We start from the raw sequence: 72,089 nt of genomic DNA, 5'->3' as shown, positions 1-72,089 counted from the left end.
TAAGTGCTGACTCAATCTGACTTTTTTAAAACCATGACTGATTATAACAACCTCTGTTTTATCAGTATTTAACCACAGAAAATTACATCCAATTTTTTATATCTGCTATACATGCTTGAAATGTTTTAATTTAGTCAGATCATTAGGACTCAACAACAAATACAATTGTAGGTCATCTGCATAGCAATGAAAATGTAAGAGGTTACATATATAGAGAAAACAAAATTGGCCCTAACAGGGATCCTTGCAAACTCCACAAGCTATCTCCAATAGACAGGAAACAAACCAATCTAGAGCCATCCCAGTTATTCCCACCCATCTCTTCAATGTATCAATTAAAACTGAATGTTCAACAGTATCAAACGCTGCCGTTAAATCAAGCAACACTAAAATGGAGCATTCCAGCGACCATCAATAAGTCATTGATCACTGAAGGACAGTTTCTGCATTATGGTTTTATCTAAAACCATTTACTACCTCCAACAGATGCTTTGCTACTGCTTTCTGTATGATGAAAAGAAATTTAGGGATTGGTCTATGGTTATTAGCAACCGAAGGCTCTTACCTTTCGTAGTCAGACACATCCGGACATAAGCAAACTATTTACTATAGACGACAATGTAGTAAGTCCAAATAACTTGCTTGAAAGGTCTTAAAGGAACAACATCTGTATGGCAACTTGTTGGTTTCAACTGATATACAATTCTTTAAAGATCCTGCTCTGATATAGGAGAGAAAGAATAAAAAAAACTACCCAATTGTTCCACACATGGTAATGGAGGAATAATTGATTATGTCCTTATGTTACCTTTTTAACCAAAAAAGATACAAATGTGTTACATTCTATCAGACAAAATGCAGCATTAGACACAGATACTGTATATCGTTTGGTTACGTATGTAGACATTTACGGATTACGTATGTAGAGTGCCGCGCATCGTCTGTACCTGGCTGCACGTACCCTTCCCCAATGCCCCATAAGAACATCGGAATCCTTCTAGTTACCCTGGAAGGGAAACAAGGCGATGTTTGCCAACATGGGAACGGGCCAGCCTGGCTGGGCCTCTTTTCTCTCTATGTTTCTCGCATAGAGCAATCACGGCCGGGGCCCTTACACGCATATAGGGAAGGGGGTCTTACCCAGACCCTGCAGAGACCACACCTACCCTTTTTCTTGGGGAGGAAAAGTGGTAGACACGTCATACGGCCATCTTAGGGCTCGTGTGGAAAGTATGGTGCGGTGGTAGATCCAGCCTCGAAAAAGGGAATTGCTACAGCACGGCGACCGGGGCAGCTGTAACTGCCTAAGGGAGAGTCCGCTCGTAAGGGGACAGAACCGTGGAATTACACACAGGGGGAGTCCGAGCAGGAGGCCTTACCTGTGGAGCACCTATACCAGTACAGGGTAGCCATCAGGGTACCCGCAGTGGCTTGGGTCAGCGAGTTCCTCCGCTGAACCGCGGACCCGGAGGGCTGGGGAGGAATCGACCAGGGTCCCGACTCAGAGCGGGGTGCCCTGGGAAGAAGGCGCACTACTTTACCTTGACGTCAGGAAAAGGGCGCTGGGCGCAAGCGATCCACCCGGCCGGTCGGTCTACGTGTTACCGAGTTCTACGGGCTCGGACCTGAGAAAACACAAGACGCAACCGACTCAACGCGGAGGTTGTAAAACCTCGCGAAGGTGCATTCCCTTTCTGCCGTCCCCCAAAGCAGACAAAGAGCTGCTCAGAGCGTCTGGTGCTCTGTGTGCGGTCCAGGTAAATGCGCAGGGTGCGCACTGGACATAGCAATGAAAGGGCTGGGTCTGCCTCCTCCCAGGGCAGCGCTTGCAGGTTCACTACCTGATCTCGGAAGGGTGAGGTAGGAACCTTGGGCACATAGCCGGTCGCGGTCTTAGGATCACAGACGTATCTGCCGGACTGAACTCCAGGCAAGTGTCGCTGACAGAGAACGCTTGCAGGTCCCTGACCCTCTTGATAGAGGCGAGCGCAATCAGCAGGGCCATCTTAAGAGAGAGGGCCCTGAGTCCAATTGATTCAAGCGGCTCGAAGGGAGGTCTCTGGAGTCCTGCCAAGACTACCGAGAGATCCCAGGAGGGAACTAGACCTGGCCGGGAGGGATTCAACCAAAGGGCGCCTCTCAGGAACCTGAGGATCAGGTCGTGCTTACCCAAAGACTTGTCGTCTACAGGATCGTGGTGGGCGGCAATGGTGGCAACATACACCTTGAGGGTGGACGGGGACAGCTTCCTGTCCAGCCTCTCCTGTAGGAACAGGAGCACTGACTTGATCGCGCATCTCTGCAGGTCTTCAGTTCGGGAAGAACACCAATCTGCGAACAAGCGCCACTTTAGGGCGTAAAGGTGCCTGGTAGAGGGGGCTCTGGCTTGGTTGATTGTATTCACAACGGTCGCCGGTAAGCCGGCTAGCTCTTCCGCATCCCGTCCAGGGACCAGACGTGGAGGTTCCAGAGGTCCTTTCTCAGGGGAATTCGCCAGGGAGGAGCTGTCGCGAGAAGCTTGGTTCCTCTCCAGGGAGCTTGAGCTTGCCGGGGATGTGAGTGGCACGCAGCGACTTGAGTCGCTGCTGGCTCCATAGGAGGAGACGGCGGGAGAGTTGTGACATGTGGCAGGAGCGTACGCCGCCTTGGCGATTTATGTACGCCACCACCGTGGTGCTGTCCGATCTCACGAGGACATGTTTGTCCCGAACTAAAGGGAGGAACTTCCTGAGAGAAAGAAGGACGGTCAGCAACTCCAGGCAATTGATGTGCCAACGCAGCACACGGCACCCCACCCGGACCTGGAGGCATCGGTTGTGACCAGAACGCGTCGGGACACCTGCTGCAGGGGCACTCCTGCCCGTAAAAAGCAGAGGTCTGTCCAGGGTCGGAGTGTTTTGAGGCAGGCAGGGGTGATCCTTACCCGATGCGTGCCGTGGTGCCATGCTTGTCTCGGGACTCGAGTCTGGAGCCAGTGCTGGAGTGGTCTCATATGCATCAACCCCAGCGGCGCGACCGTCGCGGAGGACGCCATATGCCCCCGGAGCCTCTGGAAAAGTTTTAGAGGGACCACTGTGCCTGGCTTGAAGGAAGCGAGGCAGTCCAGCACCGACTGAGCATGCTCGCTCTTGAGACGTGCTGTCATTGAGACTGAGTCTAACTCCAACCCGAGAAAAGAGATGCTCTGAACCGGAGTGAGCTTGCTCTTTTCCCAGTTGACCTGAAGCCCCAAGCGGCTGAGGTGCCGGAGCACCTGGTCTCTGTGTGTGCATAGAAACTCTCGAGAGTGTGCTAGGATGAACCAGTCATCGAGGTAGTTGAGAATGCGGATGCCGGCTACTCGTAGCGGGGCAAGGGCCGCCTCTGTGACCTTCGTGAAGACACGAGGGGACAGAGACAGGCCGAAGGGGAGGACTTTGTACTGAAACGCCTGGCAGTCGAACGCAAACCGTAAGAAGGGTCGGTGTCATGGCAGAATTGAGACGTGGAAGTACGCGTCCTTCAGGTCTACCGCTGCGAACCAATCTAGATGCTGAACACCAGCCAGAATATTTCTCTGCGTGAGCAGTTTGAACGGGAGTTTTAACAAGGCCCGATTGAAAACTCGCAGGTCCAGGATTGGTCGTAAGCCGCCGCCTTTCTTGGGTACAATGAAGTAAGGGCTGTAGAAACCCTTCCTCATTTCGGTTGGAGGGACGGGCTCTACCGCGCCCTTGGCTAAGAGGGTCGCGATTTCCGTGCGCAGGGATCTGGCATGCTCGCCGTGTACTGCGGAAAAGCGGACGCCCCTGAAGTGGGGCGGGAGCCGGGCAAACTGAATTGCGTAACCGAGTCGAATGGTCGGTGCAGCCAGCGTGATGCGTTGGGAAGCGAAAGCCATGCTTCCCAGCTCTGCGCTAGGGGCACCAAAGGGACGAGTATTTTGGACGTACCCGGCGGGGCCTCGCAGCGGGGCAGAATAGGTAATGCAGCGTCGGGTGGCTTCGTTGCAGCCTGAGGCTGAGGTGCTGAGAATAGACTCAAAGCACTTACCTTGCTCCGCGCGCCCGGCAGGGGGTGGGTTCATGACTGAGGAGGAGGTCTGATGTTGGCGTCCTCTGGACTCGTCTGAACCAGCCGGCCGGTGGACAGTCGTGGGCAGGCGGAAGGGATCGCCGCGTCCGGTGTACCGGGACTGTCGTAATCTGAAAGCACATTGCCGTGAGAACGGCATTTGCAGGCCAGGTGACCCAGAGGCAAAGGAAATAGCTCTTTTATTGAGAATGTGGGTACCACAGCCACCGTCAGGGGGTGTGGCAAATGAAAAAACAAAGGATTCTCCACCCGGCCCTCCACCGGGGGACAGAGCGGTCTTACCACCTCCAGAGCTAACGTCTTCGGCTCTGGGTCGACTGTCTCAGGAACGCTTGGGAGCCTTCCGGGTCCTAGAGGGGTTCAGTGAGACAGGGGCGTACGCCGCCTGCGGGGTGCTCGATGCTGGGGCTCAGAGCTGGGCCCGGGTTGGGGCGGAGCAGGAGCTGGTTTCTTCGCCGCAGGGGGACGCCTTCGGCGAGCAGACGGGGCAGGGCCCGTAGCGGCAGGTGTGCGGCGGGGCATGATGTGAGAGATGGCCTCCGTCTGCTTCTTCACTGCGGAGAACTGTTGGGCAAAGTCCTCGACGGTGTCTCCAAAAAGGCCAATCTGGGAGACAGGTGCGTCCAGGAAGCGGTTCTTGTCAGCCTCACGCATCTCGACCAGATTGAGCCAGAGATGGCGTTCCTGGACCACTAGGGTGGCCATCGCCTGTCCGAGTGCCTGCGCTGTGGCCTTCGTCACTCTCAGGGCGAGGTCGGTCGCTGAGCGCAGTTCCTGCAGCACATCAGGATCAGGTCCACCCCCGTGCATGCTTCTGAGGCCTGGTGGACTTGCAGGAGGGCCATCGCATGCAGGGCGGAGGCAGCGTGTCCAGCCACACTGTAGGCCTTCGCGTTGAGCGAGGATGTTGTCCTACAGGGCTTGGATGGGAGTATGGGGCGGCCACGCCAGGAGGTAGGGCTACCGGGGCATAGATGGTACGCAACTGCCCTATCGACCTGGGGAATCGCCCCGTATCGGTGGTGCTCTCCGCCGACGAGGGTGGTGAGAGTGGAGCGGGTGGCACCTAGATGAGCGGAGAGCGGGGCCCTCCACGTAGTGTCAGCTCGTCATGCACCTCCGGGAAAAACGGGACCGGGGGGATGCGAGGCCGCGAACGGTGCGCTGTCCCCAGGAACCAGTCATCCAACCGTGAAGACTGTGGGGAGGATGGAGGGTTCCAATCCAACCCCACCCTCACGGCGGCCCGGGAAAGCATGTCAGACATCTCAGCGTCGGCCTCAGCCTGGGCCTGCTGGCCCGAAGGCGGCAGTCCAGGGGAGTCCTCGGCATCAGACATCACACTCTCCGATGCAGCGGCGAGCTCATCTGCTTCGGGCTCGGGAGATAGACAGCCAGGCCGTGAGGCGAGCCGCTATTGCCGCGAGCATGGACGGGGACCAGCGAGCGTGTCGGGGAACGGGAGGTTCGCGGGGGGCTACCTGGCGAAACTGCACCAGCTGCCGCCCCCAAATCGCCCCCAGCACTACCGCATCGTCCTCAGTCCTGTGGGAAGAAGGAGCAATGCGGGGTGCAGCTGGGGTGGCTTGCTTTCTGTTGAAAGCAAGCCGCAACCGCAACGTGGTCATGGTCATGTTCTCGCAGTGAGAACATGAACCATCCACAAACGCCGCCTCGGTGTGCTCGCGGCCCAAACACACGAGACAGCGCCTGTGGCCGTCTGAAGCGGAGAGGCTTCTACCGCATCCAGGAACAACACAGGGGCGGAAGGGCATCTTGAAAAAGACGCGTCCTGAAAAGGACGTTCAACGCCGCTGTGTTTTGCTCTTTTAGAGAAATTACTCTTTTAATAGAAATTTGCTCTTTTAAATACACAATGTGTGTGTGTGTCTGCGCTGTCGAAGCGCTCAGGGGCAACAAAGCACGCCGTGCAATGTGAAGGAGAAAGCCGCTGTTGTGCGCTGTCAAGATCCAACAGCATGCAGATCTCTCCGACACAACGTGGAGAGAGCGACAGAAGGGGAACCAATCTTTCTTGACCACAATGTCATGATGACAAAACACTGGTGAAGTTGCATGGCTTTCAAATTATACATACAAGGTATTAAAGCCCCTTAGGTTATAGGGAGATCAAATGTGTTCCCTTGCAATAGTTTTGTATTCCCTCGCAATGATTTTTACATTCCCTCACAATACATTGTGTTCTCTCGCAATAGTTTTACATTCCCTCACAGCTATTTTGGGTGGCTTTACTACAGTAACCATAGTTCAACAATGGTATTTGCTTTAAAACCATAATAACCACAAAAATGACCATGGTTTTACTGCAGTTTCCATATGTTAACTATGACATTTGTAGTAAAAACCAAAGTAATAATATGGGAAAACAAAAACTATGGTAATATAATAATTCTGCAAAAAACATGGTTAATACATTTTTATTATAGTAGCACCATGCTTAATTTGTGGTACATTTCCCATGTTTTTTAAAACTATAGTTCCTACTTGAATACATGGTTACTACAGTCATGGTCAAAGCTTTGGCTGGTAACCCACAAAGCTTTACCATAAACATGCCCCTGTGGACATAAAGTACAAAATTATTCTGCAATCCATTGGCTCTCCATCCCATATACCCACATATTCATACATTCTACCTTTATTGTATAGCCCTGGAACAGCTGTTTGAAGGGAAGATCTGGAAGACAGATGCAATGTAAAATTAATCAGAAAGAAGATGATGCTTTGAGACTTGGACATCATTATCATTTTATATATTTATCTAATTTATGTGTGCCTGAATAAGACACAAAAAAACACTACATAACAATTACATATTTTAACGTCCATCTAACCCAGTAGTTTTCAAGTGATCATGATGCAGCCTACTGTAACACAGTATCAACCATTTTTATCATACAAAAGTAAAAAAAAATGTCCTTAAAATCAAATATTGAAATGTATTAATATTACAGTGAATTGCATAGGCCCAATAATATGTAAAATTATAAACATGACAGAATTAATAGGAATATTCCCTAATATAAATAAATGTATTTTTTTACAGGTATGTAACCTGCCCTTACAAAAATATACTATGGTAACTACTTTGGGCCAAAGCACTATGGTCCTAATAAAGTGGCTGACGTGGTCTTTGGCTGTTGTACTCCATGCATTTCAAGGTTGGACGTGTAGTGCATTCTGAGATGCTATTCTGCTCACTATAATTGTACAGAGTGGTTATCTGAGTTACCGTATCTTTTCTGTCAGTTTGAACCAGTCTGGCCATTCTCTGTTGACCTAATTCTTCAACAAGGCATTTTTGTCCACATAACTGCCACTCACTGAATGTTTTTTGTTTTTGGCACCATTCAGAGTAAATTATAGCGTGAAATTTCCCAGGAGATCAGCAGTTACAGAAATACTCAAACCAGCCCATTCTGTCACCAACAATCATGCCACGGTCCAAATCACTAAGATCACATTGTTTTACCCATTCTGATTGTTGAAATGAACATTAACAGTTTTTTTTTAGGATTTTTAAGGATGTCAAGCAACCTGTCAATGTTGGCATCTACATAAATTGGCTAGGTTCTACCAATTGTTAGATGAATTTGCACCAAAATACTGTATAGTTTGATTGGCATTTGATGTCAACAAGAAATGATATGGTAAGTGCTTTCTTGTCTGTTTTAAATTAATGTTCTGAGTTCACAATTCCTGATTTCATCACACTAAAATCATGTTAAGGTTTACATTGTGTGGCTATACTTTTGAAGCAGTAAGTGTTTTACTATTTATGGACTAGCCCATTCACTTCCATTGTAAATGCCTTACTTTAACTGTGAATTTTGCTTCTTTTTTTTAAATATATGTTTAAAAGTAAATATTTTTTGGTGATAAACGTTGTGAAGCAAATGCTGTCGATAATCTTCTATTGAGCCTGTAATATAATTTGCTATCCTTATTATACGCAATTATTTTGTTGGTTGTATTTAACATCAATTTGCTATTTGATGTTAAATACTCTATTTGTCTATTTCTCTAACATAATATGGCTGTTTCCAAAAAAATCCACATTGCAAGAGACTATCACTTTTTTCCCTGGGGTTTTGGAGCGCCTTCCCTCCCTATTGGGAGCTGTGTGGCAGTATTAGCAAAATGGAAAATAAATTGAAGAAGCATGAAAGTGAGAAGTTGTTTACTGTTCCCTGCACCAGCCTTCAGTGCTTCCCATGACCCCGCTCAAAGTGGCATTACTATTAGAGCACTCAAGGTATTTGACCTTCCTGAAAAAAGCCTTGTCACAAATCTACCCCAGGGACTTAGTCCTGATGGCTCTTTCCAACTAGGAAAGATCTGTTGTTATTGTTGCTGTAGCTAGGGCCTTTTTTCACCTTACAAATCCTAAGGCTACAAAATCGGCCCATGCATCATGGACATTGAATTTTACATTGGTTTTGGTTTGACTGGCCAGCTAGAGTTGTGTCTAATGTAATCCGAACTGTATTTGATAAATTATCCATCTCCTAGCCACTGATAAAATTTATTAATTCATTAACTAAGAAAGACAGTAGATTAAATAAATCACCCAACAGGAGTTTTCCAGTTGTCATAAAAATGCACTCCAGTGAAAAAACACCTCGACAGGGGGACTGGAATATGAAGACGGGCCTCCAGGCGGCAAAATAACATATTATTGGTCTTTGTCAAGAACGCAGATGTTGGAAATGCAAATGGTTATTGCTCGTCGCTCTTCATTTTTTTTTTTTCATGCGAGTGTAGCCCTTTTCCCCAGGGTGAACTGTCTAATTATTTTATAAGAAGGTGAAAAAGACACGAGTAAAGAGAGAACTGTATGGATTATGATTCTTGAGAAGATGAATTCATTTCTTTAGGCATTATCTGTTCAAATAATATCTTATGATTTATTGTATGGAATACACTGTCATAAGATACCAGACAGAAATATATCATCACTGTTTTTTATATATAAGCAATTGCATAAAATGTGCACTTAGAAGTGTTGATTGCAAATTAGCATCTAGTGCGAAGTGCCTTTGTGGTAGAGGTTTTATTTGTATGTTACCTGCCCTTACAAAATATACTATGGTAACTACAGAAATACTCAAATCAGTCCATCTGGCACCAACAAACATGCCATGGTCCAAATCACTAAGATCACATTATTTCCCCATTAACATTAACTGAAGCTCCTGACCCACATCTGCATGATTTTATGCATTGCTGCTGCCACATGATTGGCTGATTAGATAATCACATGAATAAGTGTACAGGTGTTCCTAATAAAGAGCTCAGTGAGTGTACTGTATACAGTAATACATTTAAGTGAAATGCAAGTTAAGATCTATTTACAACATCTGTGACATCTTGACCTGACACATAATTTAAATTCGTCCCTCATTTTGGAGAAATATTTAGATATTTAGAAACTAAAAAGTGAGTTTACAGTAATGCATTTACCGTGGACGTCAGTGGAGCAATCTTACAGCAATTTCTTAATTTGAGTTTCTTTAACTTCGGGCACTTTAAGTCTCGTTAAAGCATTTTTCACACTCTTAAATTTTTTTTTGTCTACTAACAATTTCTAACGGTGTTTATACATGCAGTTTTTTTAATGAAAGTTATGAAAATTCCCACCATAGTGTAATTTGCACCACATTTCAAATTCTGAATCGTGTTTAATAGAATTCCATTACAAATCTTAAAAGTACCAAAAAAATTATAAATAATAAATTCTCTCAATTTTTTGCTTTGTTTTATTTTTCTTCTCTTAAATCTTATATTTTCTTTGTCAAATATAAAAAAAAATCTCCTCGAGAGGTAAAACTTCTATTATTATTATTATTATTTGCTTTCCTAGCTAACGATTAACAAGCGGTACCAACATCGGCCAGCAAGTGCCACTATCAGTAAGCATGAAATCTTACGAGGTGACAAATGACAACTGTGTACATGATCTGTTGATTTAATAGTTGTATAATACTCTAACAAGAATGTTTTTCAAATGTTAATCAAGGAAAGAAGCATATATAATGTTTGAAAGTCTACTAATACATGAAATCCACAATCAAATGAATATATTACATTTGTTTCAAAAGTGTAACAATGGGAGTTCTTCTAGTTGTTTGATGGGATTCACCACCGAGAGCAATGTTAACACTAGGGTTACTCCTGCAATCCGCTTTGATGAAACAACACATCCCTGCTTATGTTCATGTGAAAGTACACCCACTTTGCATGGAAACACTGCTGAGTAAATTTTCAAGGCCTCACCATGCAGAAAGTAGGAGTAATATGAAATAAAACACGTGAGCAAGGGCGTAGATTTGGCTTGTTTTTTTTTTTTTTTGTTTTGTGAAGCATTTACATGTTTCCATTCATCTTGGTATAAATATTGGGGTGGCTGTACTCGCTTGTTTTGATAATTTTTTTGATAATAACCCCCCTGGAATCTCTGGGGTTACCCCTATCCTCCCAGACTCTGATATTCCTTGGTGCACATACTGTATTCTAATATGATGCATGTAGGTGTGCTATAAGATTTGAGGGCTTTAGCTGTATATCAATATCATATAACATTATTCTCAATTGCAGTTACACTGGGTAAAGAAATTCTGATTTCTAGTAATAATATCCAAACATTCATAAAATTTGTTTTTGGATTAAACATAATCGTTCCAAAAATTTGTTAGATTTATGTTCAAATAATTTCAAGTGACATGGAGGCCCAACTTCTTTGGCTCACCAGGTGCAAAATCAGTTTCCTGGATTCAGATAAACAGGAATGAAACTCTTTATTTTAAAAGACCTAAAAATGCCTTAGTGGAGACCCTTGAGACAGATGTGGCAAGCAGCCAGCGATTATTGGGAGGCTTTTGATTTGAGTACTGCAAAAAAGTTCACTTGTGCAGTAGTTTTTTATATTATTATTATTATAATTTATTTTATATCCACAGACATATCCATCCATTTTTTTCTTTGAAACCTAAAGAACATTTCAAAACCTCAAATGCATGTTTTAGATTAAAGTTTAGTTTTTTTGGGGGGTGAATGGTGGTGGCGTAGTGGCTAAAGCACAGGGCTGTTAATCAGGGCTGGTAATCAGAAGGTCGCTGGTTCGAATTTTAAAACCTATAATTTGAACCTGTAGGTGTTATAACTAATAAACCTACCTTGTTTTACCATCCTTCTTTAAATTGTACTGACTCTTCCAACCCCTATTTGATTCCAAACCTTGTGATTTAGGTCAATGCACTGCTAAATATCACATAATAGATTTCTCGGTTCATGTTTGTCTTGGGTCATAACCGCTCAGTGTCAGATCAAAATAATATGCGTCACCCTATTTAAACCTGATCTTTTAGACCTTGGCCAAAATGTAAATGCCAGTCATGCATAAATTCATTCAGGAATAACAATTTTCCAATATTTAGAAATTAGTCAGGGTTTCTGGCCAACGGCACAGAATAGAACGCAATAGAGAGGAGCAGCACAGTGGTTAAATGTGTTCTGGGGTGTATTTTTAAATGCACTGACCCTGGGGTGAATACTTATCCTCTAACAGAGGGACGATTTGAGGCTGGCAGTGGACAGCGGGCTGTAAAAAATGGGCTGGTAATTGCTGTGGCAAGACAGGGGGTGGGGGGTGGGGGGTGCTGAAGAGCAGCATCTATTAACAACAATTAAGGTAAAAAGTCACTTGCTATCCTGTGTGAAGTTATATCCAATTTTACAACTTGGTTGTCAAGACAATGATGCCTAACAAACTCCCAGTAATGTATATATATATATATATATATATATATATATATATATATATATATATATATATATATTAGTCATATAATTAAAATGCTTTACATTCCTGTAGCAGAAGAGTTCATCATTGACAAGACAATACAAAAAGCGGCTTTAGAATACGTTTTGTTTACTACCATATTATTGATCATAAGACAATCATTGTCACACAGTTCACAGCAATCCATTTCACAAGTGAATTTGTCAATCAGTTGGAGATTTATTATGAGGGCTTGTTTAAGAACCCATCAATTTACATCTGCGTCAGACATGCTTGGGTAGCGTCTTGGGTGCGTTGCATCATAAACATAAAATGTTTAGTTCACTGTTTCAAGTTAAATATAGTTTAATACTCAATCTTTAAACGCATCTTGAGATCCCTTAGTTCGCATTTGCGCTCCTTCAAGTGTTTTGAACGCAAGAACGTAACGCATGTTTGTGTTATGGGTTGTTTTCTTCACTGTATAAACCATGCATTGCTCATACAGCTGCCCTCTGGAGTAAACAGGTGGAATTACAAGCTTACATTTCTCAGGAATCTTCCTTATTATGGTGTGATTAATTGCGTACATTTTTTTAACGCGTTATTTTTTGTCAAATTAATCGCACTGAATTATGCACAAATGACAAATGACTACAGACACATTGATTGATTACAGCAGCAGCCAATCACCACATCAACCAATTGCCTACCTACTATTACAGCATGTGTACAGTGTTTGGGCTCTCGTGGGTTGATGAGCTTATTTCCTCAACAACAATGACCACATAGACAAAAACATGTGGAAAAAAAGAGGTAAAATTTGAATTTCTCAGTTGGTTCCAAGTATTCAAAAATTCAGTTCATGTTAAGAGTCTGGTTGTCATATTAGATAGTACTCTAACATTTGAAGCACACATAAATAACATTATTAAGTCAGCGTACTATCGTTTACATAACATAAATCGCCTTCGACCATCTGTAACGGCTAATAGCACTGCTGTTCTTGTACATGCATTAGTCACATCTCGTATAGACTATTGCAATTCTCTTCTTAGCGGTGCTCTACAAAAACTTCTGCACAAACTTCAAATGGTCCAAAATTCTGTGTCTGGCTGCCAGTGATTTTTAGTGCCAGATTTTATTTAGATATAACTTTGTGTTCATTTTCACTTTCAAATTGAATATTCCAGATGTTACAAAGGCTTACAGGACTTTATTAGCAGAATAATATATGCATACATTTTCCATCCATGGGTACACTTAACAAAGGTGGTGATGTTTAGTCCAGATTGCCAGTTCTATATGTGAAGCACAGGAACATTTAGAAATTTTGTTACTTATTTTATTACGAAAAAATAGATATTTTTTTATGTTGGCAAATAAGTATCAAAGTAGTAACTATGTGATTCCTGAGGAAAGGCAGTTGAATCACAAATTCATGGACATTTTAAATTTGATAGTGACTCCAATTAATGAACTAGTACTTGTCGAAAGGAAGCTGGGAACCTTAATCCATAATAACTACGCAAGGGCGCTTGCTTTAGTGTTCCCACCCCCCATAGTCTGCACCACCCACTTGCAACCCCATAATTACATTTCTAGATCTGCCCCTGCATTCACTTCCTTTGTAAGTGCCTTACTGTAACTGCTTATTTTAATAAACGAGTGATGAGATTAAATTCTTTTTGTAGTGAGCAATATGATGCTAAAATGCTTTTGATTGAGCTTAACTTGTTTTAAAGGAATATTCCGAGTTCAAAACAAGTTAAGCTCAATCAACAGCATTTGTGACATGTTGATTACCACAAAAGATTATTTAGACTAATGCCTCCTTTTCTTTAAAAAAAGCACAAATCAAGATTTCAGTGGGGCATTTACAGTGGAAGCGATTGGGGCAAATGTTTGGAGGGTTTAAAGGCATAAATGTGAAGCTTCTCAATTTATAAAAGCACTTACATTAGTTCTTCTGTTAAAACAAATTGTTTTTACAGTCATTTCAGGGTTTTAGGTTTTACGTCGTCATGGCAACAAAGTTGTAAAATTGTATATAATTTTCACAGAAGAGTGATTTTATCACATTAAATTCATGTAAGCACATATTGTTTACGTCTTGTGGCTATACTTTTGAAACAGTGAGTATTTTAATGTGTACAGATTGGCCCCATTAACTTCCACTGTAACCTTTATTTTTGCTTTTTTAAAGAAAACAAGTGATTATGCGGTAATGCGGTAATCAGCATTATGCCACAAATGCTGTTGATTGAGCTTATTCTATATTGAACACAGAATATTCCTTTAAGCCTGGAACATTACTTTAAGAGTTTAGTTGGGCAGACTACAGATCAGTGTGCATTTCATATTTAAGAAAAACCCAAGGTGCCAAGAAAATCCATACTTTCCATGACAGTGTACCCATTCATATTGCCCATTGTTTTGGAGGGGTGTTTTATGGTTAACAAACATTTTTATCGACACCCGTTGGCTTTGTTAAAAATTAATACAGTCTGTTTGCTTACACCAGTTTTGATGTCTACAAAGAAAAACAACATCAGTTAAATTGTGGCACAATGCATTAATCTTTAAATATGACCTGCAAGGTTTTCAATTTTGTCCTGCTCTCTCAAGCATACCCAGAGGGTGTGATACAAGGCTTTGTGTGGTTTAATGGACAAACAAGAACATGGTTTAATCCATAGTCTTTCAAAGGCACATTTTATTGAGTTCAAATAGAAAAATCTATTGTCATTTCTCTAAACCGGCTAACAATTGATTACATTGAATCCGATGAATAGTAAAAGGCTGTTTGTTGAAATCAATAAGCATTTACATTGATGTAAATGAAAAGTGGTATGGTCATATCTGCCATGTCCACCAAGTGGCACTCTAATGTCATGCTAAGTACAGTAGAACATTTATCAACAAGCAAATTTTCCAAATGACCCAAGATTAAGCCTATCTATTAACTACCTCTAAAGTCAATGGGACATGATGATGAGCTATACCTGGACACCTGTGTGAACTTGAGAGGAACTGACTCCAAACAGCCACTAAAAGTGACACTGGGAATATCACTTTGGTGAGTTAAACTGGTTCAAATTAATTGCAAAATCGGCTATGAAAAGTGAGGTTAATTCTGAAAAAAGATGTAGCATTTTTGTTTGTTTGCAGATGCCACTAGGTTTGATATTTTGTTTCTAATGCAATGAAATTGTGAATTTTGTAGAATTGTATAGAATATGTATTCAAGATATGTACTGTATCTTTACAGTGTATTGACAAAGCTGAATTCAAAAAATTCAAAGACCGTCCTCACGGATACCACCAGAGGCTTTACTGTGGTGACGCATCACTTGTCTCACAGATTTTTTCCCACTCAGCAGGCTGGCCATCTGGCTTGTCTTTACAACAAGGACAGAAATACAAATCATACCTAGCCACAGTTATTGCAGAGGTTGCACATTAAAAAAAAGAAAAAAATCTGAAGCTCACTAGAGCGCTGCAGCTCATAGCCATATGGGGACCTAAATGGATCATAGAAGTCTTCAGTCTATCTGCAGAGTGCAGGTTTTAGAAGAACACGGAGACAGAACTCATCCAACATAACGCAGGGGAATCTACAGTACTAGCTGCAATGTTGACACAATGAGGCCACTATATGGAAGTTTTGGAGCATTTCAGTTTAAATGACTGTTCAAGGGACCGTGGGCCCATTGTGTGACAAGGAATATTTAACATCATAAGACACTGCTGTGTTTTGTCATTACGAGTTATGAGCGTTGTTCCTGTTGTCGTAGGATTCACGCAAGTGTTCAGAGTTTATGCAATCTAAACTGTTTTATTTGGTGCCTTGTCTTGAATTTGTCTCTACTCATTTCTGTGGGAATTGTTTTATGTTAGAAATGCCTGTATCTTGTCCTATGTTTGATGGGGTTACAGTGGGTTTAAATTCAGTCCCGCTCTGAATATTCATTTTAAAACTATGAATGGGGAAATATGGAAACTGTTTAGCCACTCAAGTTTCCTTCAGGAAAGAAAACTCCTTGATGAGATCTGCTTAAAGCTGCTGTGAGTATTTTCACTTAAAATGTCCTAATAAACTGACAAATATCACTGAAAAGTGTTCTGAGAAATCACACTTTTGTCTGTGAGAACCCGATTATAGACTCTGTTAATGTCATAAAAAGAATTCTGGGTATGGCTCGCACAAGTTACTGTAGCCAATCAGAAAATGTGGTGGAACCTCTCTCGCCTGTCAATATTTTTTGTGTTTTGGTTTGCTGGAATGCCTATGGGTGGTGGAGCTTTGTCTAATTTGGTGTCAAAGTGGTGAAAGATGGCTAACATTGCTTAGAGTAGCTTTAATATCTCCATTTATCTCATAGAAAGCAATGGGATTAAATAGAGAGCACATAGAGTCTTTAATGTCTAAACTATGCTCAGATTTACCAAGACACCAAAGTCTGCAATCAAAAGTCAGAGATTTCAGTATGCACTTACACATTACTCATTTAATTTTCTGAGACCAAATTATCTGAAGGCTATTCACATTCATTTTATCATTGCAATTGTATCTTTTATTGAGAATATATATATATATATATATATATATATATATATATATATTTCTCTTTAGACATTTTAGGAGAAAAGTTTCATAACTGAGAACACCATTACATCTCTTGAGCTATGAAGAGCAACTCTGGAACAATTAAATTGTTCTCTGGGTTACGCCAAATGTTTAGGCAAACCAAAAGGAATGTAACTGGGCAGCAGAGGACATTTCTACGAAAGTGCTAGAGTACCCTCACTTGTGAGCACAAAGTATGTCATGAGTAGCATGGCTAATGCCATAGCTCCACTGAGAGAGCCATTAGTGGTGATATTACTGTCTGGTACAAAAAAGCACAAGCAGACCATTTCCAAAGCACTGGTGTAATTTTAGAAAATAGTAAAAAAAAAAAAAAGCATTTCAGAATATCTGACATGCCATAAATATATCTGCTTTACACAAACTAAAAAGTGGGACATTAACCATCCAAACTGTTAACCCCACCTGAATATAGGCTACTTTAAGTTTCTCAGTATTGGTAGCGTTGCTAGTTTTTATATCAGGTAGCTTTTCAATAGTGGAGTAGACCGTTATATAGTTTTTAACGATTAATCTGTACTGATAGTTGCTTTTTGGAACTATTGTCCAAAATCTATAATATAATCTATATATCTATAATTCTATAATTTTGATTAGATAATCATATAGGCCTAATCTAAATTGGAGTGTTGGTGGCATAGTGAGCTAAAGCACAGAACTTGTCAGCAGAAGGTTTCCGGTCCAATCCCCACAGCCGCCACCACCATTGTGTCCTTGAGTGAGGCACTTAAATCCACGTTGCTCCAGGGGGATAAGTAATAAGTACCTGTAATAAGTGCATTGTAAGTCACTTTGAATAAAAGCATCTGCCAAATGCATAAATGAAAACGTACATTGAAGTGAGGGTAAGAAATATGTGATGTGTTTTCTCCAACTTCATATCTTGGAAATAATAAATAAATCATATTCCTCATTAAACCTCATCTGGTGAAATATAAAACATACTCATCATCTGGTGAATATATAGGCTATAAAAAGCTTAATTTGGTAAATACTTAAATATAGATCATTATAATGGAGCCAAGTCTCCGTTATTTCAAAATAAGAGTCTCTTACGTAGGTTTTGGGCTTGTTTACAGTTAAAAGTCCCACAGAATGCACCAAAAAAATAAATACAAACTGTTGGGTTATTATTGGGATTTTGGTTGAACAATAATCAGAATCTGGGATTTTGTTCATGTTGGATTCTTTTAGCCTATATGTCTGTTCCCGTTATAGTTTACACATTTTTTTAAATGTTCTTTATTAACTTTAAACGTTAATTTAAAAACTATCGGCCGATTAATCGGTCATCAGCCTTTTCCACCATTAACGCCATCGGCAAAATCCACTTTCGGTCGACCTCTACAATTTAATTGATTAAGTAGCTATGTAACATTGTCCATATAAATATGTAATAAATTAAGTTGTTTGCATTTCTGTTGGCTGTTTAGGATCAGATATTTCAGAACTAGCGATGCCCGATTAGCAAATAAATCCCTCCTATAAGTCGGTTCTTTAAAATCTTCAGTCAAAATCTGTTAAAGTTGCCTCCTTGTATGTTTCATCAGTTGTTTTTCTGTGTAATTATTCTTTTATTATGGTAGCTAATATTTGAAAATAGGTTACTTATATCATAATAATGTACAGTTGTGGCCAAAAATATTGGCACCCATGGTAAATATGAGCAAAGAAGGCTGTGAAAACAATCTGTATTGTTTATTCTTTTGATCTTTCATAAAAAACATCACATAAATCTAACCTTTAATTGAAGGAAAACAATTGAAAGAGGGGAAATATCTCATTATTAAGTAAATATTTTTCTCTAAGACACGTTGGCCACAATTATTGGCACCCCTAGAAATTCTTATGAGTAAAATATATCTGAAATATATTTCTATTCATATATTACATTTTTTAGTGCACTTGGGTGACAAGGAACATGAAATTGTTCAGCCATGACTTCCTGTTTCACAGGGTATATATATATATATAGGAAATAACACAGGCCAAATTCCCTTAATCATCAATCACAGTGGGTTAAACTAAAGAATATAGTTCTGATGTGCGGCGAAAGGTTGTTGAGATTCACAAAATGGGAAGTGGCTATAAGAAAATAGCCAAAGCATTGAAAATGCCCTTTTCCACCATCTGGGCAATAATTAACAAGTTCCAATCAACTGGAGATCTTAAGAATCGGCCTGGAAAAGAATTTGTCTCTATATTGTCTCCATGCACAGTGAGGAGAATGGTTCAATTGGCCAAAGAATCTCCAAGGATCACAGCTGGAGAATTGCAGAAATTAGATGGGTCTTGGGTTCAGAAAGTCAAAAAAAAAAAAAAAAAAAAAATATATATATATATATATATATATATATATATATATATATATATATATATATATATATATATATATATATATATATCAGACATCACCTACATCAATACAAGTTGTTTATGGGGTTTCCAGAAAAAAGCCTCTGCTCTCATCCAACAACAAACTCTTGCATCTTCGGTTTGCCAGACACTATTGGAAATTCAAATGCGACCGGGTTCTATGGTCAGATGAAATAAAATAGAGATTTCTGGCAGCAAACACAATAGATGGGTTTGTAACATACAGAGATGAAGATGTACACAATGTCAATGGTTAAATGTGGTACTGGATCTTTAATGTTGTGGGACTGTTCATATGCCAGAGGTCCTGGACATCTTGTTCGGATACATGGCATCACGGACTCTCTATCAAATACCAACAGATAAAAAATCAAACCTGGCTGCATCTGCCAGAAAGCTTACAATGATCCAAAACAAACATCAAAATCAACACAAAAATGGTTCACTGACAACAAAATCAAGGTTCTGCCATGGCCTTCCCTAGTCCCCTGACCTGAACCCCATAGAAAATTTGTGGGGTGAATTGAAGAGGAGAGTACATCAACATGGACCTCTGAATTTGAAGGATCTGGAGATATTCTGTATGGAGGAACGATCTCAGATCCCTTGCCAGTTGTTCTCAACCTCATTAGGCATTATAAGAGAAGACTCAGAGCGGTTCTCTTGGCAAAGAGAGGTTGTAAAAAGTATTGAATAAAAGGGTGCCAATAATTATGGCCAATGTATTTTGGAGAAAAATATTTATCTAATAATTAGATATTTCCCCTGTTTCAATTGTTTTACTTTTTCTAGATTTTTTGTGATTTTATTTTATTAAAGATCAAAAGGATAAATGATGCAGATTTTTTTTTTCACAGACTTTAATGCTCATATTTACCAACGGTGCCAATATTTTTGGCCACAACTGTATATGACTGAAGATTGAAATGATCGTAGTACATGGCATTCTACTTGTAAATTAAGCAATCTTGTCTCTGTAATCAAATATTTATGTACATGCTTCTGAATGCTTTGTAGCTCATCTCTTTCTACTTTATTTCCCATTCTGTGTAAATAACAAGCTGGACCATATTTGGCAGGATGGAGGATTGAACAGACAGACATACAGTAAGCTGTGTAACATGTCCTGAACCGCTGTGATCTATGTCCACATGGTGAGAATTGAACCCTAGTGGATTTAAAGATCCAAATTGGCTCTTTGATATATTGCAAGTCCTTGTTAACAGTGTTCCCTTCTGTCAATTCTCTCCAAGGTTAGCTGGAAAAATCGGAGATGGCTTGACTTTAATCAGTGATGGCCTGACTATAATCAGAAAATAATGCCACAATGCAAACAAATACTAAATATAGGCTTCTTTTTCTTTAAGCGTTTTTATTTTCTCTTGATTTTTGGGTGGAAGGTGACCTAGGCATTTTTTCATAAGAATTACGGGAAACGACAATTAACCTCCGTGCACACCAAAACTAATTAACTGTGAGGTCAAAGACTCTCACACTTCATCTTACCGTTTAGCCATGAAGAGTCTCATTTGTCACAGGGACAGAAATCTGTGACATTTGACAAAGAGAATGAAAGAAGCACCCAGCCTTTTGAACCTCCTCCTTCCCGTAAACTCCTAATATGACCCTGATAGTAATGTCACAATCCCTTCCTTTCAAGTTAATGCTTGATGTGCTGAATAATAGAGCCCTCGACGGGAGAGCATATGCTTTTGTTGTGTGTTTATTGTCATAGCTGTTTTTCTCCACACAGATGCACCACCATGGACAAATGGCCATAAGATCTTCTGTCTTCTGGGCATAAGGACATGCATGCTTCAAAAAGGAGCCACAGTTGCTCCTCCCTTTATTAGCCTGAAGCACGAAGCTTCGTGAGTTGAAGGGGAAAGCCTATTGATGTCAGGTTTGTGGAGGGTTTAATATGAAAGTGGAGGAAAGTAAATATTTTGGGTTGTTGTCACGTCCAGGACACAACTGCTCTGACATGAAAGTGTGACTAGTCCTTTGAAAGCCACAGGAATTTGAAGAAACGTGTTTTAAAGTTTTTGCTGGTTCATGGAGAATGTACTGCATGTACTGTCAAAAATACTCTAGTATGAATATAATGTATATTTAGCCTACTAGTTACCATAATTTAAAGTAGCACTTTACTACAATTTATTAAAATTAAATGGCAACTGTATACTGTGACTTCACAGAAAATAATTTTTGTATTTTTTTTTTCCTGCACAAAACAAAAAAATCCTCAAAACATCCTTAAAACCAGATATTTTCATTGAGGAGCAAAATTACATAACATTTTAAGAGTCCAGAGAATATATTTTTTTAACCCCATACCTTAACAAATAGTTCCCTTTACAAAAAGCTTCACTACGATGCTGCGCTGCTAAGCGCTACGGGGAACAACTCTAGCTGTGAACCGAGCTGAAATAGTGTGTGTAATACGTCAATGAACATTGACCGGAATTTATAGCCTCGGCCGATGTAATCATTAGATGCACCTGCGGCCAGGCTATAAATGGATACGTCACCAGGTGTCGTCAGAAACTCTTTTTTCAGAGCGATTCTGTTTCTGTGTGTTTCACAAACCCTGTCAAAACTTTCTTTCCTCTGTTAGGAGTTAGAATCAGTTAGGCAGTGTGCAGTGAACGTTGTTCAATTTTCTCTTCTGTTTAGAAAATATTATATATATATTTAAAAAAAAAAAAGAGAGAATGACTGAAAGGCGCAAACGGTGCGTGTTCCCCTCTTCTTGCTCTATAGCTGAAGAGGACACACATCAGTTTTTGCTCTGTTTGTTTGGGGGTAAGAGCACGCTGCTCTCGTGTTGCAGCAGGGCGGGTGCTTGCTTCCGGAAGTCAGCACTCACGAAAAAGAAAAAAATAAATATCGTTCATGGGGCTCTTGCATGGATTTGGCTGAGGAGCAAGAGACGGGTTGATCCCTTTCTCTCGCTCTCTCCCCAAACCCAGCTGGTCCTTCACATGATCTCGGCGCGTTCCGGCGCTTCTCGGATCATGAGGAGGATCGCGATTCTCTTCCCGCCTCCGAGCTTTCCGTCCGCGATAAAAAATCTACGGAGGAATTGCTCGATGTTGTTACTCAAGCGGTTGCCAGATTGGACTGGCCACGCGAAAAAGAGACACCAAACCCTCCAAATTAGGGGATAGATTTTATCTTCCAGTCTAAGAAAGGGAACGCCTCATGAGTCCCTTCCTTTCTTTGATAACCTCCATGAAGAGCTTTTTCGCTCATGGAGGAACCCCTAAAAATGTGTTTAAAAAAATAAATAAATAAAAAAATAAAATATATATATATTTTCTTCCCGTGTTCACATACCCTCGATGTCATTATATTCGACCATCGCGGGTGCTGAGGCACGGGGGTATTCAGTGATGCCGCCGGTTGAAGAGATGCTTGCGGGCTATCTCTCGCTGGGCTCGGCATCGTCACTTAAGAAGCCCTCTCTCCCCTCAAAGCCTAGTAGGACAACCTCCACTTTAGTGGGCAGGGCTTATCAAGCAGCAGGTCAGGCTGGTGCTGCTCTGCACACTATGCTGTTTTACAGGCGTACCAGAATGACCTCCCGGACGACCTGAGTGTGGGTTCTGCGCTTGACGAGCAAGCCTCAGACCCGCCTCAGTCCTGTCTGAACGGAGGCTCAAAAGCAAAGCGTGGCGAGTCATGCTCCTCCTCCCAGGGATTGGGGACAGTCTCGCCTCCCTCGCCAGCCCCCGAAGCAAGACCTCAGGGCTATCATTTCTAGTAAGAGAAAACCCTGACTGTCTTGCGCCTAGATTAGGGGGTAGCTCCCCTCGGGACGGGGTGCGTGCTTCACTTCACCCCTCCCGGTACTCCCTCGAAGCCCCTCCATTCCTGCCACCTCTTGGTGTTTTGGGTTGCAGAGGCTTCCGTCAAAATTGGGTGTTTTCGCTGTTCCTGCATTTTATTCAGGACGCGAAACACTCGACAACCCCTCAACAGGAAGTGTTCAAATATAATACCCATTTCAGAGATCCTGGCAGCGTGGAAACTTCTGCCAGATATATTCTTTTCTGTGGGTCTTATAAGGGCGTCAGGATTTAATTCACTCGCCTCTTTTCTGTGTTTCCACGGCGTGTTCTCACTACCGTAAACCGTATTTCTTTTTTATGTTAAAAAAAAACCTCAACCTCCTGGTTAAAGGGGCCATGATATGTGTTCCCCTTCCAGAGAGAGAGTTAGGTTATTACACAAAATACTTCCCGTTTCCCATGGAGGGTGAGGGGTGGCGTCTGGCTTAGGTCTTAAAGCTTGAACTGCCCGTGGGTGTTCAAGTCCAAGATGATGCCTGTCAAGACGGTCGTGTCTTAAGCCCTACAACTCGTTTGGCTGGTCACCATCGATCTTATGACGCACTTCTATACTTCATTTAGAAGTTCTGCCACAACATGGAAAGTTCCTGAGGTTCGCTTCCGGGGGCGAAGTCTTCAGGATCAGGTTCTTTCACTCGGCCTAGCCCTTTTTACCCGCACATTCACAATGCATGATGTAGCGCTGGCTTCTTGCGACTCCGGGGCATCTGAATTATGTATACGACTGGCTGATCCTAGCGCAGTTCCAGGAACTGGCAGTTCAGCACAGGTACATCGTCTTAGCTCATCTGTTTCTCTGGGGTTGAGGCTCAACCCCAAGAAAAGCATCCTCTCTCCCACTCAGAACACTGTCTATCAGGGCATCGTATGGAGTTCAATCACAATGCGGGCACAACTGTCTCCCGCTAGGATTGAGTCCATTCAGATCACCCTGAGCAAAGTCAGGCTAGTTCAAGGTTGCACTGCTATCAGTATCAACGATTTCCAGGTCTCAGGGCGACCGCGTCCACGGTGATCCCTCTGGACCTTCTGCTCATGAGACCGTTTTTGTTGTGGCCAAAAGCCAGGGGATTTCTTTCAAGGGCCAAAACCCCTAGGCTAAATAGGGTTACGCGCCTCAGGCTTCGTTCCCTTCCTATGTGGTTCAGACCCCGGTTTTTTGCCCACTCTAGGTGCGTCTTGTTGTCGCAGGCTGCTAACGACAGATGCCTCCCTGACAGGCGGGGTAGCAGCCTTAAGTGGTCGTCCAGCTTAAGGGGATAGGAGGGTCGTCAGCTCGGTTGTCTCAGTCACTGTCTTGGGTTGATGGCTGTATTTCTGGCCCTGAAATACCTCCTCCTGAGGCTGCCATGTCTTGGTGCGGATGGACAATACAGTGGTAGCCTCTTACATAAATCATCAAGGAGACCCACGTTCCTGTCAGCTGTATTTCTGACACGTCGGATTCTCCTTAGGGCCCAGGGCAAGCTCCTGTCACTCAGGTCAGTTATATCCCTGGATGCCCATATATGGGAGCAGATTTACAGTCCAGACAGAAAATACCAACGGGGGAGTTAAGAACTCCACCCTAAGGTAGTAGTTGGCCAGAGTTAAGCCAGCAAGGGTTTTTGCCTCTTACTGATAGCACCGAGCTGGCCGAACAGGGCTTGGTTCTCGGAGGAATTTCTTCCCTCGATGGCTCGCCTTGGGCGATTCCGAAGAGGAAGGATCTTCTATCTCAGGCACAGGGCAATATTTCATCCCTGCCCCGAATTGTGGAATCTTTCATGTTTGGCCCCTAAGGGTACCAACTAAGGGACACAGGGCTCTCTCCTGAGGTTATCGAGACCTTTTTAAATGCCGGGCTTTTCCCACTTGGAACAAGTTTGGGTGAGATCTTAGGGCAGAAGAGGACCTCTTCTCCTCTATGAATAGCGCAATGTCTCCTCTACTTCTCCCTGAAATGACCCAGCCCCCTTGGGTCTGGACGTTAAGACACATACATGACCCAGAATGCGTCTGTATGTGTTTCTTTCCCCAGTTTCTCTGCTCCGGGAGTCTTGGCGATGTTCACCAGCAAGGGTCTTGCCTCCTATTAATGGCTGTGCTGGCCGAACAGAATATGTTTCTCGGAGTTAATTCCTCTCCTCGGCGGCTCGCCTTGGGCGATTCGAACAGGGAGGACCTTCTCATCCTTGGCCCGAATTGTGAAACCTTTCATGTCTGACCCCTAAGGGTACCAAATGAGGTTCACAGGGTTTTCTCTTGAGGTTATCGAGACCATTTCAAGTGCTAGGGCTCCCTCCACTTGGAACTGATCTGGGTAGATTTTACAGGGCAGAAGAGGACCTCTTAGCCTCTGTTGATATCGCAATGTCTCCTCTACTTCTCCCGAGTCGCCCAGTCCCCCCTCCACCTCGGGAGGGGCTGAGCATAATAGCATAAATCGCCTGCATGCGTTTCCTTCTACTAAAGTTCTTATTACAGAACCAGCTAACTGCCAGTTTGCTTCAGTTCTGGATTTTCTGTAGAAAGAACTGTCAGCGGGCACTTGCCTCACCACTGCCAGGTTCTATGTGGCCACTGCGGTTTGCCGCGGCTTGGTGGGCGGGGTGCCCTCAAAGAGGCATCCTCATTATTGCCCAGGCCTCACGAGTAGCGGTCAAGCTTAGCCAGTAGGTTTCAGGGCGCACTCTACCAGAGGGCTCTCCTCCTCTAAAACCTTGGCTAGAGGTCTCCCTCTGCAGCAAGTTTGTGATGCGGCAGGTTGTCCTTTCCGCACACATTCATTGGACTTTTTTAGTTTGGATGTTCTGCACTCTGGGCTCTTATGCCCTTGAGTCGACATCTCAAGCTCATGTCTGGACACATTCATCAGTTTTTATGACAAGTTTGTGTTGTGATAGGGTTCTCTTCGCACACTCATCGAACTTTATGGGTTAGATGCTTTGCTACTCTGGGCTCTTATGCCCTTGAGTCGACACCTCAGCCCATGCCTAAACAAGTTTGTGATGCGGCAGGCTGGTCCTCTCCGCTCACATTCATCAGTTTTTATGACAAGTTTGTGTTGTGATAGGGTTCTCTTCGCACACATTCATCGAACTTTATGGGTTAGATGCTTTGCTACTCCAGGCTCTTATGCTCTTGAGTCGACATCTCAGCTCATGCCTGAACAAGATTGTGGTGCGGCAGGCTGGTCCTCTCCGCTCACATTCATCAGTTTTTATGACAAGTTTGTGTTGCGATAGGGTTCTCTTCGCACACATTCATCGAACTTTATGGGTTAGATGCTTTGCTACTCCGGGCTCTTATGCCCTTGAGTCGACATCTCAAGCTCATGTCTGAGACCTCTCGCGTTTTTGTGAGTACACTGCACAACCGTGAGGTGTCGGACAGCCCCAAGTCGGCGGCGTGGGTATTGCGTTCCCGTAGCGCTTAGCAGCGCAGCATCGTAGTGAAGCTTTTTGTAAAGGAACGTCTCTGGTTACATGTGTAACCCGTGTTCCCTGAAAAAGCAGAGCGAGATGCTGCGCTGCTTTGCCACTGACTAGGACTGCTCTTCAAAAGAAGTATCTGGCGACACCTGGTGACGTATCCATTTATAGCCTGGCCGCGGGTGCATCTAATGATTACATCAGCCGAGGCTATAAATTCCGGTCAATGTTCATTGACGTGTTACACACACTATTTCAGCTCGGTTCGCAGCTAGAGTTGTTCCCCGTAACGCTTAGCAGCGCAGCATCTCGTTCTGCTTTTTTCAGGGAACAAGGGTTACACATGTAACCAGAGACGTTTTTTTGAGTATGTGGTCTGTTTACTGTTACAATACTGTCACTATGCAAACGATGCTTACTTAAATGCTTACAGCCTTTTACAACATTAACTATACAATGCAGTGTCAGAATATAAGCTCCTGGTGAAAGTAAATGAAATAAGACAGAAATATATTACTATTTTATACAGCAAATCCTTAAAGTAATATTACTGTATCCTATTATAATGACAAACTGGACAACAATAAATAATTGTTGACTTATAATAAATAAAAACTGAAGTAGGTTTTACAAACCCTGTTCATTAAAGGATGGGGTTTTGTGAAAATATGTGTCATGCACCGGCTTAGACACAATGACATAAGAGAGATGGATCAATAATATAGGTAAATTTTTTAATGAATCGGCTGGTACACAGTATTTAAACAGGTAAGATGGTCAATGGAGAGGTTCTTGATATGCAGGATGGTCTGATGGTAGCTGTGGGTTTGTCTTATAGGTTTCCAGAGCACAAACACAAGGGATAAGATGAGACAAAGGAAGACTGGATGACTTCGATGGCTGGATGACAACAGAGATGGCTGGATGATGACAGGGATGACTGGATGATGACTTGGGATGACTGGATCAAGGTAAAAACGCTGGTAGGATACCTTGTGGCAGGTAGGCATTGAGGTCTGTAGCATCAAACAAGGCCAGACAATGAATGTTGTCTGGCCTTGTGTGTGTGCTCTTCTTATAGTGCTGGTGATGAGGGCTGATGAGTGTCAGATGTGCATGATTAGTATTCTGGTGAGTGTGAAGGCTGAGTGAGTGAGGGAGAGCCTGGCGTGGAGAAATAGTGAGACAGTGTTTTCTGAATTTGTAGCTCTTTAATATTGTTGTAACACACTGACATAATGATTGATGTTTGTCGTCATGAAACCGAGACTCTCCCCTCCAAATCCGAACACAAGTGGTCACAAGAGACACATTTAAATGAACAGGTGTAAACAGCCGTGTCTCACCTGTCCACATGTGATCGTATCACTCGAGATGCATCATAATACCAGGTGAAAATGGGGCCAAAACTGTGCTTGCCAAGCCATTTCATGGGTTCCTGAAATTCAGAATTTTCTCAGAATTTTCAAGATTAGATATGAAATTTCACAACACTGGCTCACCACTTATTTTGTTATTTTGTCCCAGTACCAATACTATTGTTTGTGATTAAAAAAATACTTGGTTAAATACTTACATTAGCCTTTGGACTGCAGTGATTTACCTTGAACCAGAACAAGGAAAAGCTGTTGTTCTGAGCGTTTTATGCAATCTTTTTCAGATGTCAAAGAGATTAGCATACATTTCACTGTGCTATAAACACTTGCTGCAAGCAGAGGAAATGATTTGACCCTTAGGAAAAAATATGCGTGTGATAGTTTGTGTTCGTGGCATGTCTCATGTTAACAACTATCCTTATTGACAGTCATTGAAATGTTTTTAACTTAAGGACAAGTAACATCAGTAATGAGGAGGAACTAACTAAAAGTAGCATTTTTACTAACTTCACTTCATCTTACAGAGGCGTGACAGTAGTTCTGCTTTTTTCATTAACAATCTTTAGTAGCGGTCTAGCATGACAAAATGCGACATCTCTGTTTATACAAGGTTCCCACCACCAAGGAAAATGTAGAAATATCAGGTTATTTTAAAATTGTGATGATCAGACCTAGAAAAAGATAAAAATAAAAATAAAAAAATCCATATCCAGCAATTCCAAATAATTGGAAAGGTCATGGAAAAGTAATGGAATATCATGTTCAGGTAAAAAAAGGTGGGAACACTGATTGGCTGCCGGCGGGCCAACGAGAGAAAAATAATCATCAAAATATTATAATATAACTACAGTCTTGACCAACACAAAATAGCTATCGTTTGAGGTAACACTTTATTTTGATGGTCCCAAGTAGATATTTAACTGACTATAAGTGACTTATCAACTGGTTTGCTATAGCTAATAAACAGTGTTTCAACAAACATTCAGTAAACATTCAGTAGCCTTAATGTAGATCTCTATTAATTACCTACTTACATTATTATTATTAAGAACATCAGTTCATTAAAAGGTCATTAATAAAGATATATATAGGCCTACAGGTTACTAAAAGTTTACTGAATGTTTTGAAATACTGTTTACTAGCTATAACAAGTCCGTCGATAAGCTGTTATTTATATAGTCTACTGAATGTTTGTTGAAACACTGTTTACTAGCTATAGCAAGGAAGTTGATAAGTCACTTATAGTCAGTTAAATAGACACTTATAGTCAGTTAAATGTCTACTTGGGACCATCAAAACAATGTGTTACCTCATTTGAAAGCTTAGAAGCTCTACTTTCCAATGCATGCAGGCATTATGACCAAAACTGAACAAGGGCTTTGACATTTTCAGACAAATCAGAAGTTTTCCGTTTTGATAATTGATTAAAAAATGTGCACTGGACATATTATTGCATTCAGTCTAAATGATCAAATAGCCATGTGACATATGTTGTTGGAAAACTCTCAAAGATTTGAATACAGCCAGCTGATATATTTTACTCACAGACAAATATATAGAAAGTGATAGCTAAGTATATGTCTTTGACAATTATGTTGGTGTTGCTTATATGCCGCATTTTCACTTATAACTTCACAAAAAATAAATGGAACATAAAATAATACACACCATTACTTTGATGAGGCTTTTATCTTTCATACATGCAAAAGGTAATCGAATGTACAGATCATTAGATAATCCCCACGAAGCACATTTGGTCACCAGGAGATGGCGCCAAGTAAATGACACAGAGTCAATGGCCACCTGGTATTGAGATGTGTTTCTGGTGATTTGGTCACATGTGGTCAACACTAAATACAAGTCTAAACCAAAAACCACATACGAATGTGGTCAAAATGTATGTGACCAGTAGGGCTGAAAGTTGACGTTATCGACAATGTTGACAAAATCAAAAATTAGCGTTTTCGAATTGTTGTTTGATCTCATTTAACGTAACATGTGATCACATTAAACTGTAGTGATGATGTGCGAGAGCAGCACTGCAGTTTACACCTGACTGAGTAGAGGAAGAATTACACAGCTCACAGTCCAGATGCATTTAAAAGTTAAAGATTGATTGAAGTGAACAGAAAGGTGAGAGAGGGTAGTCTTCGCCCCATTATACAGAATGTGTTTTTGATTTGTTTATGGCATGTTTTCCAATCTAAATATCTAAAACTCCTTTAAAACTTACATTTACTTTAGCAGCTATACTACAGAAAAAAATAGTTATCTGAGAATTTTGAAAATACAAATATTTTAAAATATCTAAAAATCCTTATCCTATACATTCACCTTAGAAGCAGCACATAATATATTTAGACTTTCTTTCAGAGAATAGATCATGAATATATGTATAGTTTGTCTTTACTGCACTCGCAGAAGTATAACCAAGTGAAAAATACACGTATATATATATACAAGATACACTTATATATAAGATACATTCTCGTAAAGCAAGTAAATGTATAATCGGCGAATAGTCAAATAATCGTTCTAATACTCGTTAGATTTATCGATTGTCCAAATAATTTTGGGTTGCAGCCCTAGTGACGAGGTCGCATTTGTGGTGTAAACACTAATCCATCCTGTATCCGTCTTGACAGCAGTGAAGCACTGCCCCTCACCTGTCAATCAACCGCTGCTAAAACAAACATTTTAACTTGCCAGTTACAAGCAGCTTTAAAAGGATATAACCCCCTGATCGAACAATGTTAAAAAAGCAGATACAGTACATACACAAACACAAGAGCTTTACAAATCTTGTTTAGTGTGTCTAATATCAACACGGATGAGAATCTTGAACACCTGAAGCATCTTTAATACAAGTAATACTCTAAAATAACGTTTAATTCTGCTTGACATGTTGCGTTTGTGCTTAGATAAAATTTCAACCTCATCTGAGAGAATCAGCACGCCTTTTTTTTGCATTCTTTGTCATTCTGACATTGTTGTGGTTGATGTTTGTCGTCGTGAACAGAGACCCTCCCCCCAAATCCGAACACAAGTGGTCAAAGGAGACGCATTTAAACAACCAGGTGTAAACAGCCATGTGTCTCACCTCATCACATGTGATTGGATCACCCAAAACGCATCTTAATACCAGGTGGAAACGGAGCCAATAATGTAGACTCTTTGAGTCAAATGGATTTGTGTTAAATCTCATTACTAAAAATCATGTCTCCATGCTATGCATACCTTTAGTCCTTACCTTACCTTTTCCATACCTTTTTAGTTTGCATGTGTATAGTTATGTAATTAGATAATTAGTTCTTATGTATAATTATTATGCTTTATTTGTTTGGAGAGGCTTAGAGACACATGGAGATGTTTTTGGACAGTATGATAAATAATTTGTAATGATATAACTTTTGATTGTTTTGTCGTATCAACACTTAAATTTTCTCAGATACACTTGACATGATATGGAACAAAATAAAAGCAGTTTTTTGGAGCCAACTTATTTACACCCAGAGATACATAATGTCAAATAAGAAAAATAAGAAAAAAGTACATTTTTGGCTAAAAATAAGTTTCAGCAGTTTCTTAAGATGAGAGTCTCAGAATGTAACATAATCTATAGAATTAAAAAATAGGTAAAAAGAAAACTAGTTTACAAACTACTGAGCAACAAGAATCATACATAATAATAAAAGAGCATGTACATTGTATGGGAAGTATAATAGCATCATTATGATATTGTTATAATGAATGTTTGTTGAAATTGGCTATACAGACACAATCAGGAAGCTATGTACATGCTATCTCAAAGACCCCATATTGAAACGTGTATCCTCCAAGAGAGACAGCAACAGAGTTCAGAATGGGTGGCTTAAACAAAGGACAAAGAGGAGGGAACAGGGGACACATGTGGGAATGTTGACAGACATCAAGGAGCCAATAGGACTCATTTTGAATTCTCTGTAGCCTTTGGGGAACAATAAGAGCAGGTCTAAACACAGTTGGACACAGTTTGACCAAGCTGACCAGATCATAAGGTTGAACATCAAGGCCTATTGAAGTTTTAATAGATAATTTTTTTCTCTCTCCGACTTGTGTGTTTTTCCTAGGGATTATTCACATTACCCAAGACTTTCCTTGAAACAGTCTGGTCCCTTACAATGCAGCTTGTCATCACAGTGGAATAGAGGAGCACTTTGAACAATTTTATCAAGAGAATTTATAGACTGTGCCAGAAAGGTAGGAGCATGTCTGTGTGGAATGTATGATTCTAGGCTTGAATGCATTAAAACGCCCAACCTGTCGGCATGTCAAAATGCTGTTTTACCTGTTAAGTGATTCATTTCATTTTCACCTCTCTTTTAACCATACAGCACTTCAAGTGCATTGAAAGAGCGATATGATCTGCCAAAATGATCCAGCTGTCAGACAGTCCAAATTCTAAGTGAATGGCCCAACAATGTAATAATAGCTAAATCAAAATGTATTTTGTAAGAATTTAGCAAAGAATTGTATAAAAGGAAAAGACAGATGTTGGTATGTTTAAAGGTGTTGCCTCTCAACCTTTCTGGAGTGATTTAATTTTAGTGCTTGAAAGAATTCAGTTAATCCTGTTGCATTTGAAATATTTTGGCAATACCTTAAAAAACAGCTTTCCATATAACGTGATGCTGATTGATCAATCACGTCTTTCTGCGGTCAAATATTTTTATAGCTATTTATGTTTATTGTATCACTTGGCCACTTTTTTCTCACATAATAAAGTAATTTCAATGTCATGTCCATTTATTTATTTATCTCTCAAGTAGCCATCTAATAACCCTGCTGGAAAAAAAACCTAAGCTAGTCTTAGCTGGTCTACAAAGCTGGTCTGGTTTGCTAGTTTATATGGGATTTTTGTCACTTGTGAGTTTTGAGACCAGCTGGATGACCAGAAACACCAGCTCGGAGACCAGCAAACCAGTTTAGACTGACTGCTGTGTGCATTTCAGAATCAGAATCTGAATGAGCTTCATTGCAAGTATGCTTACACATACAAGGAATTTGTCTTGGTGACAGGAGCTTCCAGTACACAAAAAATACAACAAGAGACTATTGAATTTTTTTTATTCAAAAAAATTGAATAAAAAGAAAAAGAAAATAGAACTATATATATATATATAAATACACCATAAGACAAAAATCTAATATATATTAAAGCAATATCACACGAGCAAGAGTGCTATATGGCCCTAAATCAGCACTGCTGTGATTCGGCCAAAGTTAATCACAGCAGTGCTGATATAGGACCATATAGCATGATTGCGACTATGATATTGCTTATATACAACAGTTCAATGAACAAGTACATTTGAAAAAATAAGGAAAAACTTAGTATGGTCACAAAAAGCGCATTTGTGCATGGAACTAGTTTCTTACGTGATGGATCAGAATCTGCAGTTGCTGGTTCAAAACAAATTATGTGTCCAAGCCTCCGTTTGTAATTAAAAAATGTAACTTTAGAAATAGTATCACGGCATGGGCTGTTTTTAACATGTTATTGGAGAAACAAGGATGTGTGTGTTTGTGTGTGTGTGTGTGTGTGAGAGAGAGAGAGAGAAAGAGAGGGAGAGAGAGATGGAGAATGTGCGATCACCTGTTGATGATGCTATAGTCGGTTAGTCAACTTTCTGAAGTTAATGTAATTTTTGTGAAATTCATCCTATTTTCTCAGTAGCTGGTGCACAAGAATCTTTCACTATAGAAACTCTGGTTAGATTTACCAGTTTGCGTAATTAATCAGTCTGTTGTGTCTCTCAGCTGTGATGAGCCGTAATGCTGAAGTTGTTCGTTTAAAGCCGTTTAAAGTTCTTTCCTAGTTTTAGTAGTGTAGTAATAATTTTGCGATCACAGAGTGCTGTTGAATATAAACACTGAGTGACGCTGACTCACTTCACATCACCAACTGGCTCACACAACAAATGGTTGTTGCCGCCACCTGCTGGCTAAAATATGTAATTTCACCAAATTAAATGTAAAGAAACAGATGGCTCTTAATACATCTGCACTGCTCTTACACTTTAGATTAGAATGGCACGAACACAAGCAGAGTGATACAAACAGTGAAGCGTCCAAGTGCTGATGGTGTGAGACCATCAGTACTCATGGAACATCTCTCGTCCAATCAGATTTGAGGACTGGAACTAACTGTTGTGTGTGTTTGTGTGTAAATATATGTAATGTAAAAAAACGGCATTTCTCATATATATATATATATATATATATATATATATATATATATATATGAGATACATATATTTAGTCTATATATTTGTGTGTTTGTATGTATGTACAAATACAAATCTGTTATATACAGATATTACAAGGGAATGTATTGGCAGAAGAGGTCAGATATGTTAGATAAATGTAAATAAACAAAGCTGTGTATTGCACATAATTATTGCTCAATGGGGCAGTTTTAGCTGTTCATGAGAAGGATGCCTGAGGGAAAAAACTGTTCTTGTGACTGATGGTTCTGGTGCTCAGTGCTCTGTAGATCTGGCCAGAAGGCAACAGTTCAAAAAGTTAGTGGGCTGGGTGAGTGGGATCCAGAGTGATTTTTCAAGCCCTTTTCCTTACTCTGGAAGTGTACAGTTCTTGAAGGGAGTGCAGGGGGCAACCAGTAATCCGCTTAGCAGTCCAAACTGTCCTTTGTAGTCTTCTGATGTCTAATTTCATCGCTGAACCAAACCAGACAGTTATTGAAGTGCAGAAGATAGACAATCAATGTGGGTCTCCCACTTCAGGACCTGTGAGATGGTAGTGCCCAGGAACCTGAATGACTCCACTGCTGCGACAGTGCTGTTCAGAATGGTGAGCGAGGTCAATGTTGTGGTGTTCCTCTTAATGTCCACTATAATCTCCACTGTTTTGAGTGTGTTCAGCTCTAGCCAGACAGCATGTTCAGCACCAGCCAGACAGCCAGCTGTTCAACCTCCCTTCTGTATGCAGACTCATCGTCATCCTGGATGAGGCTGATTATAGTAGTGTCACCTGTAAACTTCAGGAGCTTGACTGAAAGGTTGTTGGCGGTGCAGTAATTTATGTACAGGGAGAAGAGTAGTGCGGAGAACACACATCTATGGGGGGCTCCAGTGCTGATCGTACAGGTGCTGGAAGTAAATTTCTCCAGTCTCACTAACTGCTGCCTATCTGTCATAAAGCTGGTGATACACTGACAGATAGAGGTGGGAACAGAGAGTTGGTTTAATTTAGTCCAGAGAATAGATGGGATGATGGTGTTGAAAGCCGAACTGAAATCCATAAAAAGGATCCTTGCAAATGTCCCAGGCCTGTCCAGAAGTTGCAGGATATGATGCAAACCCTTGTTGACTGCATCATCCACAGACCTGTTTGCTCGATAAGCAAATTGAAGGGGATCCAGAAAAGGTCCAGTGATGTCCTTCAGGTGGGCCAACACCAGTCTCTCAAATGACTTCATGACCACATAGAGAGACAGGTCTGTAGTCATTAAGTCCTGTGATTTGGGTTTTTTTGGGACAGGGATGATGGTGCAGCGTTTGAAGCAGCAAGGAACTTCACACTGCTCCAGTGATCTGTTGAAGATCTGTGAGAAGATGGGGGCCAGCTGGTCAGCACAGGATTTTAGACAAGTGGGTGATATCTGGGCCCTGTGCTTTCCTTGTCTTTTGCTTTGGCAATACTTCAGGCACACATCCTCTTCACAGATCTTAAGTGCAGGTTGAATAGCAGGAGGGAGGAGGGGGGTCGCATGAGGTGTTGATGTTTGTGTGAAGTGAAGGTTAGACTGGTTGTGGGGTGTAAGTCTGGGCTTTTCAAATCTACAGTAAAACACATTCAGGTCGTCAACCAGTTGTTGATATCCTACAGTGTTGAAGAATGGTGTCTTGTAGTTAGTAATGTCTTTCAGGCCTCTCCACACTGATGTAGGTTCATTAGCTGAAAACTTGTTTTTCAGCTTCTCAGAGTAGCTTCTTTTAACCACTCGAATCCCTTTTGTCACTGTGTTTCTGGCCTGATTGTACAAGATTTTATCCCCACTTCTGTAAGCATCCTATTTTCCTTATAATCCTAATCCTTAAAATGGCAGAGAATAATAAATCTGTGTATTGTTGTTCTGTGTCTGTGATGTCATCATCCAGCTTTTGCAGCTCTGCATTCATGCACATTTGTGGAGGAACATAAACACTCACCAGAATAAACGAGGAAAACTTTACCAGCGTGTCGGCTCACTTCCCTCCCTTGCGTTTCATAGCATGCTTGAACAACACAGCTGTGTCACCGACTAAAATGTTCAACAAAACGTCAGAATGGTCAAAAACCTGGAAAAGATTGTCTGGTATGTGCTGCAAAATGTTCATCAGTCTGTCTGGAAAAAAATTAATAAACACAGGACAAACAAACAAAAGCTACAAAAGAATTGGAGAGCTCCACACCGAGGCTGCAATCCAGGCACCATTTTGAAATTAATCCATTTCCATTTTCCTTTTTGATTTGTACCTAGTAGCACTTAATAAACGTGCAAAAAAAGAATTGTGTATATATATGTACAAATATATGAAATAATACCAAGCTATAGAAAGTCAGATTATTTTAATCAAGTTTATGTTTCCATGAGTGTTGTTTTTGAGACATTCAAACATTACATCAGAAATTAGCATAATTCATTGTGATTCAAAGAAATGGCCAGCGGAATCCAATCACTGCCAACCATGATAAAATATGATTATACATTATAAATTCTGAATCTATGCACTGATTATCATTATCCCATATCTGCCAAACACATTGAGTGGTCTAAATATCATCTGCCGGCTGAAACTGAACTTTTGGATGGATTTTAGGAGTGAATGCACTTAGCTGTATATTAAAGTTATAAGATGCTCCCTTGCTCCCTATTTAGTAAGTGACTTAACCTCCAGTGTGCTGTCTGTCTGTACTGGTTTTAGAACAGTTCGAAATGCGTATTATTTTCATCCTAACTCCATAAAAAGTCACTCTGCTGACTGTACATTATCCCTTACATATGATTTTTGTTTGAATGTAAAAGTTGTTATTTAAATTGTTCTGGCTGCTAGAACTGTCATTTTGTGTAATAATGGGAAGGATCGCTGAAAAATAATAACACTGTAAGGAGCATAACAAGCAATGAGGTGGCCTGATCCCTCTAGATCATTCTGCCTAGGCTGGCAAAACATATCTAGGAACACATGTAAAGAGGCTTAAATTCCAATGGGGAAAATAACCTGATGTTGGTACTAAGCACCTCTTTCTGACATAAACCTCTGATCCTCCTAACATAATGTGAGTCACATTTCCATTTTGGAGGGCATGTTCGCTTTAAAAGCATACTGCCATGGCTTTACCTTTACATTACATTTACTTGTATTAATTTGGCAGACGCTTTTATCCAAAGTGACTTACAAAAGAGGAATAATTCAACATAAGCGATGATAATCGAGAATAGTAGTATCCAAGACAGATTAGAGTTTAACAAGAATATATATAATAATTTTTTTATTTAGATTTTTTATGAGTGAATGGTTAATTGCTCATTGTAAAGATGTGTTTTAGCCATTTTTGAAGACAGAGAGTGAGTCTACTTAACAGATGGAGTTGGGAAGGTAATTTCACCAACATGGGACAGTGAAACCGAAAGTCCGGGAAAGTGAATTGGTGCCTCTTTGTGTTGGTATAACAAGGTGCCACACATTATCCGAGCACAGGCTTCTGGTGGGAACGTAGTTCTGCAGAAATTATTTTAGGTATGCTGGAGCTGACTCAGTGACTGTTCTGTATGCCAGCATCAGAGCCTTGAATTTGATACATGCATAAACCGCAGCCAGTGAAGAGAGACAAGGGGTGGTGTAACATGCGCTTTCCTTGATTCATTAAAGTAGTGCATTCAGGGTGGCCTGCAATGAGAGAGTTACAGTAGTCCAGTCTAGTTTTGACAAATGACTGAACATTAAGTTTTGTGGCATGTTCAGAGAGGAAGGGTCTTATTTTCCTGATATTGTAGAGTGTAACTATACATGATCGTGCTGTTTTTGAGATGTGGTCTGTGAAATTGAGTTGGTTATCGATGGTTACCCCTAGATTTTTTACCGTTTTGGAAGGCATTGCTGAAGTTCTTTAATCAAAAAATAAGCTCTACCATGTTACCTCATACACAATCAATAATTTTGTTATTAATAAGCCTTTACTTACTGTTATATGTTTCTGTTTAGATTTACAGTGTCAGAATATTATATATATAATCACCATTTTCCTATTTCTTTATTCTGTAAAAGCTTTCTTTGTAAACACCTGGTCATCTGCACTCTGAAGCCATGGCACCTGCTGTTGGAGGTCCTGTGGGTTACACCCCTCCAGAGGGGGGCTGGGGTTGGGCCGTGGTGTTTGGAGCCTTCATTTCCATTGGGTTCTCCTATGCCTTTCCAAAGTCCATCACTGTGTTCTTCAAAGAAATCGAAGTGATCTTCAATGCCACCAGCAGTCAAGTGTCCTGGATCTCTTCCATCATGCTCGCTGTCATGTACGCAGGAGGTAAGCAGTGACTTCCTGCTTCTTCTAGAGAAGTCTCTACATCAAAGCAATCTGATTTGGCCTCTGGTAAATGAGCTCAAATTATTTCATGCAAAAATAAATGCTACAGGCTTAAGTGGAGGGTGCAATGTGTCATTTCAGCACAATTAGTAGCACCAAACGGAATTACAAAAATAACTATGGTTTCCAAAAAGATTTTCCCTCTGTCCACCATTGTTGAACCAAACAGATACTCCTAACTCAAACTCCCACCATTGGTTGAGTTCATGTTTTTAAGTTGGGATGCTCAAACAGGGGAAGCTTTTTGAGGAAATCAACCTACAAATCCAGCCTGATCCATGAAAGTTGCATGACTATGGCAACATTTTTACAAAATGAAATTGCTTGGTTCATTGCACTTATCACAGCATTTCCCTGGTGAAATGTCCACTGTGCGGCGTTAAAAGTAAAATTTTCTCCCAAACAGATTGAGTTTTAAATCAACAAAACTGACGTCCATACCCTAACCTTAATCCTAAACCTAACCGATGGTGTCATAAAAACAAATTTGAGTTGAAAAACACAATTGATGAAGCAACCAAGTCTTTTTGTGGGGCTTTTATTACACTTGGCTCAAGTGTCAACTCACAAGCTCTACTGAAGTGCACAAAGCCCTTTGTGTCGCAAGTACAACGCTTTATCAGTTGAGCTACCACACAACTTCATTGCAGTATTCTGAATATAAGCTTGTAAATGTAGTTGGTTATGTAATGCAAATGTTAAAGTAAAGGTGTTTTGTCACAACATAGCACTGTGTGAGGAACAGAGTGAAAATTATGTGTTTATGAACTGATGATCAGCCGTTTTACTCGTAATTATTTGTGAAAGAATTAGGGTTATTGTTGTCGCGCCTCTTGTGTTTTTGTTTCCCAGGAAACTGTTGCAATATGTACAACAAGATGTATTACAAACAGTATTTCCACCTTAATTTACTAAATTGAATCTAGCAAACCTTTTTAAAATAAATAAAAAAGATTATATATATATATAATCTTTTTTATTTATTTTAAATATTAAATATTTATTTTAGATATGAATCTTTTTTATATATTACATTATTCTATATTTAATGTATATTTATGTAACTAAGAGTTTTTTTGTTTGTTTTTTTTTTGCATAGAGGGCAAAAAAGTTCAGGGTAAACTGTTTGAAAACAATTATTATTTTTGCTATTCTGTTTGCTGACGCTTGTAGCACAGAAATGACACTCCATAACTCATAAACAATTTATTTTGTAACTATAATGATGCAGTCTGGTCTTAGATGTTTTCACCAGTACAAAGAGTCTGAATGAGTTGTTTCATACTGTAATTCTGCACTTTAGTCACTTTTAAATAAACTATCTGTTTTGGTGAGTGCTTAGATCATGGCACAGATAATGAAGACCTCGACGCAGTTTATCAATGAGTGAAAAGGCCCTTATTCATATGAATGGTAGAAATGAGGACATGCTAGACAAGACTTAGACACACTAGGTACTGGCTGCTTTGTAGAGAGATTGAGCTCTGAATGGGCAACTCTATCTCTCTCTGGAGTCTTTCTTCTCAGTCAGCTCTTTATTCTGCAAGTGTCAGATGTTTTCCTTGGAGAGAGATGTGGAGATGAGACACCTAACTCAGGAGTCACACAGACTTGTGATGACTAGCGTCAATAGCGAACCTGTCTCAGGAAGTAGAGCACCAGCATGTGATGTCAGCACACTCACATAGGCAGACTAAATTGCACACACTCATGCTCATGCTACTGAGCAAATTAAAGATAAGTTTAAAAATATATATATCATTATGAATAAGAAATAAAACGTTGGAATGTTTTTGGCATTATGGTGCTACATTTGGGTTAGGTGACTAATCACACCTATTATCACTACAAGCTGACTAGTGTTTGCTGTTGTCAGTATGGCTTGCTTGTATGCTGACACACAAATACACTTTTGTTTACACAACTACCAATAAAACAACCAGAAAATTGGCCCTTGTAATGTACTATAGGTCTACTGTATCTACAATATAAGCTATAGTATATAAACATTTCTGTCTGATTTTAAGACCCATTATTATTTTTAGTGTGTTATCTTTGTAAGCTTGGTAGAGGAAAGTGAGGGAATTTATATTCGGAAATAGTTTTACGTTCTCACAAAAGGCTTTGCGTGTTCTTTCAATAGTCCGTGTTCACTCACAAAACATATTGGGCTTCCTCAAAACAGTTTTGCAGTTTTCACAATGATTTTGGGTTTCCATGTTAAATAACACATTATTTGGGGAATTTTTGGGTTACCAAAATTGTGTAGTAGGTTTGGTTCTTTTGCGGCAATGGAGGAGCCAGGAGACAACGAAGCAGTGCAGGCAAGTCTTTTATTTTCTGCCTTTAGAGTTTTGCATTTATAATGCACTCAGTTCACATAGATTCTTCACAATAAAGATAACAAACTTTTTAATACACTTAATACACATCGAGATCATGCTCTCTGGTCGCTCTCTCTCTCCCACAGACAGACTAATGACCACTCCTCCATCACCACACATGGTTCCAACAAAAAAAATGCCCTTACAACATTAACCATAGTAAAACTGCTGTAAATATAAATGACTGAAGTTCAGCCATGTAACTCTATGTGGCACAAGCTGATTGTGCTGATTCTTTGAACTTATCTGTTATCTGCTATCGGCTCACTCACATGTGACATGTTAAGCCATTCAGTTCTCATGGTGTAAGCTGATTGGTCCTTTGATATGTAATCGGGTAGCCAATCAGCTTGTGTCTCTCTCCTTGTCTAACATTTAAATAGCTCAGTTTTGCAGATAAGCCTGTTTCACTGCAGTGTGCTGTAAGAGTTTTTCTATCTAACCCACCTCCACCCCAGCTTCAATTGTCTACATGGGGATTGAATGTTTGTCTTTATGTGCAGCAGCATGTCCTATATGCTCGATGCAGCATGTCTTGTGTTTTGTCTAATTGTGCAGCAGCAGCATGTCTACATGTCCACATGCTTAACAAGTCTCCATACTTGCTCTGCAGCAGCAGCAGCACGAGCATTAGCACCATAGTTGATCTAGTCCTCCAAGACAAATATCCTATGAATATGTCATTCAGCTATTGCCCTTGTTTCAAACAACTTTCCAGCCCTTTCAGATTTTTCATTAGGTATTTGATCACGTCTTGCTTCCCAAAGACAAACCATTCTGTTTCCGCTGGTGGGGCTATCATCACGGAGAACTCTCATGTGACAGCCGCATGACTTTATATTTGACCTCATACTCCTACACTGCTCCTTCTGGACAAAGAGCATGTAAGGAGCAATACATAGCACATGACTCTGATGAGTATAGAAACAACCACGCATGGGAAATTACAAGCATTTTGTTCTGAAGTCAATGAACACAATATGTACCACCACTGCTTTGTACTTGCATATATACATGAAAGACAGAAATTACTTGGATGTGTTATGCTGTCTTGTGCACATCAACTGTGCCTTAATCGTGAACTAATATTCCATACATATATATATATATATATATATTTAACAGTATGCATAACATTCTCACAAATACAACAGAATAGATTAACATTGTTTTACCATTTTTATTGACTAAATTTTAATGCTGTTTGTGACTGACAGTGTATGAAAGCCATATAGGGGAGACAATGGCTAGTTCTCACATCACTATATCTCAGTATAGTATTTTAAAATCTACTAGCTAATTTAAGACTGTTTTGAACTGTCACACACCTAGTTCAAAACTGTCTTAAATTAGCTAGTACGTTTCTACCGATAGGTTGAACTGTGTTCTCAGGAAATTCTCCTTAGATATCAGGTCAGAGAAAGTCACATTTTTATTTTCCCAATTTGTTACCAAGTACAATACAATACAGTATATTGTAATTTAATATTTTTCAAGGTTTTATATTTTTTATATTACCTTAAACTAATTATTTTATTGTTTAAATTTCACTGAAAAAACATGAAATAGCCTATAATAAGCTGTTTGGTGGCAGGTTCAAAGTGTGACAACTTGCCCCGTTGTCAACATGTTTTTAATTAACTGTATATTTTATATTCTTCTAAAATATTCTTAGCTTTTTTTACCCTAGACTTTAAAGTATGTGCCTATATACAAAAATTGACTTTCATAAATATACATACCTTGTGAAATATTGACTGGAGTCGAAGTGTGACAACTAGCCCTGGTTCTGTCGCTCATTTCCCTCTCTAGATTTTTCTGATGCCCTTTCTGTCTGTTCACAAATACAGCAAGTGTGACTCTCCACTGTATGCCAATAAGTATGGATGCCCTCTAAGCAAGTACTGTCAGATGGCATTTATTTCCCACCAGAGTTGTGTTGTTTTGGCATTCAAGGCCAAGACATCTTCGCAGTTAGACCTCTCCTGAATTTTAGCTTGTTTTTGGTGACCCATGTTGCCCAGTGGTACTTTGCCTGGAGCAAGAAAGGTCCTGTTATGAGGATATTTACCTGAATGCAGTAGAGTGATTTGATTTGTCAACAGTGAATTTTTGTTCAATGTCACCCATGGGCTCAGTCAGTGAAAATTAAAAGTTAAATTCAGTTCGCCTCTTCTGCATTTACAGTCACATTAATTCTGTTTGTGCCTACTTTAATGGTTTAATACCAAACAAAAGGAAGTGTATAAAATGTGTTAATGCTCCTAGTAAACCGTGAATCTGTTTAGTAACAAATACAGTAGTACATTTACATTTATGCATTTGGCAGACACTTTTATCCAAAGCGACTTACAGTGCACTTATTACAGGGACAATCCCCCCCGGAGCAACCTGGAGTTAAGTGCCTTGCTCAAGGGCCCAACCTTGAACCCCCAACCTTGAACCCCCAACCTTCTGGTCAGTAACCCTGAGCCTCAACCACTGAGCCACCACTACACCCTAGTAGTAAAAAAGATCAAGGCTGGCTCTTACCAGTGTTATATCTTGTTACATCAATGCTAACTAACTGGTGCTTGCAAAGACACATACTCTGGGTTAGGGGTTTATCAAAATATCTCACCCTGGCAACTTTGGTATAGAACTCAGCCTGCATTTTACATGCTACATATATGAATGATACCTCAAATGATTTGGCTTGTTTAGGAGAGGCATTACTTTTCTAAGCAATCAAAAGACAAAGCTGAAGGGATCAGAGAAAATGAGCCATACCTAGGACAGGGGTTTTCAAACTTTTTTATGCAAAGGACCCCTGAATATGATGATCCCATTGCAAGGGACCCCTTTCCATAAAAATAAAAAGGCACAAATATGTTTTCATGTATAAAGACCCATTTATACTGTGTGAGAAAAAATAGTAAGTAATAATTAGGGCTGGGAAATGTAATGCATACATTTTGGTGATTAACGGTCGACTGCTTAACGGGTTAAAAATGTGGGCAATTAATGCATTATTAGTTGTTTTTTTTTACTTCCTGAAACTTTACTAATGTTTTTTCTCACTTACAGTGGCTAAAATTGGCATGCATGTTTCGAAACTGATTGTGTGGAGTAGTGCATGCCATGTGGTGCATATCCTGCGTATAATAAACACGGGCATGGATTTACAGTATTGATATTGCCAAACATTTAATAAAAGCATGTCCACTGCTTTTATAGCACATATACACTCACCTAAAGGATTATTAGGAACACCTGTTCAATTTCTCATTAATGCAATTATCTAATCAACCAATCACATGGCAGTTGCTTCAATGTATTTAGGGGTGTGGTCCTGGTCAAGACAATCTCCTGAACTCCAAACTGAATGTCAGAATGGGAAAGAAAAGTGATTTAAGCAATTTTGAGCTTGGCATGGTTGTTGGTGCCAGACGGGCCGGTCTGAGTATTTCACAATCTGCTCAGTTACTGGGATTTTTACGCACATGCTAGAGGTCAGAGGAGAATGGGCCGACTGATTCAAGCTGATAGAAGAGCAACTTTGCCTGAAATAACCACTCGTTACAACCGAGGTATGCAGCAAAGCATTTGTGAAGCCACAACACGTACAACCTTGAGGCGGATGGGCTACAACAGCAGAAGACCCCACCGGGTACCACTCATCTCCACTACAAATAGGAAAAATAGGCTACAATTTGCAAGAGCTCACCAAAATTGGACAGTTGAAGACTGTAAAAATGTTGCCTGGTCTGATGAGTCTCGATTTCTGTTGAGACATTCAGATGGTAGAGTCAGAATTTGGCGTAAACAGAATGAGAACATGGATCCATCATGCCTTGTTACCACTGTGCAGGCTGGTGGTGGTGGTGTAATGGTGTGGGGGATGTTTTCTTGGCACACTTTAGGCCCCTTAGTGGCAATTGGGCATCGTTTAAATGCCACGGCCTACCTGAGCATTGTTTCTGACCATGTCCATCCCTTTATGGCCACCATGTACCCATCCTCTGATGGCTACTTCCAGCAGGATAATGCACCATGTCACAAAGCTTGAATCATTTCAAATTGGTTTCTTGAACATGACAATGAGTTCACTGTACTAAAATGGCCCCCACAGTCACCAGATCTCAACCCAATAGAGCATCTTTGGGATGTGGTGGAACGGGAGCTTCGTGCCCTGGATGTGCATCCCACAAATCTCCATCAACTGCAAGATGCTATCCTATCAATATGGGCCAACATTTCTAAAGAATGCTTTCAGCACCTTGTTGAATCAATGCCACGTAGAATTAAGGCAGTTCTGAAGGCGAAAGGGGGTCAAACACAGTATTAGTATGGTGTTCCTAATAATCCTTTAGGTGAGTGTACATACACCGATCAGCCACAATATTATAACAATTTGCTTAATATTTTGTAGGTCCCCCTCGTGCTGCCAAAACAGCACAAACCTGCATCTCAGAATAGCATTCTGAGATTATATTGTTCTCACCACAATTGTCAAAGCGGTTATCTGAGTTACCGTAGACTTTGTCAGTTTGAAACAGTCTGGCCTTTCTCTGCTGACCTCTCTCATCAACAATTTTGTACACTGCACTGTTGCCATACTATTGGCTGATTAGATAATAGCATGGATGATTGTTGGTGTCAGATGGGCTGGTTTAAGTAGTTCTGTAACTGCTGATCTCCTGGGATTTTCACACACAACAGTCTCTAGAATTTACTCCGAATGGTGCCAAAAATGAAAAATATCCATTGAGCGGCAGTTCTGTGGACATAAATGCCTTGTTGATGAGAGAGGTCAACAGAGAATGGCCAGACTGGTTCCAACTGACAAAGTCTATGGTAACTCAGATAACCACGCTGTACAATTGTAGTGAGCAGAATAGCATCTCACAATGCTATTCTTATATGTGGGTTGGTGTTGATTTGGTGGCATGAGGGGGAGCTACACAAGGCAGTTTGTTTAACTGTTGTGGCTGATCGGTGTATACTTGTATCAAATATCTGTAAAAATGTGTCTAATTTAACTTAACATATTTAAATTAATAAAATAAATTTTACTAACCAAGTTCTTTGAGACAAGGTATAAAGTATATATATTTATGATTATATTTTAATATTTGTTTTAATGTACCGTGTACATCACATAAAACTGTGCAATTAATTTTAATTGATTCACCTTCTTTGATTGGCCTTCTCAAAAGACATTGTCGAGCAGTGTTAGACCATTGACCACGCTAAAGTATTTAAAAAATGTAACCATTATATAATTCCTGCAACATCTTAAAGACAATTAGACAGTGGTATATTGTCCATATCTGATAATTGGAGGTTGTGGTGGTTACAGCCGTGGTTAGATGTATATACTTTAAGAAAATAATTTTCAATTTATTTTAAATGTATATTTTATCATTAGAAAACATATAATCATGTTAAAATTGTTAAATGTTTTCCTTTTTATATATATATATAAAAATCCATTGCAATGCACTACAAAAGCACTCAAAACATCCTAACATTGTCACATGGCAGCAAGTATGGCACGGGCAACCACTACTCACCCTCATGTCATAACAAAACGTATGAAAGTGATCTCATTTAGTGAAAAAAATCACACTAAAACTATGTTGTTTAGTGCTAAAAACTAGGTTCTTGGTGAACACACGTACCATTGTACGAAATCTCTCATACACTTCTGAATGTGCAACGGATTTCAAGAAATTCATAAAATCAATTACTTAAATTTCAGGTTGTTTCTCACCAAAAACCTGAAGAATGCCATAGAAGACTTGGAATGATGATGATGCATGGATTGCTTGGACTAATGTTTATCATACTTTTGTGTGCTTTTTTAAGATTTAAATTGAGTCACTACAACTGCCATGTATTGAAAAGATGGACTGAGATAAGAAAGTCATACGGGTTTGGAACAACATGAGGGTGAGTAAATAACAAAAGAAAATAGATTTTTGACTGAACTATCTCTTTAAATTATTCAAGTTGTCATGCTCATATGTGCTTGATCACTCATAATATCTTCAGTACTTCACTTGTATTTCTACTTTGAGAAAGAGAACAGCTCAAATCTGGTTAAAGTACTGGTATTGGTAGTTAAGAAGCCCAAATTCTTTGAATACGGCTCAAGTTGTGGGGTAAACAAGGGCTTCTCCTTCCAACCTCTGAGCTCCGCAGAAATGTGTTAATGTGTTCATTCATACAAGTTTGATGTGACTCACTCACCCCTTGTATGAGGTGGATTGGAGCTAGAAAACAAGGCAGGCTATTGTACTGGGAGGATGAAGACATGCAATCACTCTCCGTTTTTCACATGATTTGCAGGCATCCTTTCCACATTCATGATAGGATTTAGACTCAGTACAAGGATCACTTTAAAGCAAGCACGTAACTGGAAATACCTTTTGGATTGCTGCATTTGCTAAAGTATCAGAGTAAGACATTGGTTTGGTTTGTGAGGGCTAAAGTTTACCACGGAGTAATATGTATCTGGAATATAATTTAGAAGAGTGGTTTAATCTATCAGCCACCATGTTTCTGAGAAATCTTTCTCAGTGGCTCGATGATGGTGGCAAGCAGTAAAATCTGCAATTTGATGATAACTGGAATAAAATGTGATGTCAAATTCTACTGTTATTTCAATCAGAGCTACAATGCCCTCTAGTGGTCTGAAGATAGACTACCAGCTTTTCATTATTAAATGGATAGGTCACTCATAAATGAACATTCTGTCATAACGTAATCACACTTGGGTTACCTAAAATCTGTATTTTCTTCTGTCGAGCATAAATGGAGATGTTAGGCAGAATGTAAGCGACAAACCATTCAAAGAGTATGGAAGAAGATGAAATGGAAGTGAATGGTGACTGAGGCTGTCAGTCCTAACATTTTGCCTATCATAACCTTTTGTGTTCTACATAAGAAATAAAGTCATACAAGTTTGAATCAGCATAAGGATGAGTAAATGATGACAGAAATGTCTTTTTTGGCTGAACTATCCCTTAAAGTTCAAAGTATAGTTCACCTAACAATGGAAATTCTGTCAAAAATAACTCACCCTCATGCTGGCCTAAACTTGTTTAACTTTATTGCTTCTGTGGAACATAAAAGAAGATTGTGTCCATACAATGCAAGTCAACGAGGTTCAAAACTTTTCAGCTACAAAAAGGAAAAAGGCGACATAAAAATAATCTTTGAGTATAACTTGAGTGGTTTAATCCATGTCTTCTAAAGTGTTACGATACCTTTGAGCGAGAAAAAAAAACATTGGTCCTTGTTCACATAAAATCTTCCCTTCCTCCCAGCTCTCCTGTACACGTTCATGAGCGAAGCTCGTTCATGCGCCCTTGTGATTGACGCATGTGAAAATCACTGTACACGAGGCAGAAAAAGTGTTCCCAAGGTTGCAGTTTACAATTTTGATAATGTGCAGCTGTCACCAAAAGCTTGATGATAAACTCTAAAAACTTAAAATGCACTTTGAAAATGTCTTATTGATTGTACAATGATAACAGTTTATGTATTATGATTTATAAGGACTTAAATCTTTGCCTGTTTCTCACACTATGTGATCATATCTCTTCAGAAGACATGGTTTAAACCACTCGAGTATTATTCACATTGACCATACATTCTTAAAACATCTTTATTTGTGCTGTTCTGGGAAAAAAAAAGAAAGCCATATGCTTTTGGAATGGCATGAGGGTGAGTAAATGATTCGAGAATTATTAGTTTTTGGTGAACTATTTCATTTTACAATAAAAATGGACTGTATTAACTTATAAAACTTTATTTATACACACCTTGTCTTATTGTAAATAATTAGCCCTTGCATATTATTGAAAAAGAAAAGAAATTATTGTCTTCACAAAACTTAATCAAAATGTAATGACTTGCTTTGCCTCTGAAATAACACCAAACCTTGTTTTTCATAAGACTTGTTGTTTGATCAACCAGCTGAAGATGAGGGGACTATTCGGGAATCCTGTTTGGTGCTGCTAGAGGCACAAAATAATTAACTTCACCATTTAAAGAGAAAAAACTTGTGTGCTTCAACCTTTAGAACACCTGAACAATACTAACTGTTTGCTGTTCCATTTCTCACCTCAGGTCCTGCCAGCAGTATCATGGTCAATAAGTATGGAAGTCGGCCTGTTATGATTTTAGGAGGCTGCCTCTCGGGAATCGGACTCATTGCTGCTTCTTTCTGCAATAATATTGAAAGCTTGTACTTCTGTGTTGGTGTTGTGGGAGGTATAATTAAAATCAAATACAGTTTTTAAACACATACTGGTCTTATCCAATGCAATTTTAATAACATTTTAATATCACACTATGAACCGATTCTCATTTTAACTGTTTCTTATGATGTTACAGGTCTGGGACTGGCATTCAATCTCAACCCTGCTCTCACTATGATCGGCAAATATTTCTTCAAGAGACGTCCAATAGCAAATGGCATTGCTATGGCTGGTAGTCCAGTCTTCTTGTCAACTCTTGCTCCTCTGAACACCTGGTTGTTTGATCAGTTTGGCTGGAGGGGTAGCTTCTTGATCTTGGGTGGAATTTTGCTCAATTGTTGTGTAGCTGGATCACTGATGAGGCCTATAGGGCCAAAGCCCCAACCTGCTGTTAAAGGGGTTAAAAGTAACAGCAGAGCCACAGAGCAAAAGACGGTGATGGAGATGATTAATGGTTTTATTGATCTGACACTCTTCAAGCATCGTGGCTTCTTGCTTTACCTTCTGGGAAATGTGGTCTTGTTCTTTGGCCTTTTCACTCCCCTTGTGTTCCTCAGTAATTTCGCCAAGAGCAGGGAAATTCCCAAGGAGAAAGCGGCTTTTCTGCTCTCTGTACTAGCCTTTGTAGACATGGTGGCACGACCTTCCATGGGAGTAGTCGCCAGCACAAAATGGGTGAGACGGAGGGTGCAGTACTTCTTTGCTGCCTCTGTTCTTCTCAACAGTGTGTGCCACCTGCTTGCCCCTTTGTCGACGGACTACACAGGGTTTGTGATTTATGCCATCTTCTTTGGGTTTGCCTATGGGTGGCTGAGCTCTGTGCTGTTTGAGACCCTTATGGATCTGGTGGGTGCCCAGCGTTTCTCCAGTGCTGTTGGATTGGTGACAATTGTGGAGTGTGGCCCAGTGTTACTAGGGCCTCCTTTACTAGGTGAGTATGGACTGTAAACTAGTATATCAAGCAACACATACTAAGTAATTAATAAAGCTGAAGTGTGTAACTTCTGCTCCATTAGCGCCACCAAACGGAATTGCAAAGATAAACAAGAGTTTTCTGATGATCGAACAAAGAGATAGTCTCGCCCCCAACTCAAGCCGTTGGTTAATGTTATGTAGATACACGGTTTTAACCTATCCCAGCTTAATATGCAGAGACAACTGTAAGTAGAATGGATTACTTACAGTTGTCTTTGCATATTAAGCTGGGATAGGAGAAAGTATTTATTACAGAAAAAGTTACACATTTCTGGTTAGCTTTCTTAGGCTTTCAAAACTTTTAAATACTCACTTTAGAGCTTTCTTTCCATTCCCACTCATAATGATGATGAATGATATGAAAAGACAATAAAAACAATATGCTCCGGAGTTCTTGCTATATGCATCCCCAGCAGGGAAGTTGTTAAAAAACATTTTCAACAAACTTTTAAATGTCTTTGCAAAACAAAGATGCATAATGAGCAATACATTCAGGGATCAGGCAGTATATGTCTTGCTAAATGTTATGAGCATCCTAAATTTTTATGTTTTGTGAAAGGAGACAAATATATGGCCTAAAATATTTATTTCATCATTGCACTTTGTTGGCTTAGCATAATAGATCAATCAAGTTCCAAAATCAAAAACTTTTTTTTTCCATAGGCAAATCAATTTTTAAGGATTATGTAAACCTTTAAAGACAGACCTACCATGAGCTCTGAGGCTGTTAATTGATGGTATATGATGATATATTCCAACTTAATATTTTAAAAATATTGTTTAATAGTGGAATTCCTGGTGCAGAACTACACTACCCAAAATCCTAAAGAGAAACACCCCACCAGTCAGAGAATTGTGGCCAACAAAGCACCAAACAAGCACTGCATTGTAGTTAATTCCCCCATTAAATAATTTTTTGTATTTGTCTGTTTTTCTAATACTTCAAATCAAAGTTTGTAATGTTGTGATTCACCTTGGAGCTGTTTGGTTTGGTTCAAGGCTTATAACTCTCTTATGAAGGATTTTATGAAATCTCTTTGGAAAAAATGTATGGACAAATTACTTATTTAACCAAGGCAGCTAAAAAAATTGGGTGGGTACTGTTGCAGTCTGTAGAAAGTTGAGTTGGTGGGTTGATGGATCCAATGAGGCTGGTAGTAAAGACACGTCAAGTTAACATTTGATAATTCTGTTTTCACTTACAGGAAAATTCAATGACATCTACCATGACTACAAGTACACTTACATTGGCTGTGGAATTCTTCTGCTGGTTGGCAGTATGTTTCTTTTCATCGGAATGGGCATCAACTACAGGCTGCTGGATAGGGAGGCAAAAGAGGAATCCAAGAGAGCCAATCTGCAGGGGAGAGAGGATTACTGCAACAAGGACATTTCAAACAGAGAGCCAGGCAATGGTGTTGTAGAACCATTGAAAGCACCTGATGACAAGACAGCAGAGGATACTGTGTGACACTGACTATTTCATAAATTGATTTAGTTATCACTGATGTTGATCCTGGTGATACTAATATTCTACACTCTCAATATTATAAGAATCTGTGTACGAACATCCATCTAGAGGTCTGAAATTAATATAATAAAAATAATATTTATTTGAAGAATATAAGTTTTAAAGATTTTTTGATAAAACATAAGCCTTCATTGTAGGACAAGATTTGTGGCACTTCTATTTTAGGCCATTAGGAGGAAAGATTGAATCGAAGTGCACTGAATACAGATAAAATTAATCTACATGAAACAACTATCTATCAATAAGGAGTAAATAAAAAGGAGAAAGATTAACAAAGTTTTTGTTGTTAGAAGTCAACATGAAAATGAGTTCTTAACCCATATTACTTCAGTATTGTGATGTATTTCTAAATGAAAGAGGATATTTAACAAGAAATACATTTAGGGCAGGAGTTTATTTTATCCATCAGGAATTGATTGGATGTGAAAAGTTGTCTCTATATTCAAGGTGGTTGGGGAGGGGTTGAAAAATAAGAGTGATGTCGGCTGAAAAGGAAATGTGTTGGACATCCCAGACCAAGTTATTTGGGGATAATGTGTACTAATATAAATGGCTCACAATTATACATATTTTTTATTTTTTTACTTGGCCTAAATAGGGTCAATTCCATGCTCATTTTAATTATATGCAAATATGCTTCTTAATTGCCATGAAGTACTGCTGTGCATTGTTCATTCATGCTTCACTTGTCAATGTCTGTTTTATTATATATTCTTTTGTGAGTTATGAGTGTGTATACAATAAAGTGATTTAACATTAAGTTTTCTTGTTTAAAACTGTGTAGGTCTTGAAATGACAAATAATTTACTATCAGAGCCAGTTCAAATATACTGTATATCATATTGTGTTGTAAAACAGTAATATAGTTTAAATAAAAATGATCTCATTTAAATATTAAATTGATTGTCCCTTCTTTCAAGAGCTTTACAGATACCCCGAAGATTTGGTGAGGTATTATTGTTATCTTGCCCTTATTCTCACTTTTTATAACAAAACGGGAAAACCTGTTACAGTTTGGAAGCACCACAGCTCATTTCAGAGCACTATTGCTTTTTCTACTGAGTAGCGGGTGAACGCGCGCTAAATATTTAAATCCGCGTTGTGTGAGTCATATGTTCGTCAGTTGAGAAACCGTTGGTGAGTGCTAATATTGGTACAATAGTTCTTGAAACAGCTCTGGTGTTGTTTAAAGGTTAAAAAAAGGTCTCCAAAATGAAGTGAAATGAAGTTTAACCATACAAACGCAAGTTATACAAAAGAAACAGTAACGAAAATCATATGATTTGCGAGTAATATTTACCTCAGATACCACAACGTCATCGACGTAGTTGCCGTTTGATTTCTCAGCTAGTACATTTAACTAAAAAAATCACTGTAAGACTGAGGTAAAACCAACTGACATCAAATTTAGATAAATTATTTCAGTGCTTAATTTCGTTGTATTCCACAGCATGCAAAGGGCATTCAACCTTTGCAGTGATGCCTCAGGGAAAAGGCTTGCTTGAAGACAGCTGTGATTTCCCACCATCAAACCAGGTGCTTATGCAAGGATGTTGCAGCTGACCTCAGTTAATGATATGTGCTCAGTTAAAAGTAGCATACTGTTCCCCTTCTGTCGCTCTCTCCACGTTGTGTCAGAGAAGCGACACTAGGGGTCTCTCTTGAGTGCCGATATTCACCTCTGGACTGGACGATGGTCGTGCATGCAGTTACACACCAAGTTCCTGTTTAATCCTCTGATGCTCTGCATGCTGTTGGATCTGACGGCGCACAACAGCGGCTTTCTCATTCGTGCACGGCTGTGCATTCTTGCCCCTGGGCGCTTCGACAGCGCAGACATCTCGAAAGAGTTATTCTAAAAGAGTGAATTTCGCTCTAAAAGAGCAAAACACAGCGGCGTTGAACGTCCTTCTCAGGACGCGTCTTTTTAAAGACGATTTTCCGCCTCTGTGTAGTTTCTGGATGCGTTGATTCTCCCCACCTCTGACGGCCATAAAAACTGCCTTGCAATCCTGGGTTGCGATCACACGCAGGCAGCGTTTTTATGAATGGTCTATGTTTTCAGTACGAGAACATAGCCATGACAGCATTGCGGTCATAGGCTTTTTCTTGTAGTGAGAAAAAGCCGCTTCAGCCGCCCCCCCGTGCCTTACCTCCTTCCTACGGGATTGAGGCAGGCACCGCGGGCGATGAAAACGATCTGGGGACAGTGACGGGCTCCGTTTCACCGGGTGAACTCCCTCGAAACCCCCCGCCTCCCTGGCACGCTTGCTTGTTTCCGTCCGAGCTCGGGATGAGCATTCTCTCCAATGGGTTATGTTTTCAGTGTGAGAACATAACCGCGGCAGCGTTGCGATCTCTGCTTTCTCTTGTAGTGAGAAAGAGCCATTTCAGCCGCCCCCCGCGCCTCGCCTCCTTCCTACGGGATTGAGGCAGGCGCCGCGGGCGATGGAGAACGATCTGGGGAGAATAACGGGACGCTTTCGCCGGGTAAATCCCCTCGGAAACCTCCCGTCTCCCCGGCACGCTTGCCTGCTTCCCCCGAGCTCGTGATTAGTGCGGTCCGCTTAACAGCCTACCGTCCAGTCCCTCGAGCTCCCCGGCATTGGATGATGACATCACCGCTGCATCGGAGAGCGTAACAGTGGCGCCGAATGCGGATAACTCGCCTGGGCCGCCACCTTCGGGTCTCCGCCCAGTCTGAGCCTGACGCAAGAAAGTCCGCTATGCTTCCCCGCTCACAGCCGCACCCCCCGGATTCCTTCCCGGATGTGCATGACGAGCTGAGCAAGCCCAGCTTCCTCGCTCCTCCGCTCTCGCTACCCTCGGTGGTAGAATGGTCCCAGACCGCTCCCCCCTGCACGCCATGGCCCCCTCCTGCAAGTCCACCGGACCAGGGCACTTCAAATCTGCACTTGGGTGGTCCTGTTCTTGACGTGCTGCAGAAACTGCACTCAAACAGGCGATGGCCACTCCGTGGTCCAGAAACGCAACGATGGACAGGCAGTACGGGAGGCAGACAAAGCACGCTTTCTCAAACGCCCCCGTCTCCCAGCTCCGTCCATTCGGCGACACCACTTGACAACTTCACCCAGCAGTCCTCAGTGGTGAAGAAACAGACGAAGGCTTTTTTCAAGCAAAAAAGCATTCTGCCCTGCCGCAAACCTGCCGCCAGGGGCCATGCCCTGTCTGCTCACCGAGGGCGTCCTCCTGCGGCTTTCAAGAAAGAAAGAAAGTGGTGCTCCGCCTCAACTAACAAGTGAGTGGGCCCAGCTCTCAGCCCCCAGCGTTGAGCTCCCCACAGAAGTTGGACGCCCATCGTCTCACGGACCCCCTTGAGGACCCAGAAGGCTCCCAGGCGCTCCTGAGATGACAGACCCAGAGACCGAGACGTTAGCTCCGGCGCTGGTAAGACCACTCCGTTCCCCGGTGGAGGGCCGGGAGGAGAATTTTTTGTTAAATTCTTTACACTCTATAGAGCTATTTCCTTGTTGTCTCTGGGGTCACCTGGCCCGTAAATGCCGTTCTCACGGCACTCTGCTTTCAGGCCTCAACAGTCCCGGCTCCATGGATGCGGTGTCCCCGCCTTCAGCCCCACGACTGTTCCCCGGCCGGCCGGTTCAGACGAGTCCAGAGGACGCCAGCATCAGACCTCCTCCTCAGTCATGAACCCGCCCCCTGCCGGATGCGCGGAGCAAGGTAAGTGCTTTGAGTTTATTCTCAGCACCAGAGCCTCGGGACGCCACGTTGCCTCCCGACGCCGCATTACCTGTTCCGCACCGCTGCGAAGCCCCGCCGGGTACGTCCCCTTGGTGCCCCTATCACGGAGTTTAGAGGCGTGGCTTTCACTGCCCAACCCGTCACGCTGGCTGCACCGGACCATTCGACTCGGTTACGCAATTCAGTTTGCCAGGTCTCCACCCCCCTTGGTGGGCGTACATTTTTCCGCAGTACACGGCCAACATGCCCATTCCCTGCGCGAAGAAATCGCCTCCCTTCTATTAAAGGACGCGATAGAGCCTGTCCCTCCAACCGAAACGAAGAAGGGTTTCTACAGCCCTTCGTTGTACCCAAGAAAGGCGGCGGCTTACGACCGATCTTGGACCTGCGAGTTTTCAATCGGACCTTGTCCAAACTCCCGTTCAAAATGCTCACCCAGAAACAAATTCTATCTGGCGTCCGGCATCTAGATTGGTTCGCAGCGGTAGACCTGAAGGACGCGTACTTCCACGTCTCAATTCGCCCTCGACATCGACCCTTCCTAAGGTTCGCGTTCGGCGGCCAGGCGTATCAGTACAAAGTCCTCCCCTTCGGCCTGTCTCTGTCCCCTCGCGTCTTCACGAAAGTCGCAGAGGCAGCTCTTGCCCCGCTCCGAGAAGCCGGCATACGCATACTCAATTACCTCGATGACTGGCTCATACTGGCCCACTCCCGAGAGTTACTATGCGCACACAGAGACCAGGTGCTCAGCCACCTCAGCCGTTTGGGGCTTCAGGTCAACTGGGAAAAGAGCAAGCTCTCCCCGGTCCAGAGCATCTCTTTTCTCAGTCTGGAGTTAGACTCAGTCCCAATGACAGCACGTCTCTCCAACGAGCGTGCTCAGTCAGTGCTGAAATGCCTTGCTTCCTTCAAGCCAGGCACCGTGGTCCCGCTAAAACGTTTCCAACAGCTCCTGGGGCATATGGCATCCTCCGCAGCGGCCGCACCGCTGGGGTTGATGTATATGAGACCACTTCAGCACTGGCTCCGGACTCGAGTCCCGAGACGAGCATGGCGCCGCGGCACGCACAACGTAAAAGTTACCTCTGCCTGCCGCCAAACCTTCAAACCCTGGACAGACCTCTGCTTTCTAAGGGCAGGAGTACCCTTGCAGCAGGTGTCCCGACGCGTTCTGGTCACAACCGACACCTCCAAACTGGGTTGGGGCGCCGTGTGCAACAGGCACGCAGCCGCAGGCCGGTGGAACCGAGGCCCGCTGCGCTGGCACATCAACTGCCTAGAGCTGCTGGCTGTTTTTCTGGCCCTGCAGAAGTTTCTTCCGTTAATTCGGAACAAACACGTCTTAGTCAGGACAGACAGCACCACGGTCGTAGCCTACATAAACCGCCAAGGCGGAGTACGCTCCCTCCACATGTCACAGCTCACCCGTCGTCTCCTCCTTTGGAGTCAGCAGCGACTGGAGTCACTGCGCGCCACTCACATCCCCGGCAACCTCAATGTGATAGCGGATGCGCTGTCAAGACAAAGCTTGCCTGGCGGAGAGTGGAGGCTCCACCCCCAGTCGGTCTAGCTGATTTGGGACCGGTTCGGCAAGGCTCAGGTAGACCTGTTTGCCGCTCAAGAAACCTCCCACTGCCCGCTCTGGTATGCCTGGACAGAGGCTCCCCTCGGGGCAGACGCGTTGGCACACAGCTGGCCGGCGGGGCTGCGCAAGTACGCATTTCCCCCAGTGAGCCTTCTTGCACAGGTGCTATGCAAGGTCAGGGAGGACGAGGAGCAAGCCATTCTGGTAGCCCCTTACTGGCCCACCCGGACTTGGTTTTCGGACCTCACGCTCCTCACGACAGCCCCTCCCTGGCGAATTCCCCTGAGGAAGGACCTTCTTTCTCAGGGACGGGGCACGCTCTGGCACCCGCACCCAGACCTCTGGAACCCCGATGTCTGGCCCTTGGACGGGATGCGGAAGATCTAGCCGGCCTACCACCGACCGTCATAGATACAATCAATCAAGCCAGAGCCCCCTCTACCAGGCATCTCTACGCTCTAAAGTGGCGTCTGTTCGCGGACAGCTCTTCGTCTGCTTTGGGGGACAGCAGAAAGGGAACGCTGTCTCCAAGCAGAGACTCGCCCACTGGGTTGTCGACGCCATTTCACTGGCTTATCACACCCAGGCCGCCCCCCCCCTTGCGGGTCCGAGCTCACTCCACCAGGAGTGTTGTGTCCTCATGGGCACTGGCTAGGGGCACTGCCCTAGCAGACATTTGTAGACCAGCGGGCTGGGCAACACCTAACACTTTTGCGAGATTCTACAATCTCCGAGTTGAGTCAGTATCATCCCGTGTTTTCTCAGGTACCGAGCCAGTAGAACTCAGTGGCACGCCCATGATCTGACCAGGTGAATCGCTTGCACCTAGCGCCCTTCACCCTAACCAGGGGAAACAGTGCGCCTTCATTCCCAGGAGATCTCAGGTTTGGTACACTGGTTGATTCCTCCCTAGCCCTCATGGGTCGCAGTTCAGCGTAGGAACTCGCTGACCCACGCCACTGCGGGTACCGCAAGCTACCCTGTACTGGTATAGGTGCTCCACAGGTAAGGCCTCCTTCGGACTCCCCCTGTGTGTAACACCACGGTTCTGTCCCCTCTGGCGAGCTGACTCCCGTGTTTCCCTTAGGCAGTCATGGCTGCCTCGGTTGCTGTACTGTATGTTCCCCCCTCTATGAGGCTGGATCCACCACCCCACCGACTTTTCCACATAGGCCCTAAGCAGGCCTCTGATGGTTTTGCCACTTAAACTTGCCTCCCCTCTCGAGTAGGTGTGGCCTCCGCAGGGTCTTCTCCGCCCTGAATAAGGGCTAAGACCCCCTTCCCTCAATGCGTGTAAGGGCCCCGGCCTTAGTTGCTCTATGCGAGAAACATAGAGAGAAAAGAGGCCCGGCCAGGCTTGGCCCGTTCCCAGGTTGGCGGCCAACACCTTGTTCCCCCCTCCAGGGTAACGATAAGGAATCCTGATGGCTTAAATGGGGCATTGGGGAAGGGTACGTGCAGCCTGATACAGTTGGTCGTCCTGCACGTAAGAATACCTGCTCGCTCCTGTATCAGCAGTTCACGTACACGGCTCAGCGCATGGCACTTTTATAAGTGGACCCCTAGTGTCGCTTCTCTGACACAACGTGGAGAGAGCGACAGAAGGGGAACGTCTAGGTTACGTATGTAACCTCCGTTCCCCGATGGAGGGAACGAGACGTTGTGTCTCCCCTGCCACGTCGCTGAGCTGAGCCACTGTTGTGGCCGGACTATTTCCGGCTCCTCAGAAAAATCCTGAATGAACTCCCTTATTCGCGCCGCTTAAATACCCGTATGTCCGGGGTGGGACATGCAAATACTGGTTGCCAACTCTCATTGGCCTTTTTTCATAGTCCAGAGGTGAATATCGGCGCTCAAGAGAGACCCCTAGTGTCGCTTCTCTGACACAACGTCTCGTTCCCTCCATCGGGGAACTGAGGTTACATACGTAACCTAGACGTTTTGTGTGTAGAGTTACCGCAGGTGTTCAGATATGGAGACAAGCCTGCCTTTTCTTTCCAAAATGGTGCATCCTACAAAGACAACATGAACTGGTAACATTTCAAAGAAGTTAAATATGAGGTGTCCTCTAGAAAATATAAATATAGTGTGGGTATTTTAATTTGGTGTGAATGCCAACCTTGACTGCAGTAATACATCCAATAATCCTGACTCCAAATATTTTCCAAAGCAGGACCAAAGGCTGCAGTCATGCCAATGGAAAAGGGAGAGGTTAGTTTGTATGCTAATTTCTTTTAGAATGCGTTCAGGGTCTGCTGATAAATTCCATATACAAGCTTATGAATTTAATGCAACATACCTCATAATGTACATACAGTTATGCTGTTTAATTTCTGTGCTTCTGTACCAAACAGGCCAAACTGAGATCCAGCCAGCTGTACTCCAAATTGCTTGATGAAGCTGAGAAAATCAAACTGGATGTTCAGTATGGATTCTGAGATGTCACAAAATGATAGAACAGAAAAACTATTGAGACTCATCCCAAAGCGATTCAAGAGCTTCATGTTAATAACATTTATTTGGCAATTAGTAGATCTTTAAACAGTAGTTTGTATGTATGTTTTGAGTATTTTACTTGTTTTTTTCCCCCTTCTGCAATCAAACGTTCACTTTTGTCCATTTGAGTTTGCAAATGAAAGTCTAAGCATGAAATTAGAGGATCAACTCAATGAAGACCTTAGAAGCATGTATGTTTGTATGTAAAATTTAATATTTCTCAACACGTAATATATGATGCTTTTTGATTCATGTTTTGTTCACGACTTGCAAGAGTAATGCAACCAGGAGTTTATATAAAATACTGAAGGACACATTTGAGAAATTACACAGTCTAAGTGTTTTTGCAGATTATAACATATAATAAATGTGATATACACTCAAAAAAATATCTCTTTGGCTGAGCTTGATTCAGTCATGGATAGTGGTTCCACGTGTTTAAAATTAGTTTTCTTAATTCTCAAAATTACTATTTAATCTCAACACAAACACTTTATGTAGAAAGAAGAATTGGGTAAACCCAACAAAATTAAAAATGTCAATGTAAATAAATCTATTTTAATTCTTTATGTACTCACTAGTTAGGGATGGGCTGATCCATACTAAAGTATCGATACTTCTGATACTGATGAGGTATCAAAAGTATCGATCCTCACACAAAAATATAGATTTTAAAAATAGGTCCAATATTATTTGGTTTCCATGAACATGAACAATAACCATAAGCTTCAAAGTGAAATATAAAGGATTAGGCTATATAAGCAAATACTTGTTCAGGATGGGAACTATTTCTTCTTCCGCTCATCTTAACATGCATGCTGAAAGACACAAGCAGGCAAGCGCTTCGGGCCGCCACAAGGCTCATTCAAACAAGAGGAATCATATCTAGAGGTGACATTTCTTGTTTCTTAAAATTGTGTGTAATTTTTGTTGATATGTAATTTAAAAAATAGTTAACAATGGTTTTACTACAATAATTATATAGTAGTAACCATGGTTAATTGTGGGGTAACTATAATTTAACTAAATACCATGATTAAACTATAGTTATTGTAGTGAAACCATGTTTTTTGTAAGAGTAAATTAAACAGTAGTCTAATAATTCTCTTTTTAAAAGTTTAAAAGTGATTGGCATATGAAGAAAAAGGAGGTAAGTGACATTGCTAATAAGCCTTGAAATAAACTTTCTGCCTGGAGAGGGCAGCATTTTCTTGAATTATCTTAAGATTGAATTATTTATCATAGCACTCACCTGTCTTTGTGTTATTTTGACTGAAAACACTCAGAAAAACAATGTTTTTTGTTTTCCTTTGACTTATTTAGGTTGCCATGCTTGCAGAAAAACTCCAAGAAAAAGAAAGCAATCTCAAAGACATCTCACTTAAACTTCAAGAGGCACAGAAAAGCTGCATTCTACTACAGGAGTCTGCAAGTATGAATGGAAGATACAGTACATGTGTGTCAGATTTGTCTAAAAGTCTGTTAGCTTTTTTTTTTTTTTTTTTTAGACCAACATCAGAAATTACTTCAAAGTGTTATGCAGGACCGGCAGTCCCTTAAAAAAACTCAGGCTGACAGAGCAACTCAAACAGGAGATTGAGGTTTGTTCTTTTTAATTCAGTGTCTTGGACCATGAATAGAATGAAAAGACATTTGTGTATTGCATAATTGTTTGAAGGAAAATCAAAGAGCCTTAACTAATGAACTGGAACTAAGCAAGGAAAACCATTCAGAAGTCCTTTAAAAGAAAGATACCAAAATAGAGGAGCTAAACAACCTCAAAGGAAAACAGTCGGACCAACTTGCAGAGATGGAGTTGACAGTGAAATCTTTGCAGGCCTCGCTAACATCTGAAATGCAGAGGCATGCCAAGGGAAAATGTTAACACAAGCCCTAGCATAATGCTTTGAAGCTTTTTATTATTCTAGCTAGCACAAACTTATTGCACAGGTGGGTAAAGTACACTAATAAAACCAATAATGTTGATAACAAATATAAACCTTAAAGTAATTCCTTTATTTGTACAGGGTACAAGACCATGAGACAAAGATCAGCTCAGTACTGAATGAACTGAGTGAAAAAAACTCACAGTTAGGTATGTTAAGACTGTGTACTGTACGTTGATGAATATTAATAATTGTACTATATGTATCAATCTAATTTCTTTGTGTTTTCATCATACAAAAGTAATCAGTGGGAGAAAGAGGACAATGGCAAGCAAATACAGATACTCTGAATCATGAATTTAAGAAACAATTCTCACAAAACAAGTCAGACTTGCTTAGCTCTGTAAAGGAGAAATTATAGACAAGTGATGATCGGCTGCTCTAGTTTATTGCAGCACTTGAAGAGAAACAAAGGGAAGCAAATCAATTGAAGGTGAGGAAAAAATTATGAAGCATTTAATGAGATGCTGTGGTAAAGTGTATGCTCCATAATTTGCTCTGTGTGCTCCATATATCTAAAATTCTTCTTTCAAGGATGAAATAGAGAATGCCGCCACCAAAAATAAATCACGGAGTAGGCCCTGAAAAAGGCTAGACATGAGTTTGATGAGTTACAAGAACAAATGCTTTTGAAAGAGGTAAAAAAACATATATTTAATTTCAACATTTCATTTTAAACATTGCCAAAGTAAATGTATTTGTAATCATGTTTTGTGTTCAATATTAAGATGGAATGTGATTGAACTCATATAATTAGGATTCTCAGACTGAACATTTACATCTTTCATCCAGACTAAATGGAAAGGGATTTCAATTTAGTCTGGTCGTAAATCATCAAAAGAGGTAGAAAGATTGGAGAAGGATCACTGTCTCTGTTCTTAGCACATCAAACTGAAACCTCTCTTTTGTTTAAAAACAATTTAAGTGTATGTGTAAATGGTAATTTACTCCTCTATTTTTCATTGTAGCATACTGTTTTAGTATATACTTAATATAGGTATTGGTATTTTATGTAAATTATTTTAACTTAGAGATGTTTTGCAAATTAGTTTTATGGTCTTATAAGCCCTGTTTCCACACACTAATTGTAGTGTGTGACAACAGGGCTTATAAGAAAATTAGCTAAAAGTATGTTCCTTTCCTTTAGATATCAAGCCTTTAGACATTTCTGCTATTTATTGTGGAATTCTGTCTAATACCATATGGAACTTTGTTTCTGTAGAGAGAAACACAAGGAGCTGTTGTTGAGGTTTAATGACCTGCAGATAGAGAAGGACACCATACAAAATCAGGTTGACAGTGGTGCTTTAGAGAACAAAGACCTACAGTCTTATTTCAAGGTCTGTAAATTAAATCAAGCTACTAATCTTGTAATTTAATGTCTTTATGACAAAGTGGCTTTGTTTGGTGTCAGGTGCTATATGTTACGTGGTTTCTTTTTTTAACTGCAGAAAAGCAAATCAAATGCAGAAAGGGAGAAGATAGAAATAGAGAGTCTTGAGAGGGAGAAAGAACAGCTTCAGTAAGCCTGGGCGGAACTTCTGATAAAAGACAAACAAATCAAAGCATTGGAGTCAAAGATGAAACATCATATTACGTATCTTAGATACAAAGTATCCATGCTCCATACTCTTTAGAAACATGTTTGTTTATATATTAACTTTTAATTTCCTCTCTTTTTTAGCTAACAAACTTAAAAACAAAACTACAGAGCAAAACCAAGGCTCATGAGGAGTGCCAAAATGAGATAGATGGTTGACTTACTATTACTCAGCAAACCAACAATATTTTATCTGGTTTATATCAAACTTATTAATTGATCAATGTTCATTATCAGCAAAACCTTGTAGAAATCAATAGCATCATAAATTAATGTTGTTGATGAATCTGACATTTGTAGTCATATGAACTTCTTCATGAACTCCTTCGCAGATTCTAATTGCATACAATGTGTTTTCCCATTTCAGTATAAGCTAGGAGTAAACATAGGCTTGTTTAAGTATAATATTGTTTCTCATAGATAACTAAATTGAAGGATGAATCTGAGACCGCGAAGAAACAGCACAATGAGGAGCTTCAGAAAATATGCTCTAACCTTTAAGACAAATCAACATCTGGGGCACAAGAAGTGGAGTAGTGGGCTAAAGCACATAACTGTTAATCAGAAGGTCGCTGGTTTGATCCCCACAGCCACCACCATTGTGTCCTTGAGCAAGTCACTTAACTCCAGGTTGAGTTGAGGGGATTGTCCCTGTAATAAGTGCACTGTAAGTTGCTTTGGATAAAAGCATCTGCCAAATGCATAAATGTAAATGTAAATCACCTCAAGGTGATTTATTTTGTTAAATACAATAGCTGGCATAATAAATAACACTCATGCCCTACTTGATCAGTTTGGTTTTTTGAAGGTGCAGAAACTGAAGCAAACAGTTCAGATACACTGAAGAGTAAAGACAACACAGAAATCAAATTCCATCAGAAGATATCAGACATGGTTGCTTTGATGGAAAGGCACAAGGTGGTAATCATTGTATATATTCATCACTGATCTCTTATATTATTATTGGAGATTGATCATTCTGATGTTTTATTTTACTTAATAGCATGAGAATGACAAAATGGTAGAAGAAAAGGATGCAGATCTGAGTGCTGAAGTTGATGCAAGTAAACCATTACTGTTAATTATTTGAATTTTTTATGGCTAACAACATTGTTCACATTGAATATCTTATTCAGCATAAATATAGAGTTAGAGCTAGCAAGAAGTTAGAAAATTGGGATGGTAATTCAAAGGTCCTACAGTAGGTTCAAACTTTGGAAAGTTTGATTCATGAAGTTGCTGAATCAGGGCACAATGGTGGTGGCTGTGGGGTCCGAACCAAGGACCTTCTGATTAACAGCCCTGTGCTTTAGCCACTACGCCACCACCACTCCTAGGTTTAGTCAAAATGTAATTATTTAGTCAAAATGTAATTATTTTATCTTCTCGACTGTGATCTGAAAATATAGTTGTTACAGTAAGCACAAAATATGCTTGTGCAGGTGCAAAGTTCTGTTCCATGCAAATCTCTGGGAACAGCTCTGAAACTGCCAGCAATAAAGAAAATACAATATGCTGGATGGTCCACCATCAGCAGTTCAGATAAGAAGAAAGAAAAATGATCAGAGAAAATATTTGCTTGAAAATGTTTGCATCAAAAATATTACAGCGATTATCTTATTTCAATTACATGGTTCTACAATATTGTCTCAAAACACTTTCACATCATAATGTATTCTGTTAAAAAATATGTGTTCTCTGTATATTTGATTTTGTTTTGTGCTGTTTTTTGTTGTTTGCGTTTATTTATGTTTTTGCATTCAAATGGTTTTTAGTGACTGTTACTGATTTTCCCATTCAGCAATATTCATCTCAGTTTTTAAAACTAAAAAGGCTGGTTGCTGTGTTCATATATCAAGGTTCTTGATCATTTGCTTGGAATGTCTGAAAGGTCAAGGTATCACGATCAAGTGCGCTTCCCTGATCCTCTACCAGAAGCTCCAATTGGAACTGAGTGGGTCTGTAGGCAAGTCCAGTTGCGTCTGTCTGAAATTCATCCTCATTTTGCACTGTCATTGTGGGGTTGTAAATATGGGGGCCATCGTAGAGTCCTCCTGAAATGACCAGTGTGTCTTCTGGCACTGTAAACGGCTCACCTGTGAAAGTAATTTAGAGAATCAGATGTACTATTTGTTATCTTAATCATAAAAAATGCTTTAATTACAGAGATCTCTGGAATATTTGCAGAGCAGCAGTGTAAAAAGTTTAGTAATGTATAGCCAGCTGGTCATTATCGCAAAATAAGGGTTTATTTTGTGATGATGACCAGCTCTCAGTACATTATCCCATAGTTGTTAATCTAGTCGCAACTTTATTTATTCTGAATGACACTACAAGGATTTCATTAAGCAATTATAGACACCATGTACACATAAACAGACAAAAGGTTTTCCTTACCTGTATCCTCATTCTGGAGACGGCGATGAGTATATTGGATCCTGCTCTGATTGCTTCTACCAGACTTGTACACAAAGTGCACCAGAATTATCAGAACTATTACACCAAGCAGAATGCTGAATAAAATGGTCATGGACATCTCTGAATGATTCATACCAGCACCTGCTTTGAAATAGGAATAGGAGGTAGGAATTAATTAGCATACAGTAATTAGCATACAGTAATAATTCGCATTTGTAAGATATTGTACGACTTGTCTTGTACAAAAAAGTATGACTTTTCTTCCCATCTAGAGACCTACTAAAAAGCAAAGAGAATTTTAGATACAATACAGGCTTCAGATTTTATCTATATTCATTTATGCAATAAAAATGATGGATGTATATAAATAACCTGTATCATGCTCCCCTTTTTTCTTTCTTCTGTGGTACGCTTAAGTTATTTTATGGTTAGGTTTGGTTTAGTAAGGTTAGGTTTGGTAAGATTTTTATTTAGAAATGTCAATCTTTTCTGTCTCTCTGTTGAGAGAGTCGTATGTTTCTGTACAAGCCAACTCGTACAATTTCTTACGATTTTGTATGACTTGTCATGAGACTGGGCTATAATTAATCAGGCTGGGTAAACAAATTTAATTATGTAGTTTACACAATTAATGATAGGATGTGGTCAAACCAACCTTGAGATACATGGAAAAGAGTTGTGTTGTTTTGAATTACAGTGGTGGGTGCATTCTCTGTTGGTTTAGGCACTGGTGAAGTCTTTATTGTAGTACTTTCATTGCCGCTGTGAGTGATGTTGTCTAGAGAGGTGACGGCTGTTGATGTGATGTTCACTGTTGTTTTGGGCTTTGAGGTGAGCTGTGTTGAGTTGGTTTGAGCATTTGCCGTTGTGTTTGGCTGCACTGTTGTTCCTGTGACTGTTGCATTGCTGTGGATGGGGCCCAAAGTAGTGTTCTGGGGTCCAGTAGTGGTCACCTGGGTGGTCAAGTTGGTCAGAGTTGCATCACTCGTATTGTACATGGAATTGCTTGATGAATTTGAGGCATTGTTTTCTGTGTAGTTTCCAGTTCCATTCAGCGGTGGAGCCATCAAAGTAGGTTTCATTTGAGAGGTGTTATTCAGCCATGATGGTGACTCAGTGGTCTGATCAGGATGAGTGATGTTGTTTATGGCCAATATAAACCATATTAGTTGGCCATATACCAAAAGCTTAAGAGTTAATACGCCCATAGCTGTTCACATATGCTTTTGTCTCCTTAAAAAAATAATACAAACACAGAACACACCCAAATCAACAGATAATTCAATTAGATAATTAGCATGACCTAACATAGTGACTTTATGTGTATATGGTATTGAAATGTGGCTTCCTGTTAGGTTCTTGCAAAGTTTCCATTTGCTTGCTCTGTTAATTATTTTCTGGTAAGACTTTTAACCCACATATTTTCTTGTTCATATACATTTTTCTTTTTTTCTGGACATTTGAATTGCTAATATATGCATAAAAGAATAATATGTGTATGTGTTTAGAAGAACACATACAACAATTTAGAAGAAGATGCTGAGATGCTGTTGATGATAAGGATCCCATCTCACACAAGTCCTATACTTGATGATGATTATACCTAAAATGGTGCTGACACTAAACTGAAACCAACAAAGAACTATATGGATTTGCATGGACTAAACAAACAGTCATGGGTAATCCAACTTAGTAGCAAACTTTCCTTAGTTACAGAAGCCTCCCTTAATTTAATTGTTTCACAGACAATTTTGTTGAATTTATACTCACTATGCAGTTTTATAAGAGCAGCTATATGTCATAAATCTTTTAAAGAAAAACGAATTCTTTCCCCGGCCATAATATCTTTTTCTTATCTATCTTTTTCCTTTTTTACTCCCTCTTTGTTTTTATAGATTTTACACTGTAGTTTATATGTAAAAGCAAAAATAACACACAACAATATGAGCAGGTTTAGAACTTACCTTTAAGCAGAAACAAACCATGGGACATGAAACCAGGAAATGACTCGCAGCAGTTATAGCACCCCCGCTTGCGGTAGGCTCTATACTTTTTCCACTCCTTTAAGAAAACAGAGAGCTCAACAATCGGCTCTACATCAAACAAACAGGTAGAGTGGGTGGACCTTCAAATACGTGACTTCCTTTATCAGTAATGTGTCGAGGAGGCAGGCATGGGTGGACTGGGTAGAGAAATCAGCCCTGGGTTTTACATGGAAACCAGCTCAAAAGTTGTTGTCAAATTTTATTAGTGCAGATATTACAGTTCTCAAACAGTTCAAATTGAATGCATAATCTTTATTATTTCTCTGTAAATTATTCAAAACAAGCAACTCAATCACAAAAACAGGCTTAATTAGAACAATGGAAATAAATAGACATGTTTATCAATATTTTTTTTATTCTTTTATGTTGATTACATTTTTTTTCATCATCACTTGGAGCATCAGCAATTTTAACATACAAAAATACAGTTACCGTTTACTATTTACAACATCAAAAAATCAAATGAGTGTATTATTGGTAACACACTGTACAATAAGGTTCCATTTGTTAACATTAGTTAATGTATTAGGTATCATGAACTAACAATGAACAATATTAGTTAGTTAATAAAAATACAATTGTTCTATTTTTAGTTCATGTTAGTTCATGGTTAATACAACTTTTGATTTAAACATATATGTTTAAATTAATATTAACCAAGATTAATAAATGCTGTAAAATGATTGTTCATTGTTGGTTCATGTTAACTGTGTTAAATATAAACAAATGGAATCTTATTGTAAAATGTTACTGTATTATATCTAAAATCAGTCTTTCTCTGTCAGTGCAATTTCATTGTCATAGAAAACTGGACTGTCCAGCCCCTGCATGTGGTTTGGCTCTTTTTCAATTAGGTCTGACTTGGACTTCTAGAGAAAATATGAAAAACAATGCAGTTAGTAATCGTTTTACATTCTTGCAGTGCCAGTTTTGTGAAAACTTTCATAGTAAAACAAATAAATTGTATTTGTAAATGTTTTGTAAATCGTGTGTGTAAAATCATCTTTATCAACAAGTTTGTAGCTTACTAATTAATTGCTTAATTTTAGAATTAAAAGATTAGATTGTTATATAGTCAAAAAATTACAACATTGATCTTTGATCTTGATATATCTTTCACAATGGTAATGAAAGGCCTCACCTCTGTGTCTTCTCTACTGCAGCCAAAGTAAAGGAGATCTGACTTTCTGATAAACAGTTCAGGTCGAAGTTTCTCCTGTTTACAGCCACCTAATGAAAAAAAACATCAACCCTATTTACTTTCTTAATGCACATTCCTGGTCTTGTGTTTTCACAATGCATCAGTGCATGTTATTAAAAAAAATTTTTTATTTGTTTGTCTTATCAAAATGCAAAAACTAGCTCTGCTTCTAAAACAACTTTCCTTTTTGGCTGACATCACAAATCCCATCAAAAGTTTTTCAATTCCTCCCCTCCAACCAGTTGGCTCCATTCTGGTGTGTAATTCCCTCTTTTCACTATTCAATCAATTCCTGATGGATAAAATCAAATCCCCGCCCTATATTTTTCTCTTTGAAATATGTCTGATTACAATAATAAAAAGTGTTGGCCATTTCATGTTGACTTTAAGGTTCCACCTCCGAGTGCTTGCATCACCAACAAAAAGATCTTACCTGATATTGCACTAACTGTTAGTCCTGTGATCATGGTCACCAGTATGCCTACAGGGCAGAAGTACAGGTAGGACAGAGAATACCAGCTGTCTGCCAAAGCTGGTCTTGGGCTGAAGGACAGCATGAGACAAGTTACAGTTAGCTTTAGATTTTAGCTTTCAGTGTATTTACTGTTGTATGATTTTAGGTTCCTGTATCTCGATTAGTAGAGCATGGCACTTGCAATTTCAAGGTCATGGAAATTTGACAAGAAGAATACGTTAATGTATGTAAAACAAATGGGGTCACTAACTTTGCAGTTGTGGTTTGCAGGACAGTACTGATTGGTGTCATAGTGGTTGTTTGGTTCATGTCCCATGAGATGCAGCCCTCCACACTCAACGGAAGGCGAAGGGTCTTCTCAGGTAAAGGTGGATATAACTGAGCTCCAATCCCAACCCATAATGTTATAGCCAGGCCACAAATCAATCCAACTAAACCTCCCTGTAGGAATACATTGTTGTTCTGTAGTTGTCCATCAGACAGTCTGAGCAAACTGAACTTTGTAAGTTATACACTTTAGTGTTAAAATACATAAAGCCATTTTTATTTAAACAACTGGTCTTAAACTTTATATCGACACCAGCCTGCTTGGATGAGTCATGCTCACTGATCTATATATATATATATATATATATATATATATATATATATATATATATAGATCAGTGGTCATGCCCCAAAACAAATGTATTCGGATAATTGTAAAAAATACCCTGCTTACAGGATAGATTTATTTAATCTGCCACCAATTGTGTCCAATTATAAGTGGGTTACTGAGATAAAATGAGTAGTAATTTGGAAGTCATGTGATTCTCAACAGGATGGCCAGCATGAGGGGGTGAACAGCCCATGTGGAATGCAGAAATATAAAAAATTATTAATTTCTTTAGCTGTAATTTTTATTTTTTACAGTGGAAAGAGAATCGCTTAGTGCACCATTAAGCCACTTTAAAAACTGGTTGTTTGTCTGTTTAAAAGGATGTATAGCACTTTAAGATAAATTCCAGTTCTTACAATGGAGTTCACACAGCGGAAGAATATGCCGAGCAGATACAGGCCCAAGAGAGGGCCGCTGATCATACCAAATATGGATAGAGCAGCCTGTGGGGGGGAGAGAAAATGTATTTGTAACATGCCATTGCAGTCTGTTACCAGCAGATGTCGCTGTTGATTAAAAAACCTCAATGCCTTAGACAGTAATCCAAGCAAGTAGTAGTTCCCCATTAAATTCTTAAAATGTATTCAGTAATCTTAATTGTAAAGACATTATTGCAGTTTTAAATTTGAAATGGTTTGCTTTCATGTTTCTTTCGTTTTTGTCTCATGTAATTTTAAGTGTCCATAAATAAACTTACCTGCAATATATTGCCCATCAAAGAGGCAATACCAGCCATACCAATGCATACAGCTCCATAGAATACACCTAGAGATAACCTGTATGTAATTACTCATTAAACAATCCAACATCAACTCTATCCTCTGCTTCATGGGGGGTTTAATGCATGCAGTTGTCAGGGTATATACAGTAATTGTCACACTGTAACTCACTCATGCCCATGTTGATCCAGGACAGCTGTTTCTCCGTCAGCCAGGGAAAAGCAGGTTTCAAAAAGTCCTCCACTGTGACTGCCACCAGAGCGTTTATACTGGATGACACTGTACTGTTGAAATCCAACACACCAGATATAACATGAGGTAAATTATGTGTGACCAGACCTCAACAAAATTCACAATGTGCTTGTTACTTCATGGCCTGAATCAGGGGTTTTCAAACTTTTTTGTCTAAGATTTCATAAGCTTTCAAGTTCCAAGCTTTCAAGAAATAAAATGCGTAATAATAATTCATTATGAAAAATCTATAAACATAATAATTTAAACTATTAAAAATAGGTTTTCAATTATTGATAAGTAAAATTAAATGTTAAGATTTATTAAATGTAATCAATCAAATAATTATACAATTATAATAAATAATAAAATAATTAAACATTTAGCAACATTTATTTTTGAATATAAAATCAGTGATATATTTGTATTTTCTTCATGTTATTTTTTTCTTTTTTACAATTTAATTCATGGTCTGAATCGGGTCTTCTCAGCCATTTTGGTAGGATGAATCAGAAGTAAGCCCTGAGATTTCAAATGAAAATATAATTGAATTAAATATTAAAACTATTCAAATTATTTTTAATTATTAAGAAATAATGCAATTAAATATTTACAAGATTTACAATTAAATATAATCAAGATAATAGTTAAAATATGTATAACAATAAATATAAGTAATAATAACACAATGATATAATGATTAGCATTTAATAACGTTTATTTTTGCATATAAGATCAGTGTTCTATTTTGATTGTTTCAATTAATGTAATGTAATTTAATTTAATGTAATTTTGCACACTCTATTACAATCACAAACCCCAGTCTGGAAAGCCCTTTACAAAAAAAATCAGGGTGGACAAATCTGACAAAGATATATATATTTTTTCTTACCTCAATGTGCCACTGTATGCTGCTGCCACAAACAAGCCAGGCATTCCTGGAAAATCTGCTAGTATGTCCATCACCAGATAAGGAAGGAGCTGGCGAACATGTTGTTTGGTGAGTTTGATTTTAAGCATTGGGGGTAAATATTAAATGGTCACTGTTGGAGCTTGTATTACCTGGTCTGTGGCTCCTACATCTTTGTTTGTGAAAGGATCACAGTCTTTATAGATGGAGTACATAGTGAGACCAGAAAGCATGGCCAAACTCACTGTGACCCATAATCCCACCATATTCACATACAGAGATCTGTGTGGGGGGACAATTGACAGGACACAAGTGTTTACACAAAATATTTGGTATTAGCTTTAACTAATCCTCACACAATCATGTGTTTGATCATATACTCACAGCTTGGCCTGAGTCATTGTCTTACAGGAAATGTAGCGTTGGACCTGCGATTGGTTGATCGAGTACATTGATGTCCACATCAGACTGCCACCAACAACGATTGTCCAAAAACTGTGACGCTTCAAAGGGTCAGGATCAAAACTGAAGGTACATTTTAGAGGTAGGTTAATATCATCCTTCCTTTCATTGATTCATCCCTCTTTCTATCTACCTATCTATTTGAACCATCCATCCCTCTTTCTATCTACGTATCTATGTGAACATCCATCCATACCTCTTTCCATCTACCTATATATATGACCATCCATCCATCTTTCTATCTACCTTTCAATATCATCAACCCATCCATCCATACATCATCCCTCTTTCTATCTAACTTTCAATATCA

At 40.3% G+C, this 72,089-nt stretch overlaps 3 protein-coding genes and 1 pseudogene across 7 annotated transcripts in view; 2 read left to right on the top strand and 2 right to left on the bottom strand.

The window, feature by feature from the left end:
* The first annotated feature begins 26,970 nt into the window (after positions 1–26,970).
* On the top strand, positions 26,971–52,128 carry LOC127646671 (monocarboxylate transporter 1-like). Of its 4 annotated transcripts, none has more exons than XM_052130473.1 (6): positions 26,971–27,140; positions 31,655–31,784; positions 37,859–38,114; positions 48,677–48,820; positions 48,944–49,738; positions 50,988–52,128. In XM_052130473.1, the coding sequence occupies exons 3-6, from the start codon at positions 37,898–37,900 to the stop codon at positions 51,251–51,253; spliced, it is 1,422 nt and encodes a 473-aa protein (XP_051986433.1). In that variant the 5' UTR covers positions 26,971–27,140; positions 31,655–31,784; positions 37,859–37,897; the 3' UTR covers positions 51,254–52,128. The 4 variants fall into 4 exon arrangements, with proteins under 4 accessions (XP_051986433.1, XP_051986432.1, XP_051986431.1 ...); XM_052130472.1 differs by having other exon boundaries at positions 26,971–27,152; XM_052130471.1 differs by lacking the exon at positions 26,971–27,140 and having other exon boundaries at positions 31,497–31,784.
* A 6,680-nt stretch (positions 52,129–58,808) lies between these two features.
* LOC127646574 (synaptonemal complex protein 1-like) lies at positions 58,809–63,750 on the top strand (annotated as a pseudogene).
* LOC127646849 (mucin-12-like) lies at positions 62,768–67,186 on the bottom strand. Of its 2 annotated transcripts, none has more exons than XM_052130759.1 (4): positions 67,043–67,186; positions 65,734–66,311; positions 65,058–65,222; positions 62,768–64,756 (listed from the first exon to the last, which is right to left on the bottom strand). In XM_052130759.1, the coding sequence occupies exons 2-4, from the start codon at positions 66,284–66,286 to the stop codon at positions 64,515–64,517; spliced, it is 960 nt and encodes a 319-aa protein (XP_051986719.1). In that variant the 5' UTR covers positions 66,287–66,311; positions 67,043–67,186; the 3' UTR covers positions 62,768–64,514. The 2 variants fall into 2 exon arrangements, with proteins under 2 accessions (XP_051986719.1, XP_051986720.1); XM_052130760.1 differs by having other exon boundaries at positions 65,058–65,219.
* Positions 67,187–67,320: 134 nt separating this feature from the next.
* Positions 67,321–72,089, bottom strand: part of LOC127646664 (sodium-coupled monocarboxylate transporter 1-like) — a 9,471-nt gene continuing 4,702 nt past the window's right edge. Inside the window, exons 7-16 of the mRNA XM_052130460.1 lie at positions 71,702–71,842; positions 71,470–71,599; positions 71,300–71,388; positions 70,348–70,460; positions 70,155–70,222; positions 69,814–69,900; positions 69,050–69,240; positions 68,758–68,867; positions 68,265–68,353; positions 67,321–67,992 (exon numbers count right to left, since the gene is read on the bottom strand). Of these exons, the coding sequence (XP_051986420.1) occupies positions 67,891–67,992; positions 68,265–68,353; positions 68,758–68,867; positions 69,050–69,240; positions 69,814–69,900; positions 70,155–70,222; positions 70,348–70,460; positions 71,300–71,388; positions 71,470–71,599; positions 71,702–71,842 (1,120 nt within the window). The 3' untranslated portion in view covers positions 67,321–67,890. The remainder of the gene's footprint in view (positions 67,993–68,264; positions 68,354–68,757; positions 68,868–69,049; positions 69,241–69,813; positions 69,901–70,154; positions 70,223–70,347; positions 70,461–71,299; positions 71,389–71,469; positions 71,600–71,701; positions 71,843–72,089) is intronic.

This window comes from Xyrauchen texanus, chromosome 7 (genome assembly GCF_025860055.1).
Source record: "Xyrauchen texanus isolate HMW12.3.18 chromosome 7, RBS_HiC_50CHRs, whole genome shotgun sequence".
NCBI classification, from domain to species: domain Eukaryota; kingdom Metazoa; phylum Chordata; class Actinopteri; order Cypriniformes; family Catostomidae; genus Xyrauchen; species Xyrauchen texanus.
This window is presented reverse-complemented; position numbering and strand designations above follow the sequence as displayed.

What these genes read in the sequence shown, in the direction of transcription:
- LOC127646849 (XM_052130759.1), bottom strand. Translation starts at nt 66,286, where the DNA reads ATGGGCGTATTAACTCTTAAGCTTTTGGTATATGGCCAACTAATATGG. An exon ending in TCTTTTCCATGTATCTCAAG is followed by an intron (nt 65,223 to 65,733) that starts GTTGGTTTGACC and finishes CCTATTTCAAAG; the next exon opens with CAGGTGCTGGTATGAATCAT. An exon ending in TCTCCAGAATGAGGATACAG is followed by an intron (nt 64,757 to 65,057) that starts GTAAGGAAAACC and finishes TTACTTTCACAG; the next exon opens with GTGAGCCGTTTACAGTGCCA.
- LOC127646671 (XM_052130473.1), top strand. Translation starts at nt 37,898, where the DNA reads ATGGCACCTGCTGTTGGAGGTCCTGTGGGTTACACCCCTCCAGAGGGG. An exon ending in CTGTGTTGGTGTTGTGGGAG is followed by an intron (nt 48,821 to 48,943) that starts GTATAATTAAAA and finishes ATGATGTTACAG; the next exon opens with GTCTGGGACTGGCATTCAAT. An exon ending in ACTAGGGCCTCCTTTACTAG is followed by an intron (nt 49,739 to 50,987) that starts GTGAGTATGGAC and finishes TTTCACTTACAG; the next exon opens with GAAAATTCAATGACATCTAC.